The 60,948-nt window shown below is 39.9% G+C and overlaps 3 protein-coding genes across 3 annotated transcripts; all 3 read right to left on the bottom strand.

Annotated features, from left to right (window-relative positions):
* Nucleotides 1-989: 989 nt before the first annotated feature.
* HADH (hydroxyacyl-CoA dehydrogenase) lies at nt 990-14,288 on the bottom strand. The gene is made up of 8 exons (XM_080344153.1): nt 14,117-14,288; nt 11,167-11,295; nt 9,761-9,918; nt 7,362-7,488; nt 6,662-6,751; nt 5,172-5,244; nt 2,516-2,632; nt 990-1,470 (listed from the first exon to the last, which is right to left on the bottom strand). Exons 1-8 carry the CDS (start codon nt 14,243-14,245, stop codon nt 1,352-1,354), a joined length of 942 nt encoding a protein of 313 aa, XP_080200279.1. The 5' UTR covers nt 14,246-14,288; the 3' UTR covers nt 990-1,351.
* A 1,470-nt stretch (nt 14,289-15,758) lies between these two features.
* CYP2U1 (cytochrome P450 family 2 subfamily U member 1) lies at nt 15,759-29,138 on the bottom strand. Its single transcript, XM_080343349.1, has 5 exons — nt 28,696-29,138; nt 25,270-25,902; nt 20,255-20,416; nt 19,099-19,266; nt 15,759-18,679 (listed from the first exon to the last, which is right to left on the bottom strand). Exons 1-5 carry the CDS (start codon nt 29,117-29,119, stop codon nt 18,501-18,503), a joined length of 1,566 nt encoding a protein of 521 aa, XP_080199475.1. The 5' UTR covers nt 29,120-29,138; the 3' UTR covers nt 15,759-18,500.
* An 11,805-nt stretch (nt 29,139-40,943) lies between these two features.
* On the bottom strand, nt 40,944-48,294 carry SGMS2 (sphingomyelin synthase 2; the record flags this gene model as incomplete). The annotated part of the gene is made up of 5 exons (XM_080344353.1): nt 40,944-41,147; nt 41,960-42,126; nt 44,848-45,001; nt 46,935-47,052; nt 47,840-48,294. 5 exons carry the CDS (start codon nt 48,292-48,294, stop codon nt 40,944-40,946), a joined length of 1,098 nt encoding a protein of 365 aa, XP_080200479.1.
* Nucleotides 48,295-60,948: the final 12,654 nt, after the last annotated feature.

The raw sequence follows: 60,948 nt of genomic DNA, 5'->3' as shown, positions 1-60,948 counted from the left end.
CTCTTCTTTCAAGACAAGTGATCCAAACTCACATCTGTAATTAGGAACGAGGATCCAATAAACTGACAATCTTTATTCTCTACTCAGAGACTTCTTGTGCGATTGTGTGCAAAGGACTTAACATCTGCCAGCCTCAGTCTCTTTATATGCAATCTGCATTAGATGTTGGTAGAGGGAGGAAAAGGCAACTTAGAGTTAAATAATTATTCGTAATTCCTTTAATTAAAATATACATATAAGCACTCAGTTTGCAGATCCAAAATAAACAAAGTGAAAGAAGGCAACTACTCGGTTGAACTGGAACTCCAACCCTCACGCCCACTTGCTCTGCAGTATTTGGAGAAAAGGCAGATCTGCAGCACAGGAACAAATCTGGGCTCTGCTAAGCCCCAAAGAAATAAAGTTGCAAAACAGAAGACATACCAACCTGCTTACACAGTGCAAATTACAATTTCAGTCCCCTGAAGTACTACAGTGCTACTACAATAGTAGCATACTGTATAAAAACAACACTTAAATGAAGAGCCAGTAAACAAAGCAAATTTACAGGACTCTAGAAAGCATCTGAAGCCTTCACTAGCTTCCTGGATTAGTTAATAAAATTCAAACCTGTTTTAGGCCCTTCAGAATAGAAACCACCTCTAGGTTATGTTTCTACACCACCTAGTAAAAGGAGGCCCTCAACCTGTAATTGAAAATGCCGGAAAAACCCAACACAAATCACGATTTCTGCTTTTAAATGCTATACTGGGAACGTTCCGTGCAGGTGACAGCCTGCCATTGCCAGATTTTTACTTTTAAAGAACACAGCATTCAAATACTTATTGTTCAAGGCACTGTAATTTACACCTACAGATCAGCACTGCGTTCAAGTAAATCCCTAACAAAACAACGCTGCTTTTCGGTTGCTGCGTTTTCCAGCGTGAAAAGACACTGCCACCCAGTGGACTACAACCAAGTACATCAACTTCAAGCCACGCTACTCAATATAGAATTGTTGAAATCTTTATTTCTCAGAAAGTGCGGTTATTTGTAGGATTTCTTCCCGTTAATATAGTGATGTTCCAAATACATAATTTCACTTGTCATTCTGTTCTGCACCTGAAAAATCAATATCTGGAGGAAGGCACTGTACATATAAAGTTTTTCAGAATTACTTAAAAAAAATTATCTACCAAATCAAGCGCTCAGCAGAGAAAGAGTTAACTAGTGCGATCACCCAGTTCAGAGGTGGGTTATGTTCTAAATGCAGCTTGTGCCATCCTTGGGAAGGCTGAAACAGAATTCACCTGTAATACGGCAATGCTGAATAGCATACACAGATATTTTAACACCTCTCGAGGTCTGGAGTTCATTTGTATTTGTAAAATCCTTCTCCAGTCTTCTTACCCAGCTTCTTCTCTTCTACCAGTTTAGTCAGGAGCGGACTGGGCGCAAAAAGAGGATTGTTGGGCTCTAACTGATGCCATCCTGGTGAAAGAAAAGAAGTGGATGGATTAGCAAGAGTTCTGTTTATATGCAAAGATAACAGAGATCTGCATCTCCTTCAAAAAATATATTAAGTGTTCCAAAAATGAAGGAGGCTTGGAACTTAGTCTAGACTCTCTGCAACCCTTCAATACAGCTTCATAAAGCACAGCTCAGTATTGATGATTATAAGCAAACCTAGCAATTAGTCCTTAGGTGTAGTCTACTCCGAACACCTTATCATCTCCATGACTGAGGATTTTTAATACTTTAAAGGAGAACTTTTAAAATATAGTTAAGTACGAGGGAATAAAACGAAGGCTATGCTGAAAAGAAATTCAAGTGGAAAAGAATTCCAAGTTGAATTTCTACCTGTGAAAGACATGGTCAGTTAGAACAATATAACACTACTCCGCAGTATTGGCTAAAAGCAAAAGAGGATTCATTGAAGATGCCATTTTGAAAGTGTCTTTCTGCCTCAGAGAATATTTAGGCTGCTCTTTCAAAATAATACAACCATCAACAAGCCATCACCAGTTACATCTCTCTTTTTTGTTATTGTACAGACATTCATCCGCTTATCAACTGAAATGAAAGGGAGATGGCGTACTCGCGTCTTTTAAGGAATTTATTTGGTTTCCTATTATTTGAGAATGAAAACCTGGCTGGCAGAAAAAGAAGAGGTAGTCTCAACATTTGGGGTTTCTTTAAATCAGAATTTCTTACCTCCAATCCCTGTCTCTCTGCCCACTGATTCTTTTTAGTTACATAAAGTTCCACTAATGTTATTATCATTTTCCACTGGAACTTCATGAAGTCAGCGAATCCACACTGTTCTGTCCCCATGCACAGAGGCCACGGGCACACAGTACAAATGCTGTGCTCATACAGTAGTCTGAGCTTAATTCTCTTGCCTTTCTCCTCAACAGTTAAAAAGCTATGCCATAAACATTTAGTTTAAACTAATTAAGAAGCAGATTTTCATCAGAAAATTAATCTACAATTTAGTTAAAAAGGGGAAAAATAGAAGAAAATAAGCGTGCAGTACCATCTACAATGTATTTACTGGTATCCAACCCAACATAGTCCAGCAGTTCAAACGGACCCATGGGATAGCCAGCCCCAAGCTTCATAGCAACATCAATATCTTCCTTTGATGCATCTCCTAGAGAAAAGATTGACAGTTTGATGAACAGAGAAGATTCTGCATCTGCTTGGCACCACTTATAAATAATTAACAAGGTGTTATTTCACCCTGGTGCAGCTCTTCACAGAAATCTCTGCACGTTTCTGAACCACAAAAACTGGAGTCAGCATACACATGCTGGAGTATAAAGCTGAATCTCACACACACATCCCCAAAAAAAAAGCACCCTACAACCTGCTTTCCATTTTTCCAGCTTCCTCTTGCATTTCAATACAGATCACTATGCTATCGATGGAGCCACAGCTACTGTGCTCAACCTGTCAGAAAGACCAGAGGGCAGATAGGAGTGACCTGAAGAGATTGTGCAGGATGAAGTTAAACAAACCCCAGAGGTACTTGTTAAGTAACCTCCAAGCTCAATACGTACAGACATTGAGTGTCCGAAAGCCTGGCAGACATAGCCCGTGCAATTTATACACCTCACATCAGAGAATCTTAGAAATAAACTTTCAAAATCTCTTGTCAAGGCAACAACTTCAGTGAAAGATCTGTATGAAGTCATAATTTTAATATATCTCCTTTTACTCTTTAAAATGGACAATTTATTTTTTTTTAAATCACGTTTTATTTCTGAGAAACTGGGAAAATTAGCCTAACCTAATTCTAACATGATTTCAATTCCCCGAATTCAAACACACATAAATCTTGAACTCATTTGAAGTTGATGCAGACGTACATACTTTTTAATCAACGGATTTGAGCCACTTTGTTTGTCAAACTTGAGAGTTTGACAACCTGACTGTACACAGTGTTAAAATACAATTAAATATAGTAAAAGGACACACAAGGGTTGTAGCTCTAGTTCATGCAAGTCTCCTAGTTTAAAGCAGACTTACTCAGAAAGTTGACTGACTGCTTTTTACTGCAGTACAGGGGACCATACATTAATATTCATAGTATGGCCCGTTAAATCACTGGTAATATACCAAAGGTACTTTACCTATGCAAAAGCACACATTTAATCCAAGGAGATGTTGTATAACTATAAACTCAAGGACTGACCCAATAAAAGGGCATTTCAGTGCCAGAAAAGAGACCTGATTTCATACTAATGTGGATGACAATCTGGCTCAAGTGTCTACGCTGAGAATTAACACAAAGAATATGATTAAAATTTAACCTGATTCAACGGAAAACATGAATGAGAGGACAGCCATCCAGCTTTTCAAAACATTAGTCAGCTTTGTAAATAGATTCCACTAGAGTTAAAAATTAATAAATTGATAAGTTTGGAAATATCCTACTGTTGAACAAAATACAAACACAATAAGGATGAAATCAAAATATTGTTTTGCTTAGGCAGAAAGCAGTGGATTTCAACATACAATCTCAGTGACTGCCTTCTTTTGCATCTAATTATAAGTTCTGTTCTCTCCTGAAATATGCATAATGATACATGCCAACAAAAGCGCCTCTTTCACACACAATGGGGCATCCATACACTTTATTTAAAATTGTGATTTTTCTAAGAGAATAGTGCCCCCTTGCATCCATGCCTTTGCAAGTCACTATATTTGCTCTTTTCTCCCTTAGAGATGGAATTAGGTACATCTGTTGATGTATAAACAAGTAGTGTTGGCTTATGTATTTTTTATGGAGATCAAACCATCTCTTCCATGTGTTATAAAAGAGATTTTTAATATTTTAAGTATATTGGGGGGGATCCTGATAATGGATCTGTACAAAAATAGATTTCAAAACCAAAATGTTTCAAATAAATCTTAGTAGCGTGGAGCTGTGAGCAGAGCAGTTGAAACAAAAGCAATCATACTCCATAATTTCCTCTTTATCCACTACATTCTTGGCTGTTTCCCTTTCAAAACGATTATCTATGCTTTGAAAAATTTAGTGGTTCTTTGGTGATTCATGATTATTTCTACCCGCCCTCAGCATTAATGTAAAAGAGACCAGCAGTGAGATGGGAGTTCCTAAAGAACCTGTCTAAAAAAAAAGGCATAGAAGAGAAACAGGAGGTTTTATGGGGAAATAGTGGAGTCCAAATCACTTGTATGCTGGTACTGTAGTGCGATACTGAGTATTATACTACTTACCTCATATGAAAACTGGTGGTTTATTTCGCAAGCCCAACATAAGTGAACTCAGGAGAACTCTGCTAATGGTCTTATTATGGGGTTTTTCAACCACATTCATTAACGTCTCTCAGGATGGAGAGAGGGAGGTTTCTAATTAGTTGGCAGAGGATATTTTCACAATGGCACTACGCTCACCTTGTCATCTCCAAACCAGAAACATTGCCCACCACCAGAAATTTCCCACACATGTAACTAGTAGCTTCCAATTCTGCACATACAGACATTTCAAAGTGAAGACAAAGTCTTTCCAGCTGCCCATATTGGCTCATATTTTATGTTCACTATTCACTTCCAGCCTTTGAGGTCTGAAAGGTCTGAGGGAATCCCAAGGCTTTTCTGAGGGGATATAATATTTAGCAGCGTTATACACCAACATTCCCTGAAGTCAATATCCCAACAAGTACCTCTCTCAAAAAGTCGAACAGCTTCCAGCATATATGGCACCAAGAGACGGTTTACAATGAACCCTGGAGTATCCTATGAAAAGAAAAATAATGGGTTCTAAATAAACATGTGGATGAATAAACAAATAAATAAACGAAGTGGATGAATACACTTATCAAATCATCAACTTCTGGTACTCTCTAAACTGTATTTTTCATCTATCTGCTCAGTATTAAAACAAAAACGACTAATTTCCCAATCAGGGAATGGCACAAACATTCATCACGACTAAGAACAATAAGTCTACTACAAGCCCCAACTTAAGTAATCTCAAAACAATTTAAAGTGGCCAGTTGGCAAACCTCTTTTCTTTAGCGAAATTCTGCTGATACAATTTCCTGAAAGATACAAGAAGAGCAGTTCTTCCCTAACAGTTACTACTAGAAACACTAAAGAGTGCACTTCTGCCCCACTGCTCACTGGTAAGCCATGCTATTGAAAGTTAGGATCACTCCAATAGCAAACACCAACGCTATCAATTAAAAGACAAGATACATGCTGTCAGAAGAAGATAACAAACTGATACAGAACTTCCTTTCCACAAGCTTTAATCTAAATAAAAGAATACAAAGAAAAGAGAAAGACCCTTGCAAATATAGTATTATTTTGTATACTACTACTGTCTCAGATGTTTAACTTTCATGCCATTTTATCTCAATATTTAATCCAGAGAATTCCAAGCAACTTTCCTTCTGGGAAGGGACAGTTTAAATATGGAGACTGCACTACCCTCTACCCGGGCTAAATTATAACAATAATTTATCATATATTCTGCATATTACATACTACAAAACCGTGACAGAAACAGAAGTCAACTAAGGCCACAGAACAATTTAGCAGTACAGCCAGAATTAAAGTCCAGCATCCAGATGCTGAATTATTGGTAACTACTGGATTGCAAGCCCTTCTTTTTATGACCAAATATCTCCTGGGGGCTGTGAAACTCAAGGCAACAGTTTGCATAAAGGTACCCAGACGACAACTTAATGGTTTGGGAAGAGTGTGCTTAGGAAGTCGGGTGTTCCTCTAGAGAAAAACAAAACCAAACCAAACAAAAAACAAAGCTGTGAAGCAATAAAGATTGATATTGGTGTAGTTACTGCTGTCTTAAGCAAAACTTGCACTGAGCACACATCCTGGAGGATCCATCCAGCTGCCTCACGGTACAACAGGTAGTAGTGTTGTCTCTAGCATGGCTAAAGACGAGCTCTTGCTTAAGCATTCCAGTCCCAGCTTCTGCAGGACATCTAGAGTCACTCTATTTTGAGGAATTTGTGGTAAATGTGCTTGTTTTCTCTGTCAAAATGATTTTAATAGTGAAAAGAAACCGGACAAAAAGCAGCCTGGCTACTCTGGAAGTGCTCTTACATCTGCTAAACCCTACCACCTTAAAAATTAACAGTTTTCAAGAACAGACTTTCTGAACCCTATACAACCAAAGAGTACTCACTTTACAACTGACAGGACTCTTTCCTACAGCTTTACTGAAATCCATAAGTGATTCAAAAGTCTTTTGGCTGGTCATTGGAGTCTTGATGACCTAGAGAGAGGGAAGGTGGGGAGAGCATAAGCAAATTTACATGCAGAATTTCTCTCATTTCCCAGTACAGCAATGATTAAACTGTAATCCAGAACACTATTCCAGAAATTCACAAAACAAGAGTAATATTAGAAATTGTATGATATAGCCAAAGAGAGTATGTTTAGAAAAGACATCTGAAGAGTTATGTAAAAACTTCTTTTTACACTTCCTTAAAGATTGGGGGATATTGTAATACTTCCAGACAACTCATTAGGAACATTGAAACAAACATGACTGACTTGGTTTCGAAAGTCACAAGGCAATAAGATTTCACCTGCACATCATTTTCTATTGATTTCTAAACCTATAACAATCCAACTCCTCTGTCAGTCATTGGATGACTTTGTTCAAGCTGTCAGTAGTTCTTATGAACCAGCTTGCCTGAAACCATTGCTATAAATGGCACCAATGTTGGCAGTTCAGAACTTGGAGGAGTTACCTCTGGTCAACCCACAGAGACCCTCTGGTCACTATAGGCAGCTTATTCCATACCAGAAGAGCTTCAAACTCTAATCTAACTGAATTCTTAGTGATGACAGTTGCACCGATGATGTTATGAAACACTGACCTCCACAAGCTTCATCATAGGCACAGGATTGAAGAAATGGAGCCCACCAAATCGGTCCTGCCTGGTGGTAGAGTTGGCCAGCTGCGTGATTTGCAAGGACGAAGTGTTGCTTGCAAATATCGTATGCCTGGAAAAAAAGAAACACAGGGAATGCATAAATGACAGCTATTTTTCTGACAGTAGGAGACTGGCGCACTAAACATAGACCCCCATCGTCTAACCATGCACAGAATTCTCAGAAACATTCCTGCAGATTATCCTTCATTCCCCACCCGTAAAAAAAACTTCTCCCAATAAAGCATGACTTTCCCACCCCCCTCAATTTATAGATCCACTTTGAGAGGAACTGTAGTTCTTTTATAGAGAAAAAGGAAGAAGAAGTAAGTTAATTGTGTTTGGGGTATTTTGTTAATGCAATGCTCTGTTTTTGGGCTGTCACCTGATTTATCATCATTGGAGAGGTCATCATAGCGCAAATATGGGAGACAAACATGTGGCTGTTGCAGCTGAGGAAACACGAGACGCACGATACAGTACAAAGAAGAAAAACGCCAAATTTCACTCAACTTCCAAAGGCATAATTGTTCACCTTGTCTGAGCGACTGTCATACGCAGCCTCTCACATTTCGATCAGCCATCAGCCACCCCCGCAGCAAGTCTTGAGATCTAAATTAATTAATCGTGGGGGTGAATAAAGCCTCCTGCTTCCTCCTAACACAGCAAAACACTCACAGATATTTGTGCCTTTCCCCATGCTGCTCACGTGATTTGCAACTCTATATTCCTCACCTAATTACAAATTACCACTTGTATATAATAGCTTACATTTTAAATGCTTGGCTACTAAATTTCACTATTTTACTAGCTTTTCTTTCTTTTCACCTAGGCTTTCTACATGGCAACCCATATTCTTCACCATTCACTTCTCTTTTCTTTACCCTACATGTAAGGTATCTGTATGTTTATCATAATTTTCCTTAAAAAGGCTTCTTGTCTAATGTCATTTGTCCCAATGCTGCAAAATCACACCTTTTGCTACAGAAATGAGCGTATCTGAACAATTCCCAATATTTTTTAACACTCTGAATGCGCTAGAATTTTATGTTTTAAGGCAACTATGCTTATAAACAGCTCAGTCTTATAAAAAAACAGCCTAATATATTAACATATATTAATATATATTTATCTATATATTAATAACACATATTATTAAATGAGGCTTCAAGTCACTGTGCCCACTTTTCCTTGCTGACTGGTTCTAGACAGTTTGCCATTTAATACACTCTGATTTGCTCATTAGCTTTCTCTGCTGACTATGAACAAAGACTCAGGCAACCAATGGCCTGTTTTTACAAAATCTAATCATGACAAGGTATCCTGATAATTGTCAAAGGCACCTACTTACTTTTGTCTGTTAGACTAAGGGTAATAACAAGTGCTCAGTGCACTGTTGTTTGTGATCATTTATTGAAGTACCAGGTAATTTTGATTACAGACCATACAAGACGGCCTGAAAATCTCCCCAGGCTGAAGTCAACTAATGATAACATCTTTTCTCCCTTGACATGATATTCAAGCCCCAGCTTGCCTAGCTCTTTAGTTAGCCTAGAACACCTCTTAGCCAATACCCCCAGATTTAGCTGTACTAGTTAAAACCTCAACCTGCAAACAGTCATGGTCTTGTGATTCTGAGTCATCCATGACAAGGACCAAGCTTCTCAGGCTGCACACTCAATAGCGTTTCTGGGTTTGGAAATAATTCAACAGTAACTTCCAACAGTTACAAAATATAGTTCAAAGAAAGTTCCAGGGATTGTAAGCAACCGAGAGCACGCTATGAAATTATTTACACTTTTACCTCACACACAATAATGAGAAATGAGCTATTTCCAAATCCTTGTAATACAAAGTAAACTTAGTTCACTTAACCCACTATTGTGCTGTAACTTGCAGCTAAGAGATTGAGACTTCTTAAAACCTGTTCGTGCCTGGTGTGCCGAGAACAAATATCAACCCAATTCTCTATTTATATATGGGAACACCTATGTTAACCAAAGCCCATGCATACCAGGACAAGCTTATTCTACTGTTGTGCATTTGCATTTGAATGTGTTAAGTGGATGGACAAACCTTATAAGTACACATACCCAGAAGCACATCAAATGAAGCAATGCAGGGAGTAAGGAAATTTGGTTGGATACACCTGGAAGTGTTTGTAGCGTATGCACCTGGCACAACAACAATTCCATACCACATGACAGTCTGGAGTAAGTTAAAGTGAGAAAAACTCCCGTTTCTTAAAAAAAGCAGCTAAGACAATGCAGAACTAATGGTGTAAGAACAAAACCAGAAGATAGAAAAGTCTAAGTTTCAAAAGGTAACAGGAAAAATACACGTACTCTGGAGCAAACTTATCCAGTCTCTTGAAGAGCTCATTTTTAATTTCCTGGTTCTCCACAATGGCTTCTATCACCAGATCCGTGCTGTGGACCACTGCTACTGCATCTGTGCTTGTTGTGAGGTTCTTCAAGGTCTTCTCAATGAACTCAGCACCAGCCTGAAACATTTCCAAGAAGTTGCAACATCTATTTACAATGATTTAATTTATTTTTACATTCAAATCCCTTATTTTGAGCCCTCGAAATCTCAGTCTGCCACATTTCCAACCAGTAAGCAAGTTCCAAGTATATATGCATATAATACTTTCACCGCCAAGAATTCCCTAGCCAATCAAATCTGCTTCAAAGCAAACAGGAGATCTTTGAATTCAGACATGTGCTTGTTCATGAATGCTTCAGGAAATGAAATGGCTTACACCCACTATAATTTCAGTGCAAATGTGAGCAAAAATCATTCTGTTTTCTGACTAGTGAATCTGTCAATCACTGACATAGATAAATGGAGACACAGTACAAGTAAAAACATACCCACACGCTAGTGTATCATGTCATATATAAAGTACAAGCATCATGTGAGCAATTTTCTTTTGGATTAAAAGACTCCCCATAATTTTGTATAGGAAATTATACTGCTCTGGTTATCCTGGTATTACTATATTTTTTATTCTGCACTCCCTCACACAAACAAGCCCTTTTTCATTTCCTTTGTCTGTTGCATCATTCACGCTGGTAATCAACAATACCAGTATATATGATGATATGCATCAAGAGAAGAATTCAATCTGCTGTGGAATTTAGAGAAACAGGCATAGCAAAAAATAACCCTTAGGATACTCCGGATACAAATTTAGATGCATCAACTGCTCCACGGTGACTTGCTGTAAGTAAGTATTACTCAGTAATGTAAATGCAAAGTATCTTATACATCTAATTCATGTTATTTCAGGGTAGTTAAACTTGCACTTTCATTTCATTTGCAGTAATCCTGTGCCCAAGTCTTAAACAAGAGTCCTTACAAAGGTGTTAAGGCAATTTTGTTACTACTGGCTTGTGGACAAAATTGGTGCATTCCCAGGCAAGAACTCAAAGACAGCTTGGTATTTATTAATTTAGGATTAATAATCTGGCACTATTTCACATTTAGCATCTGTTTTAAAAGGTCACTAAGTTGTTTTAAATCTTTATCTCAAGGCTGAAGTCTATGAAGGAAAGAAAATAAGGTAAGACAGCTTTCGGTCTCCCTGAACCAAAACAAAAACATCCAAGTTCCTCAGCACACTAGAAAAGTTTTCTTTCTAAGCCAGTATATTATGCGCTATTACGGATAACTGTACAGAACATCAGAACTTCGGTATGGGTAGTTTTATTCTCCTAAGTTTTCCTAGAGGTATAAAGAAGATATCAACCTCAGGCTTATCCGCAAACTTCTTCTTTGTCACTCTCTTCAAACTCTCTTCAATTCCTTTTGTAGACTTCTTAAGGATTTCATCTGACTGGTCTACTAACACCACAGTGTGACCACTGGCTGCTGCAACCTGGAAAAACAACAACAACATCGATTTCACAAAACAACCTACCACATTAATTTGTGTTAGGGCAGACAGTACACTAGGCAATGAATTAGGCAACAGAGAAGTAGAGAACATTGAATGAAGACTTATGCGTTTAACTAGAAAAATCATTAAAACGTGCATGCAGTTGGGGCAGAGGGGAAGAAGATGAAGGTCTCAACAGCCAGTGGCTCAGCTGTGATCCCTGCATCTCATAAGGAAAAAGGGCTGCAGAGACCAAAAAGGCAGGGTGAGCAGGTGGCGTAAGAGACAGCTACCCCGTGCTCCCAGGTCATAATGTAACACAACTCTGCTCTCAGGCCATGAGTGTCCCTGCAACATCAGGAACGTGACAGTGGAGCCGGGAGAAGTGAAATGTTCACCACTCACGCGCTCTGCATGGACCTGAACGGCCCACAAACTCCTTGTTATGTACTTGCTACAAACATCGGCTCGGCTACAGACAGCACTACTGGGCTGGCTTTTCGGTCAGTGTTAATTTCAAATATATAATGTCATTTTTCTCACATTGCAACTATTAAAAATCACCTGTCCGTTACCTGTTACTTCACTATTCATTAATGTTTGTCTTGTTAGTTAGCAACAGCCTAACTTTCAGAATTCTTGAACTAACAGAGTTGTAATATAATAATTGTGGAAAATGGATGTTAAATCATGGTTCCACTGTCTGTTTTTAAAGTCTCACAACTTCGGAGCTTACCTTCTGCAAATTTTCACTCTACACTTACCTTGCACATGGAGACTAAAGATTATCCTTTGCCCATAAGACCTACTGATTGATACGAAAACCACAGAAATACATCCTGAAGAAAAGCATGGTGCTATTCTCATCCAAGTTGCTTCAGTAATCCAGCAAGTAAAGAAATGCCAGACTTCCTGACATTAGTATAGCTTTATAGCAGCACAGCTTTAACAAAGTGTCAGTCTGCAGCTGGACATTTCTTTATCTATTTATTTTTTTTCTTAATTTCACCATGGCCATTATTTAATAAAATCAACTGCAAAAGAAACGTTTAAACCAAGCCTGGGCTTGCACTCCCAACATGTCATCTGCTGCTGATCATTTGCAATGGCAAACCAAGACCCTCTACTCTTGAGAGAACAATCAACAGCAAGCACTTTTATAAGTGATGTTTCCCTGATAATCCATTTACAATTACACTATCACTGACCAGTTGGCAAAATAATCATAGAACAAAAATCATCTCCCTTTTCCTGGCTCATTCTTATCATATTTGCATGGACAAGAGGTTGTACCATCTCCTTGCAATTCAAACACAAGCTCACACAGACTCTTCTATCAATGATCTTTCTGAATATTAAATAAAAAGCACAAGAGTGCTGGGGACTCAATTGGTGCTGTTTTCATACAGAAGTCATTTTCACATGGCAGAATCAGAAAGTGTAAGTTCCTGGCTTTAAGCTGTACATTTTAGCAAAGGTTAGCTTCTCCTGACAGTATGAGAAAGCAAGGAAAGAGAAAGGATAATTTCCTAAGTGTTCTAAAGAGGAAAATCTTTATTAATAGGGTGCACAGGAGACACACCCCCCCCCCCCCCCCCCCCCCCCCCCCGCGGTGTTATAATAGTCTCTGCTTTGAGATAATTTTGGATTGATAAAGCAGAGGCAGACGGTCAGCAAAACAATCCCTGGTCCTTAACAGCGGCAAGAGACTGCAACCCGCTGCTGCCAAATACCAGACGTGTTTCTCCTGACAAGCTGCTCTCTGAAAATGTGCAGTCTAACAGAATACGTAGAGAGTTCACCTTCCCTGTAGAATTACAACCTTCGCACAGTGTGCATTGTTTGCAAACAGGAGATTAACTTCCTTCAAAGTTCTTCCAAGGTACGTCCAGTGGAAACCTCAAGTATCGAGGTACAGAGGAGTGCTTCTACCAGGCCGATTAATAACAACTAGCCAAATCCTTATAAAACAAAATAGCCTCTATACTCTTCCTGCTACAGATCTGCCAGGAATGAGAGAAATCTTCAGTTCTGAGAAAGAAATTCATTAAAATGGAGAGCTGCTAATTATGAACTCCAGCTTTCCAGTCAGTTTCCTCCAGTTACCCCTTCTGAAGTTTGTGAACCACCCTCCTTATCTTGGGCAACAGGTTTTTTCTGTAAATCAAGTAAATATCCGAATCTTAAATCACAGACAGGGCCGTTCAGTCCTCTGTCTCAATGCTAACAGGTTAAAGCTGAACTCGAAAGCCAAAGGCCTGAGATTAAACACTGCGAAAGCAGCTCCTACTTAAATATTAACCACTTCATTATTCTGCAGATGACTGACAGCTACGTGTTCACTGTATTCTACTTCAATAACCTGTACAATGTTACTTGATCTGCTCCCTTAGCAAAGTTAGAAGCTTCTTTCTTGGACTAGCGTTTCCCAAATAGCATTACACGCTGCCTGGTTTATTAGCAGTCCGCACGTTGTTTATAGAACCACCTTAAATAAGTTGAAAGATTGACCTTGGTGGGTCCCGCCCGCTCTCTCTGGAGCGCCACAACGGAGCGGGCTCGGCTGGGGGCAAGCGGGCTCGGCCGGGGGCAAACGGGCTCGGCCGGGGGCAAACACGCCCGGCTGAGGGCAAACACGCCCGGCTGGGGGCAAACACGCCCGGCGGGAAGCGGGGGCTCCCCCGCCGCCTCAGCGCGATCCGCGGCCGCTGCCCCAGCACCACCCCCGCCTCGCCCGCCCGAGTAACGGCCGCCCAACGGCCGCCATGGCGGCGCCGCCTCCGCTTCCCCTTCCCCGTCCCCTCGGCCGGGCCGCGCTCACCTGGGCGATGCCGGCGCCCATGAGGCCGCCGCCGATCACCGTCACATGCTTGACGATCAGCTTCTTGGCGGCCGCCGTGGTGGCGGTGGAGGAGGCGGCGCGCACGAAGCGGCGGGTGGCGAAGGCCATGGCGAAGGCCCGCGGCGCGGAGGAGCGGGGGAAGGCGGCGGGGCCGGGCGGGGCCGGGCCGGGCGGGGCGGGGCCAGCGCTGCGCTCCGCCCCGCGGCCGGGGCTGCGGCGGGCCCGGCTGACACCGCGGGGAGCACCGCGGGGAGCCCCTCGCCCTCGCTGCTGCTGACTCGTGTTGGAACGCTGTTCTGAACAGAGACGGATTGAAGCTTGTGTTTCAAATTAAAACTTGCCTAGTGCTTTACTGAATCGGACAAAAAAAAGACACCAAAAACCCCACCGGAGAAAGCCTGGGTGAGAAAGGAAAAAGGCTGGATTCATTATTATTTTAACAGCAGCCCACTCTTCCAAAGTAGTTGATACTTCTGTAAGTGGTGGAACTGTTTTTAGGGTAGTAAGTTGGTGTACGTATTTACTCTGAATAATATTTTGTGATTCATCCTTCAGGATCATGGAGTCCAACCATAACCCAACTAAACTCCAGCACTAAACCCTGTCCCTAAGAACCTCGTCTAAACACCTTTTAAACCCCTCCAGGGATGGTGACTCCACCACGTCCCTGGGCAGCCTGTTCCTATGCCCGACAACCCTTTCCATGAAGAATTTTTCCCTAATATCCAATCTGAACCTCCCCAATGCAACTTGAGGCCATTTCCTCTTGTCCCATCACTCGCTACTCCTTTCAAGCAGCTGTAGAATTCCTCAGGAGTGAAGAGCAAGTGAACCAGAGGAGCTGCTGCCCAGCCCTGCTGGCCCTTGGCCAGGGGCAGGTTCTGTGCAGAGGCCGCTCCAATGTCCGCCCTTGGCAGCAGAGGTCACTGTGTTGTCTTCCAAACACCCATGGGCGCTGTAGTGCCAGCTCCTTATATCAACGTTTGCAGCACTCGCTAATAAAGAGTATTTCCAAACTAAAAGAGGATTTCATTTTCAGGCTGGCACAAACAATCTAGCAAACAACAACACAAATCATTCCTTTCTAAACACGAATGGCTGAGCCGTATCGGCTGCAGACCACCACCGTTTTCCATCTCATTACCACCAGAACAACCAGATGTTCGTGTCAGCAACAGCTGACAACGTGGCAATTACTGCCTGTCCCGCTTGAGTCAGCATGGGCGTAAACATTAAGCAATTTGTTTTCTTCAAACGAAATAAGTGGAGTATTCTCGTATCTCTGCACTTTGTACCAAAAGCGCAATGCAAAAAAACCCGCCCTTTCCTCACTCAGGCTCGTCTGACAGCAAATCAGCCAGGAGCACTAAGTCTTCATCTCTACTCTTCCCTCTCCTTTCATTCCAAGTAACAATGTTTTTAAAACATATTCTTTCTACCATTTGGTCATGACAGTCCTGGCATTGTGTTCTCCCTGTTTTGCTTTATTCCCCCTCATCCAAAACATTTTGTAACATCTTCTCATTCAAAAGCTTCGTTTGTAAGATGTAAAACGCCGCGAGCTTAAGTTAACAACTGGAACTCATTAAAATGACTATGCAAAGCTGTCAAACACTTACTTGGGAATTACTTTATTATAAATAAAATTACACTGAGGTGAAGTCTGAATTCATTTTTAGAAATAAGGACATTTTCAGCGTTCAGAAATAGCCATCCACTTATATAAAACACACATTTTTCAATAAGGCATTTGAGATGCTTTCTCTGCTAAAAAAAACAGGGATGTATTTACAAATACAAACCGATTCTGCTACCACTTTTACTTACAGTTTACCAAAGATGGCAACACATTTATAAACCCACAAACATTGTGTTGCTTTTATGCTGTTGTTCAGCTACTTTCATGGCATCCTGTGAAGATTTCAGTGCACCTGAAGGCATGAAAGGCAGGGCTTTATTGTCATTTCCAACAGCATCTTGCATTCTGGCAGGCACTGACATGGTTGCACCTTCACATCAGTGTTTTTAGCTTGTTGCACTGTGCAGCATTTGATTATAGGTATCATCAAAAACCTGCATTCTCAATATACTGTTTGCAGAAGGATAGTTTTTAAAGGTGACGTTTTAAACTAAACCCAGCAGGCAAAACAAGCACAAATACGTACAATTCCACATACTAGGGAATTACGTGAATTGCGTCTTTGGAATCTGTAAAAAAACAAACATACTAAAGTGCTTTTCAAATGTGTCCTCATTGATTAAAAGGACACGTATTTTATATAAGCAATCAGTTGTACACCAACATCATTATGGTGCCTAAAGAGCCATTTCAACATAAAGATAAATATTATCAGCATTTAATTTCAGCTTTGCAATTAAGCATATACCACTTTAAGGATTTCCAGACAAAAATCCCAACTGTACAGAATCTATATGTTCATTGGAAAAAATGAAGTTAAAGAAATAAGTGCTTATTACTCCAATACTGTCAGCTTTTAGTCCAAGTTTACTAGGATTGGTGCCAAACTCATCATTATGTTTTCAAATATTCCACACAAAGGAAAAAGACCTAACACAAGCATGAGCTAACCTATACATTCCAGAATTAGACTATATGAGAAGTGGAAGTTCTCATACAGACAGCAAGGTACCTCACCAAACAAATGTATCATTCAGAAATGAAGCCACTCTAACAGCTAACAGAAAACCTTAATTTGAATCCAAAGTAACTATCTTCCAGTCTTTGCTAGGCACTACCTGGCTTTTAAAAGTTCAAGTTAGCAAATGACATAAAGGTTCATTTCAAGCTGAAGAACTGACTGTTCTTTCACTATTTAGGTTTAGTTTCTGCTAAGAAATACTCAATTCTACTTTATAGTCAACTTTACATTCCAGTGTTATAAACCTGACATTAGGAGGACTTCCAGTATTTGCCAGACCTCCAATGAGGTGCGAAAAAAGTATTTCCTTAAAAGAGTACCTATGAACTTATTTCATCTGATATGAAATTCTGCTAGATCAAAAGGTGTATAAAGACATTAAGGGATGATCAAGAACAATTATTTAAGGGTTGTTACACGTCCTCTCAAAAGAACGCATTCTATGTTTGAGAGATCTTTCAAATAACAGGCAAGACTGAAACACCCAACAACAGGTTTCCTTGGCAACTGGTTTGATAGTGGTTAAAAAGCACTAAAATTTTGCACGTAAAAAGAGTAAGGTACTGATACACTAGTATTGTGTGAACTACAGATCTCTTTACTCCTTGCGGAACATCAAGAGAAAGCCTTTATACTCAAACCTCAGGTTTGTCGGATTCCTCATGTTCCATGCCTAAACGTGTAAGACCTACATCTGTAGTGCTGTACATATGGCATATTTGAAGTAAGAGTCCAGTTCCCAAAGCCAAACAGGTTGTGGGGGCACTGTCCACGCTGTTTGCACATGAAAAACCTGAGTGAAAGCCCCAAGTTGAGGATTACACGTGTATTTTCCCCTTTGAGCAGGCTGTTGTTCTGTCCAGGCTGCAGACACGGGGAAAATGGCAAACGGAAAGCGGCAGCGCAGATGTTGCCATGAATATCTGTTTGGCACCAGACAGAACAGACTCCTGTTTCTTCTTAGAGAAATCTGCTCTCATTTATATTCTGAGATAAAACATCTGCATCCAAATGCTGCACGCTCCTTTCATGTTAAGAACATGGTATATTCAAGGATTCATGTGGCCTCCAAGCCTGAGTTTTCAGAGCTGGTACCTGCTTGTTTATAGCGAGCCCCGACAGTCAAGAATGTTTGGATCCAGGACCCCAGACTGATTTGATCCGATTGACACCTATGAGTCACTCGCAAGAACGAATCCTCCAAGGTTAAAAGAAGTGTCATTTAGTTATTTCCAAAAAGTATTTGTCATTTTTTAAGCTCAGTTATGAAGTTTCTTTAGACAGAAAATGCTAATACCCTGTCATCCATTAATCCTTTTTGTATTAAATGATGTCCTTCACTCATTTGGTAAATTAAATGTTTACATACTGCTCTTATCAAAATAACAATTACTATTTGCTAAAGCATTAACAGATGTTTTGGACCATTCTCTTGTATTTAATATTTGACCAACTGACAGTAATAGCTTATAGACAGAGGGATTGAGCCCAGCAAGTTTTTATATCAAATTGCAAACTATGCTGCCAGCTCATCTGTGGAATGCAACAGCTGACAAAAAGGTTTTCTCCTTCCAGAAGTGTAAATGGATCATTCTCACCAACGAGGAAAGCCTATACGGTTGGTGTTTTTCTGGAAGGTAAGAGAATGCTGGAAACAAAGCTGGATTTTTAAAGTGCAGTTTCTTTGTGTAATCTTTTTGATGTTATTTCTTCAAAGCTATTATATTGAAAGGACACGGAGCTAATGTTAGACCAAACCTTCCGTCCATAGATGGTTTTGCAGCATTTTCAGGATACAAAAAGGTAAAACTTTGCATTAGACTTGCAAAAATTAAGAACAGCTCCATTTTTGCCAACTGCTCTCCCATGCACACGCGTTTACCTAAAGAACAGTCAGAAGAGACGTATTACTGCTTTAATCCTGTTGACCATTTGTTAACACACATGCAAATCCTGAGCTAGCAGAGCCCAAACACAGAAGGGCTCAAGCTTTTCTTAAGCTATGAACTCAGAAGCTTTGCTCTCCCTCATCTGAGTCTAAGCCTTGCTCAGCTGTATTGCTTCATATTAACACCATTTGCATCTGTAGCAATAGTACTATCAAAGGACTATTTATCATTTCTCATTTTTGCCTGGCAACTGGAGCTTTTAGGAACCCGACCCATTTTGCAAGTCACCAACTGTAACAATAAACTAACTCTGTAGTTGGTCCTACATGGTCCCACCTCACACCTCCAAGGCCCAACACTTGAGACAGCACCACCACCCCAACCAGCTACTGACTGCAGGTGGATGTCTTACCCATTCCAAAAGGAATGAATGCCTCTTTCTTAATTAGCTGGCCATTTTCATCCAGAAATCTTGAGGGTTGAAATTCATCGGGTTTCTCCCAAATGTTAGGATCTCTGTGTACTGACCACAAGTTGGGCACGATCACGCTGCCCTTAGGGATGGTATATCCCTGTAGAACTTTAAACACAAGCACAGAGACAGAGGATGTGACAAGCTGCTAAATGTAAATGTGGGAGACACATTAAAAACACAACTAGAAGATCACTTTAGCTGGTGTTCAGCTATGTTTATGAAAACATATAGCCAGCGAGATCACTTGAAAAAGGATATTGATTACTGTTTTCTGTAGATGCAGAGCTCAGTGGTATAAGCCCTTTAAGCTTTAGCAAACCAGCTGCTCCAAATTGATATTTCCAGAGCTCTGTGTCAGATGGCCAAAAATAACTCTGCTGTTCCAGGTACAAAGGTGGAGTCTCAGCTGCCAACTACCACTAAGCACATCATTCAACACAAGCTGACTCCCAGAAATCCCTCTAAAGCAGAAAATTTCTGGACATCAGGTCAGACATGGTGCTTAAACAGGAGCATCTCAATCTACTTTCTATAAATGACATTTTACAGACCTGAGTTACATGTCTAATACATAATTGAGGTCTTTGCAAGTTATCACTAGATCATAGAATCATAGAATCACAGAATGTCGGGGATTGGAAGGGACCTGGAAAGCTCATCCAGTGCAATCCCCCCATGGAGCAGGAACACCCAGATGAGGTTACACAGGAAGGTGTCCAGGCGGGTTGGAATGTCCCCAGAGAAGGAGACTCCACAACCCCCCTGGGCAGCCTGTTCCAGGCTCTGGCACCCTCACTGAGAAGAAGTTTCTTCTCAAATTTAAGTGGAACCTCTTATGTTCCAGTTTAAACCCATTATCCCTTGTCTTATCATTGTTTGTCACTGAGAACAGCCTGGCTCCATCCTCCTGACACTCACCCTTTGTATATTTATAAACATTAATAAGGTCACCCCTCAGTCTCCTCTTCTCCAAACTAAAGAGCCCCAGCTCCCTCAGCCTTTCCTCATAAGGGAGATGCTTCACTCTCTTAATCATCTTGGTTGCCCACCAGATCTTAATGTACAAAAGAAATACACTATTAAGAAGTCTTACCAGCATTTTCTGAGGCCATTCGAGGAATAGAAAGGGGAACGACCGCAGTCATCCTCTGCACTTCCAGGATGGTTGCCTCTGTGAAGGGCATTTGAGCCTTGTGGGCAAGAGAGGGAACTTTGTCACGTCCTAGAACCGCTTCAACTTCTGCATGAACCTTCTCTATTCAAACGGAGTGAGAAAGAAAAATAAAAAGAAAAAAATACGCACAATATGTGAGAAGACACCCTCCCAGTTTCATTTTCCTATGTTTCACTCTTTACATAGATTTGTTGAAAATTACTTTAAGACGTGATCTCTCGCTGCAATATTTATGCCAACATAAGCCTTAAGAACGAACTCAGTTCAGAATAAAACAACCAAGCTCAATGTCGACAACTGTCAAGAGTAAAGCTACCGAGACAACAGACATTGCCAGCACTTCTGTATTAGAAAAGACCAGGAGAAGTTCCTTTCCAGTTCCAAATGTATTCATAATCTTAGTTTAACTACACAGCAATTTGAATGGTGAAAACATCAAGCTTCTCGCCTGCATTTAAAAAAATGAAGAAAAAGCGAATGCATGCAGCGCAAAGGAAAAACAGGAGTTAACAACCTTATCTCCCTTCTCGTTCAGGTGAAGCACAAAGCATCAAAATGTTTGTTTGTCCCTTTCACCTCGCTAACAGCTCAATGCATAAGTAATTCTCTTCATACGGGGTTCCAAGACACAAGGTTTGCTTCAACCACCTGCAGGATGATGCACCTTTTCTGCCAGGTAATTCGGAAACCAATTACACAGCAAAAGACAAACGTGAAAGAGGAGACCTCAAAATTAACCTTTAATCAAAGACAATAAAAGTCAGTTTTCATTCTTTACCCTTGATATCCTGAACATTTCGTGGTTCTCCTGCTTTTCCAAGACTCAGAATCCAGGCTGCTGATACTCTTCAGTTTTTGCTCTTTTCTCTCTGATTCAAGATTAAATAAGAGCTCAATGCAAAAGAATCTCTGAGTTTGCAGAGCAGCAATCAGAAACACTGTGCAAACTGCGTTCAGCGAACAGTTGCTGCCACCTTCTGGGTTTGGTAGGAAAACAAGTTCTCATATAAGGAACACAGTAAAACAATACCGACAGCAAGAGATATGCTGATGGTGTGGCTCCGGGTACCTGCTTTGTGGGGTTTCGCTATTTCTTTAAAGGACACATTATAGCCCTCTATTCAGGTATGCATGTCCACAATAAAATAAACAAGTTTTCAATATGAAAAAAAAAATAAAGGAGATTGTGTCATGCCAAATGTCACACCAGCATCTTATCCTGTCAAACACTTCTTCAAGGTTTGTAAAGATAAGTGGAACTATACAGAAAGCGGTCAAACTGCTGCTCACGTTACCAGCTACAAAAACACAGATCTCGAGAGTCCATCGCTAGCAGCAGGTTATTTGAACTGCTCCATTACATTTCATTTATTTAAAAATGTCGCAGATCTTGAGAAGTCAAGGACCAAAACCAAGCCAGGGAACAGCAAATCAAATACTCCTCGCTGTGTTCACTATATTCACGCACACACAAACAATCCCCCTTGTCTCTTCCATGTAAAAAGCAAAACTGGCTTCCACAAACTAATACATTCTTTCTCATTTTTTACCCTGATGGCCCTTCATTTGCCTTCCCATGACTGCAACATCTGCTACTGCTTAAAGTTGTGCAATTCAGATATTTCCTTTAGGGGATAGGAAAAATAAGAATGGAATAGAATGGTTTGGGTTGTAAAGGACCTTAAAGATCATCTAGTTCCAACCCGCTGCCATGGGCAGGGTCACCTTCCACTAGACCAGGTTGCTCAAAGCCTGGCCTGGAACATTTCCAAGATGGGGCATCCACAGCTTATCCAGGCAGCCTGTTCCTGTGCCTCACCACCCTCATAGTGATGAATTTCTTCCTTATTAAAGCCGCTACCTCATGTCCTATCGCTACATGCCCTTGTAAAATGTCCCTCTCCAGTTTTCTTGTACACCCGCTTTAGGCACTGGAAGGTGCTATATGGTTTCCCTGGAGCCTTCTCCAGGCTGAACAACCGCAAGTCTCTCAGCCTCTTTTCACAGGAGAGGTGCTCCATCCCTCTGATCATCTTGGTGGCCTCCTCTGGACTCGCTCCAACATGTCCATGTCCCTCTGATGTTTGGGCCCCAAAGCTGAACATGGCACTCCAGGCAGGGTCTCACCAGAGCAGAGCAGAGGGGGAGAATCACCTCCCTCAACCTGATGGTCGTACTTCTTCTGACGCAGCCCAGGACATCGTTGGCTTTCTGGGCTGCAAGCGCATGTCACCAGGTCACGCTGAGCTTCTCATCAACCAACACCCCCAGTTCCTCTCCTCAGGGCTGCTCTCAGCGCCTTCTCTCCCCAGCCTGTATTTGTGCTTGGGACTGCACATGTCCAATCCATGTGCAGGACCTTGCACTGGCCTTGTTGAACTTCATGAGCTTCACACAGGCCCACCCCTCCAGCCTGTCAAGGTCCCTCTGGATGACATCCATTCCCTCCAGTATGTCAACAGCACCACACAGCTCAGTGTCATGGGCAAACTCACTGTCCATGTCACCAACGAAGATGTTAAACAGCACTGGTCCTAATACCAACCCCTGACAAATGCCACTTGTCACTGGTCTCCACTTGGAGCTGTTGACTGCAACTCTTTGAGTGTAACCAGCCAGCCAATTCCTTATCCACTGAGCGGTCCATCCACCAAATCCATCTCTCTTTAGTTTAGGGACAAGGATGGCGTCAAATGCTTTGCACAAGTCCAGGTACATGACATCAGTTCCTCTTCCCTTACCACCAACACTGAAGCCCCATTGTAGAAGGCCACCAAATTCGTCAGGCACGATTTGCCCATAGTGAAGCCATTCTGGCTGTCACCAGTCACCTCCTTATTTTGCAAGCACCTTAGTGTAGCTTCCAGGAGGATACTAGAAGTCAGAGAATCACATCCTATAGCTAAATAATACACTCTGGACTACTGAGCTTATTTATAGTGTTTGACAACAGCTACAGCATAAGGGGAAACCAGAGAGGGGCAATAGAAAGGTTAGAGATCAGCAGAAGAGAGAAAACTGACTGGCACATACATGTACCATACCAGGGATCAGGAAAGGGTTCTTTTTAACCTCACAAAACTCCTGTAGGTCTCATTTGTGTAATTTAAACCGTACCTAATTCATGTAAGTGTGTATCAACTCAAACAGGAATAATACACAACCATTAAAAACAGAATAATAAGTCTACGCAATAAAATTTAATTTTACATTTGTCCCCAGTGGACTCTCTCTCCCACATACTGAACTGATGCCCTATTTTGCAATCCTTGTCAACAATTTGGTTAACTTTGTGCAACGAACTACGGTCTTGACCTATTTAAAGAGATTATTTCGGACAGAGGTGCTGTAAACAAGTATCTATTTGCTTATCTGTAAAGCAGCTGCAGCATCTGGAAAGCTCAAAATCCCAAATATGTGATAAAAGTATTCCAGGCTTATACTGGTCTTAGATAACTTGAGGTTTACTCTTCTTCACTCCAAGTTAACAAGAATCTGGGCAAAGCAGGGGAAATGTTTCACTGCTATAAACTGAGGTAGAGTTACCCAAGTAGAATCTGTCCATCCTGCCAGGGTTTTAAGGCTGCATTTACCCAACAATCTTTCTAGTAGAAATCAGTTGCTATGTAGGACTTTGGGAGAAGCTGCTAATAAATTACTAAATCGTCTTATTTTTCTTAAATTCAACCATCTAAATTTGCTAAACAGTACTAAAGAAAACGCAGGCTGTGCAACCATGTGTACTATAAAAGACTCAGTATAGAAAATTAGTGAACCAAAATTAATTTTAAGTCTTTACTGATGGAAATTTATCCCAACAAGATTTGAACTACAACTCTATCAAGTACTATTTTATTGTAATATTGTAACCTCTCCCACACCACTGGTATTTTTTACATAAAAACCTACAAGTCATTTTCTAGATCTCTGTTACAAACAGTAACCAGATCACAGCATCACCAAACAACTGGGGTTGCAGGGAACCTACAGAGGTCATCTGATCTAGGCCCTAACTCAAAGCAAAGTCACCTTCCAAGTTAGATCCAACTCTGAGAGTAGATCAGACTACTCGGGATCACACCCCAGTGAGTTTTGAACACTTCCCAATACTTCTGTTAACTCTCAAGGCAATCTGTTGCACTCTTTGCTATCTTCATAGGCCATTCTTCTCCTACAAACTGATCAGAATTATCTCATTGTAGACTGTCTCTGCCGCTTCTCTTCCCTCCACTGCACACCTCAGAGGAGACTGCCTCCACCTTCTGAGCATCTTCTGATCTGCAAAGAGCATAAGATCATCCCCTCAATCATCTTTCCCTACTACTGAACAAGCCCAGTTCCTTCTGCTTGTCCTTTGGGGCCACGTGCTCCACGTGTCTCTTTCCCCTCCCCATCATCAGCAACCTACCCAACTGCCATATCATTCCACACTGATGGGAAGAGGCCTCGCAACGACACTGACCAGCTGGCGCTGTGGACTTGCTTAAGTCCAATTTGCTTAAGCTGTCTCTAATTTAACCTTCCTCTACAGCAAGCAGTGTTTCACTTCCCCAAACTCTGCCGCAAGGCTCAAGAACATCCCTGCTCAGGGAGACATAAAAGTAGAGCTTATCGCTACATATCTCACATGTATCACAAGTATAGGCCTGGAATGCCACAATTGCAACAGCTTTTCCAACATGCCAAGGTTCCCTGGAATTGCTTGGGAAATATCAAGTTGTCCCAAACCAGCACAAATGCATAGACTAAAAGGTGATTTAGGTACTTAATATACAGCACTAACCTAGAGATCATCATAGCAGTGCAGGACAGATGTCTAACCACATATCAGCCTTTCAAATTATACATACACGTGTACTATTTGCAGTCCAAATGACTGGTGTACCAACGCTTTAAGGTTTGCAATCAAATACCTAGAATAAAAATAGTCTTACCTTGTACTTCTGGGTAGAGAGACATGTAGAGCAGGCACCACAGTATTGTGTTGGAAGTCGTGTCTGTGCCTGCGATGAAGAGGTCACCAATGATAAAAAACAGGTAGTCCTCATTAAAACTGCTCTCCTTGTTGTTCTTCTCTTCTTCTGCATGGATCAAGTACATATCAATGAAGTCCCTGGGATTTGCCACATCCAGTGTATCCCTGTGCTGTGCAATTATTTTCTTCAGAAAAGCGGTCATATCTAATTCTGTTTTCCTAAGTTCCCGGAAAGGCCCAAAGGGAAGGTAGTACAGCCAAGGGCAAATATTGACCAGGATCATGTAGCTGTTCACGCTGAGCTCTAGTGCACGGGCCATGTTCTTCAGCATTGCCTTGAACTCAACATCTTGGTAGCCAAAACGCTTACCGAACGCCATGGAACAGATAACGTTGGACACTGCGTTGCGAATGATCGGGAAGGGATTAAATGAATCCTTGCCGTGCTTCAGCATTTCCTCCTTTATGTACTTCAGCTCCTCAATGATTTTAGGCTCTAAGCTGTGTCTTCCTACTCCAAAATGACGCAGTGTTGAGAGAGAGAATTTCCTCTGTTGCTTCCAGACAGGGCCATAAGGTGCAAAAATAACACCTGGAAGAGAATGGGGGAGTCTGAAACCAAAATGCTCTGTCTTGAAGAAGAAATAGCCAGGCCTGCAACCCAAGAGCCAGAAGGGAGGGAAACAACACACAGCAAATCTATCCCAAGCTCTGGGCTTGACGCTAAAGCAAGAAAACAAGCTGCTTCATAACAGCTTTGGGAAATCCTGTCCCTCCTTTTCCCTCTCAGTTATATGAACATAACTACACCAACAGGTTTATTAGTCTTTGCGAGGCACTAATAGGTGGAGAAAAGGTACTGTAGGTGCTTATTACAGATGACACCAATTTCATAGGAATGATCTCTGGGCCATAGGTTAACTATACCCTTTTCAGCTCACTGCCCTGAGATACAAATTCCTTCAGCGAGGCAGAACAGAAAATATTAAAACACAAACCGGTTTGCATTTCTTTTCCCCTTCATGTTATGCAAACCTCTCTGTGTACACATTTCTAATACAACAAGGTTTTGCTTAAACTATAATCAATGCAGGATACACGCGCTGCAAACAAACTGGGAACGTAAAGACAAGTTCAGAGTCACTTGGCAAAAACCTACCTGATCTGCATCTCAACAGCTTTGATGCCTCCAGGCGCGTGTTCTGCACCGTTGCATCATTAAATTCAACCATTCAGCTTCAAATATAAATCCTGCTCACTTACAAACACCTCTTTTATTGAATTAACAGACCACACCAGACATAGCGCAGCGTAACAAAACACACAACCTGCTGTTTCTAATGTACTCCATGGTTAACCTGAGAAAACTTAGAGCCATCAAAACACAAGGCTAGTTCTGCTTTTGTTCTTCTAGTAAAGTGACACGAAATACGCTTGTTTCTGGAAATGAAAAGTTACTTTATAAAGGCAACATCAATTCTGCCAGCTGCAAATCTTAATGTTAAGAGGCCATAAGAAATTAGCAATAGAAATATGCACTGTGTTCCAGAACTTAATGTTACCTACTTTTCTATTACTACCTAACGTTCATAGGTGCAAAAAGGAGAATAAACAAGAAATCTATAGCTAGAAACAGAAATCTATAGATATGCAAACAAGACAGCTGTACTCAGAAGGGTCTGCAATCCCAAAGGTATAAATAGTTCGAGTGTAACATAAAGCTGTTAATCTATCCAGCCACATTTTCCGATTACATTATCTATTCATAGTGGTAATGCCAGACTGAAGAATATAAACACATGACCTAGTTTCAAGAGGCCTAAACAAAAAAAGCAGGACAGTATGGAGAGTCAGAACAAGCTGAGAATCAGCTGAACTTTATCGTCTCTCCACAAAGACATTCCTTAGGAAACCCATTCAAATATCTACCCCCTAGCACTTCATTAAAGAACCACAAACTTTTCAGATCCCCTTTCTCAAGTAGCACCAGAAGGTGAAAAAACAGGCTTGTTTGGGGCTGAATTTGGTCAAGAACCAACTTTGTTTTCCAGAGTTTGTGGCTGGGGTGCAGAACCACCATGGGTTTCTTGGAACAAAACAGAATATTATCACTATTTCTATCCCACAACAAATATCGCCAAAACAGACTATACATCCACCATCTCCTCCCTTTTCTGTCATTAGGAAAATTAGTTTTAGGATCCAAATACCTCCATAAAAGAAAACAGACCTATTGTCTTGAATGTAAAGAAGGCTCTCCTAGCCACAATAAACCTCTCAGTGCTCACTATGCACTGCTGCACAACACTAATAGATTTGCAAGCTAGGAAAGAATAACATAAAAGGCAGATTAAGGAGGAAGAAGAGCATAAAGCCAGAATAACAGAGGTAAGAGAAACTGGATCACTGCAAGGCAATAATAGTGCAATAGTACTTCACTCTCAATGATAAATCTCTACATGACGTGAAAAGTCAACATACGCAGCATAGACAATTGCATTCTTAGAAAACAAAACAAAAAACCTGAAGAAAATACAATACTAAATTCTGAAGCAACAAGAACCCAGAATAACCAGGACTTCATGCTCCTTAACAATGTCTAATTCCTATTAAAGTTTCAGGCATTTAACTAATAGCTTTCCTTGATCATGGAAATTAAAAGATAAGTTTTACAATACAATTAGCACAATAACAAGCCTCCCAGGCCACCCCTCCTAAACTGACACAAATGCTGAGATCTCTAATGAACCTAAAGACTAAACATGAAGAAATTCTAACTGCAATATTGCCATCATGTGTTTAAACACCCTAAGCCTTTTTTTTTTTTGAGAAAGCTAGTAAACTCTCCTTTAACCTATTAAAAAAATAAATGATCAGTAAGTTTTGACAAGCAGAATAACACAGCTGCAACAGCAGCTCGCACACAGACAGCAGAGAATGGGCAGCTATGGGACTTCACAGAGCCTGTTCTTAGCCATCGTTACCTTGCTAAGAACCGGCCAAGCACAAAATTACTTCATGCTGCTGCTAAAGCACCTGAAATTTCTCCTCCTGAGGTAGCTAAAATGATAAAGTGACAGTTCCTTATGTCCCTGCACAGACGCCATGATCTTTACTGTGAAGGCTGGTGAAGGAATCCGCATTTCGGTCGTCATGCCGCTGCGGTGCACACCGGAGCGCTGCCACATCCACAGGGATGCTGCCGCTCCCCTGGGTGCAGGGTGGGTGTCTCTCTACGTGCTGTCACCAGCGGGGCAGGGGACACAGGCGATGAGCAGAGACCAAGGAGCTGGCTCAGCCTGTCATTCCCAATAGTTATCGACCAATTTCGGCGGAGCGAGCGGTGCCTGAGCAGCGGGACCCCGGGGCTCACCCTCCTCCTTACCCTTCTTGCGGGTGATCATGAGGACGATGGGGACGGAGGGCCGGTCGCTGAACACCTCCGCCTTCTGCACCAGCGCCTCCCGCACCGCCCCGAACGTGTTGAGGACGATGAAGGGGCGGCTGCCCACGAAGAGCCGGAAGACGCCGCCGTACATCTTGCTGAGGCGGGTGAGGAAGACGTGCGGGGAGAAGGCGAGGTGGCCGCGGCCGCCGCCCCGCACCTGCACCGCCCACCTCCGCAGCAGCGGCGGCGGCAGCAGCGCGAAGCCGAAGTTCCCCACCAGCGGCCAGGGCGCGGGGCCCGGCGGCAGCCCCGGCAGCGCCCGCGGCCGCCGCAGCAGCCAGTAGCAGCCCAGCCAGCACACGGCCGCCAGCAGCAGCTCGGTGGCGGTGGGGGCCCGCAGCAGCCACGTCCAGCCGGCCATCCCGCCGCCGCTGTCCCCGCCCCGCACTCCCCCCCACGCCAGCGCCTAGCGGCTTAAGATGGCGGGGGCGGGCGGGAGGCGAGGCCTGCGGGCCCTGACCCCGGGGCTGTGGGCGGGTAGCGGGTCCGCCCCGCGGCCGAGCGCCGAGCCCGTTAGTGGCGGCAGGGCGGCTGGGGCTGGAGGGCGGGAGCGGAACGGGGCGCAGCGGGGACCCGCACGCCGCCCCGGCCCCGCGGCGGGAGCAGGTGCGGTGCGGACCAGCCGGACAGGAGCTGCGCAAACACCGGGACGCGGAGATTTAGTTCCCGCAGGGGGGGGACCTTCTTACTTTCTGTTTGGGGGAAGTGGGATCATAAACTGACTGTGCACTTGGACTTAAGCCAAGTTCAAAATCTTTCCTTAAACATAAGCATATATATTAAGATGTCCATCTAATTAAAAAGTGACTGCTCTTCATAGCCCCATAGGATTTACTTCTAAAAGCCTCATATGCAAAACAAACAACACACACACACATAAAACACCATTGGGGCTTAGAAGGAAATACAGATGACCCTTCTTCCCAAATCCAAAAGCTGGCACTTCTAGGCAACGCACCCAAATTTTCAGTTTTCGTAAGCAAGGACTAACCTGGAACTATGTCCCAGTTCTAGGGTAAGTAACTGCTTGGTGAATGTGGAACAGCAGAGAGGTGCCTCAGGGCTGGACCTAAGTTTTGGAGGAAAAGATGGTTTAGTCCTTATCCTTACCCATAAAAAAAACCCCAAACACACACATACACAAACACAGCACCACACAACAACAGAAACCAACCACACACATCTCCCAAAACCCACCCACCCAAACAACCCCAAAACAAGAAAAAAATTCACAACCCACCAAACAAGCCCCAACCCATTTTCAGGGTGACTTCCCCGCCTTGTGAAATCCACCTTAGTGCACTTTATCCAGCTGATCAGCCGCCTAAAATATAACCCCTACAAAGGTAATGAGATGTTGGAAAATGCTCCTGCATAGTCTCCCCACACCATTTGCTGCAGCATCAGTGATTTTATTAAGTGCTCTTGATACTTCCTCACTCAAAGAGAAAAGCGCTGCAGACAAAACACCTTTAAAGTGACCCCCGCAAAAATAAAAACGCAAACAAACAGTGCTTACCCATTAAAAAGGTGCTTTGGTTTTGTGGGGTTTTTCTTAATAGTTGAACACTCAGTAAAGATAGTGACACGTGGCTCTTAAAATAGCGGCTGGACTATATTAAAAAGGTTTTATTGCAATTATACAGGTTACAGGAATTTGAGAAATACAGAAAGCTTCAAATGGTCAAGGTCAGTTTTCCTCCAAGCAATTAAGGCAACTGGATGCAATCTCTCATTAATCTAATATAAACAGCAAATGCATATTTTACTAGCCATGGATGAAAAGCAGAAAAACTAAGATCAGAGATTTAGATTAGCAGAACAGAATGCAGCTTTTTTGGTACACCAATAAATCGCAATAAAATAATAATGTACACCAATAAAATGCATCTATTAGAAAAATACAGGGGAAAAAAAAAAAGCAGGTGAAAATGTGTCTGAACCAAAGACACTTTAAATCTGAGTCTCGAGGAAAGTTTAAGTTGTGTGTACTGAAAATAAGAAGCTAAGCTATTCAGTACAGCTGAAACATGTTATTCTTCTACAAAGAAAATAGGCAAACCCAGTAATCTAGCCTCACTTTCTTCTAGTCTAGTTGAAAAGTAGCACGAGATAAAGAAATTCTCTCCTTGCCTCCATATGCAGTTTAAAGATTGGGTTCAGTGGCACGTGGCCAATTCTAAGTAGCCCAGAGATTAAATTTCACATTAATTTTCATAAAGCTACTTCCATAGTTTTAAGTAAATTTACTGATCTAATGTAAACTTTGTGAAGAAGTATCATTAAATAGATGCTCCTACTTTATCATAACAGAAATTATTGCAACATCTGTCAGTTTTTCTAATTAAAATTAGGACCAAATAACCTCTTTTAAAGCATAAAATTAACAGCAAAATATAACCAAGTACTTGACTAATATTTTGCATACCCCAAATAACTACATATACAAGTTTTAGCACTATAATGCTTTAAACCTTGACGCTTGGAAATCGTTCCTCCTCAGTCCTAATATTGGGGTAATAACAATGACTCCCATTTAATTCTGCACTTAAGAAAAACCCATTCCTCAAACTGTTGTGCCCTGAATTGAGTCATCGAAGCATTTGGCCACTGTACTTTTAACAGGTTAAAAAGAAAAAATCTCTACCAGATTGAAGTCTGGCATTAAAACGAGTGATATATATATATATATATATTTTTCAAATGAACTTATTTTTCTTTAAAGAAAACTAAGTTATAGAGTTAAGGCCCAAGCAGAAACATTTGGAAGATGAACTAACACAGTAAACTCTCAAAAGCAATATAATATTCCTTTCTCAAGCTTTATCTTGGCTTCTGTTGACCAGTTATTCTATACATTTGTTGGGTTAGCACTCATTATCTTCAAGTATGGGCTGTGCTTTTATATGCTTGAAGCTTGCAGGCAACTTTGGGATTTTTATTTCCACAGGCACTTTATTCACAAAAACAACCCCACACTCTCCTTGTCATAAGGACGTGGAAAATATTGGAAAGTTCTGAGCTGGACTAGCGCACTGACAAACATGTTTCTGTAACTCACACCAGATGCTAATGCTAAAAATCTGTGCAATCCAGTACGTCACACGCTCACAAAGGTTTTGTTTTCGCAGGGCAATTAAACATGCAGCTGTTTTATCTCTTAATATTTCTGTAACTATTGCACTTTTTGTAAATTGAAAAGGATAACCAGTTTTCTTTGAAGCATCTAGCAATGTAAAGATAGAAAAATCGTATTTCAGTGTGGTTGAGAACTGCTAGGGATGACCTTGTTCTCTTTTTGCCTCTTCCTACTATTAAAGCAAGCGCTGAGAGGGGACAGAATACAGACTATTATCACTAGGCTGTCCATCTTCACTCAACAAAACCCACAACAAAACAAACCCCCCAAACCAACAGCCAGTCCTGCTGTTATCCCAGATGGTGGGGTTGTTCCTGCTTTTAATGAGGTTATTCTAGACCTGGAATATTCTTTGCACAAACACAGATGTTTTGTAAAACAGATCTTAGAGAAGGCTGTTTATTTCTTGAAGTACTGGATGTGATTCAAGAGAACTCACTCCAGCATATGGAAGAAAGCACTTTAGTGACCAAAACCTCAGGGTGGGACAATTGCAGAGCAGAGGAGGGTGCTGGGCGCTGTACTGGACACGGCACCCGCTCTGCATGTTCTTGTGTCCATAGCAATCAAGAGCATCACACTTACATCAGAGGGGACTACGGCAGCGTTTCCAAATGTGTTACAGGCACTTTTACAACTGCAAGATGAGAAGGAGCCTTTAACAAGAACTAAAGGCTCTATGTTCTCCATGGAGAGAAAGCGCCCAAAGATGCCTCTTTTCAAGAGCTGGAAATGCACTGTCCTTTGTTATATGCAACATAACTACAGGAGAAAAAAAACCCAATACCTTCTGCAACAGAAGGCACACGACACTTTCCATCTTAAGAGAAGGTTGCCTGTGAAGTTTTAAAACAAAGTTGGAAAATGACTTTGCTGTTCCACAATCTAAACAATCCTAGTTCAAGGCTCATTCACGTGTTTTTATAATGTCCTGCTATGAGTTGCCTTGATAATTACATCAGGTTTCACTTCTGTTCTTTGGATATGGTTACACATGTTCCTTCACAAGTCAGTTTTTCAGAAGTTCCAGCAAAAGTGAACCTACATGGCATAGTCTGTGGCCTCCTAATGCAGTTTTGTTCATTTCATCCTCACTCTCTCCAAGGCTTCCACAATGATGGAAGCCAGATTTTTTTGTTAGCTATTAGTCTAAGCCTTAATCCTAGCCAATACAATCCTTATATTTTAGACCATGTTTCAGAAGATTAGCTATCGTAAGCATGTATGAAAATTTCATCTTGCACGTGTAGCCTAGAGCCATATACACTCCTAAGGTTTTCCTGCATTAAAAATACTTCCTATAATATTTTGCAGTTTTTATAGAAAACAAATAGAAACGGGTCATATGTACATAAAAAGCATTTGGAACAGGCTTAAAATGCAGAGGAATTTTGCTTTATTGAAAAGGTGTCACAACAGCTTTCATTAATGTTCATGGGTAAGAAGAGAATACCAGCTCTTGATAATTCAGAGATCATTAGCACCATAAATGGACATAGTTTGATTTTTAAAGGTGCGTGTGGCCATGTAAGTAGTCCAACAAAGTATTGCATTTGTTAGTACACAGGCTGACCATAAAAAGTTTCAACTTGTATGTGCTGAGTAAACCACATAAGACAATTTCCTTAACATGTTCTTACCACATTCATGGTCAGTAGTGCAAGTGCTCATGAGAGATAGCACCTCTGGAGATAAAAAGCTACAAGATGCTCACATTATTGCTTTTCTTTTGAAATACAGCTAGTGCAATAGTTTGGGATGCATTTGTTGTTGTTGTTATTTTTGTCCTTTTTTTTATTTTTAAACACAGTGAATATACAATTGCGACATCTTACAAATCACAACTCTGTCTCATGGTGAACAGCAAAACACAATGCTGAGTTATCACCCGCCTAACTAAAATAGCTGATGTGCTAGAAAGTGCCATCCCGAAAGTTTTGCAACATAAAAGCCAACTCTTGCTAATTGTGAACAACTTATGTAAAACTGAGGCCCAGTTTGCAAACATTAGTAGAAACGACAGCACAAAAGGTCGTTTAGTATTATTTGTTATTGTAGCATTAGTTTTTGCAGAACTGGACCCTAAAGCTATAAAAAGAAGTCATATATTAGCTCCTTACCATGCAGGCATTCCAGCATTCCTATATTACCATTTAGAGTTCCTCAGCAGCCAAGGGCTCGTCTTGCCTGGGTTTTCACAGGTTGGATGCACAGCTCCAATTAATGTACAGAGCTGCCGATTCAGCTGAAATCACGCAAGAAAAGTCACCCAAGGAGGACGATGCTATGTTGCAATGAACAGTGACCTCCTGTACTGGTTGGAAAGAAGTCAGAGTTCTCCCCAAAGTCACAAGGAAAGCACCAGAACCACAGCCAAACCATTATTTCCTCTTTCGGGTTCCTTGGTGTGGCCCTGACCTACACAAAACGCCCAGGATTTCTTTTTCACATCTCACGTGTTCTCCTGAGTGAGGAAAACAAACAAATGAATGTGCTAAACATTTTTAAAAAAAGCAAGAATTGATTCCTGAGATTTAAAGTATGCCCTAGGATGTTAGGTTTCGTACTTGAAAATAATTTCAAGTTTCAAATTGTGCAAAGATGTGTCTGACAAGAAGACCTTTTGGCTTCCATTTTGGAGCCTTCTCAAAAGTAAATCCTTCTCTTCTGTGTTGAGCCATTTAGAAAAGGTAGTTAATAGAAGCAAATAAAGTAAGGCAGCAGCCCCAAGCAGCCTAAGGCTAAAGTGTAAGCACCAATTTGAATGGCAAGCTATCAAAAAAGTGGAATGCAAACCCAGTTTTTACAGCACTAACAAAGCACTGATAACAAGTTCCTCAGAAGAGGAGTTGGAGTTTAGCAATATTGATTTAGATCCATATACAAACACCTCACTAGCAGAGGTAAAAGTAAGCAGGGAGAGAAATTTCCTCTTGATATTCTCAGCACTCTTGTAATCTCTAAATAAATAAATGACAATAGTAATTTAAAAAGAAAACAGACCCACTCATTTTACACGCAACTCACACGCCTGAAGTAACACCAGATTATATACTCAATTACAACACAGCTCTCTGGTGACTGGTTTTACAGCAGCCTGCCTTTTCAGCCCTTTCATAGTTTTTTGGTGTGTAAGTGTTCTTCACTGTACTTTTTAGCTATTGCCACCTTTAGTACTGTGCCCTCAGTCAGAAAGGAGCTCAAATGGAGAAGCAAAGACGACTCAGAGCCTACTGCGTAGGTACAACCTGGTTTATCTTCCCAGAGAAGCCTTTGTGCCAATGTTGGATGGATCCAACATTGCAAATGCTGCAGAGCCCTTGCTCCGCATATCCATGTGGGTCCCCAACTGCTCATGATGCCTTTACTTCACACTAGTTTCCGACCACTTTTTATTTTAATTAAAAATAAACACAAAAACCCACCACCCCCCACCAAACACAAAGGGAAGAGTCACCTTTAAACGCACTTCAGCAAAGTTGTTTTGTGAAAATTAATTTCAATTGGCACAAAGGAAATGTTACTGTAGGATGTCTTTGCAGTTTCACAAAGGCTAACTCTCCTAAGAGCCTTACTATGTAGAGGGAAAATACAAGAGCTGAAATTAATATTATACAAGCATAGCTTGAAAGAACAGTATTTCTGCTAGAAGAAACCCACATGTAAAGACTTCAAAACCACCTTAGGCCCTGTATACAATGGATCTACATTCTTCCCATTGACATTTACCAAACTAAACCCAGTTATGACTTAACTACACAGCAAGTCAAGGACAAAAACACTCTTCATCGAGGGGAACTAATACAGAACCATTTGGAAAAAAAAAAGTCAATATTAAATATAAAGGTATAATACAGCATTTTCTTCCATTATAGCATGGATACCATATAGTGCGCAGCCAATATAATTTGAATTTAAAAAGTCACAAATGACTTCTTCCAGCAAGGGCTGGTTTGTGCTCTCCACCTACCTGGGTCGCATCTTTGAGCTGAATGTTAGCCCGTGGCACACAGCTACACAAATTCTCTTAGTGTTTGCTAAACTCCAAGGCCTTAGGAACTAAAATATTTTCATTGAAAACAAATTAAATCTTCCTGAGCTTTTAAGCACTTATTTTCACCAGGAGAGAAGGTATCCTCACCACCAGTATTTTAGATAGACGCTAGAGACTGCACAATATCGTTACTTCATCTTAAAGCATCATTCAGGCATTCCAAGTGTTTTGTTAGGAAGGAGTAGCTACCAAAGTAAGAGATAAGTTTAGAACCAGAACTTTTCCCTACAATATTTAAGTTACCTGTACCTAGCCTGATATTCCTGGGTTAATAAGATTTAAACAAATGGTTAAGTCCATGGAAACTTGAGCCAATTGAAAAATGCTTCAGGATGTTTCAAGCACTGCAGTGCTTACTTGTTTTAGAAACTAGCAATGACACTTTGAAGTAACAGCTTACAAAAAATTGCTAATCATATTTAAATATTTTAAAATCTCCAAGGATCTCTCACTGAATTCTATTTTTATATTGTAAGTTAGGGGTGCTGTGTCACAGCACAAGACACACATCTGTGCTGTAGAATAAAGTGCTTCATACTGCACTATTGCCTTAGAGGTTGGTAGTTTGGGTTGTTTGCTTTTTTAGCACTACTACACATAACTTAATTCTACATTACTTAGAAAGTAGATGTAGTTGTATCTCAATTTTGCGTAAAAAGCAATATATGATCACCATCTACTTCAAAGTTTTCACCTTCTTTCCTTTTCCTTGTAAATACCAAAACAAAACTCTTTGTCTTTATTTGCAGTTTCTTTTCTTTTAAGACCCTGGGAAGCATCACTTAGTAGCATACGAAGGCTGACTTACAAGCAAAGTTACTTCAGTAGCACACTAGGATATTTTTCTTATATGCACTTAAGCAGCAATTCTCATCTGAATGATATCCAACACAAGTACTTCTTTTTAAGACCCCTTTTTTCAGTAACTGCATTCAGGACATTGATCTTCCACTGTCTGGTATAGAACACTGACATTCAGAACTGTTCAGTGTTAACACTATCACTCAAGTTCTCTGTGCCTAAAGAAGACTTCTAGGAGAGTTCAAAACACATATTGTAAAAACATCAAGATGACAATGGAGCTTTAGAGTTGGTAAGCCTGCCAGTAAGGAAAAATGGTTCCAGTGCATCTGATAGATTGGACGTATTTTCAGAATTACCCCATGAATGTTTAAGATAGGTTTTCTTTGTGTATGTGTGTGTGTGTTTTGGATTTAAGTTTAAAAAAAAGCAAGCTGCGCGAAAGTTCATTTAAAGTAATGGAAGGACTTCACCTTGCACTGAAGTTATTGGATCTGGTGTCTAGAACTGTAAATCATACTTCACGTCTAATGAAACGAGAAGAAAAATGCGTTAGCACCAAACGACTTAGGCTGAATTGTCCAGCCAGATACTAATGATGGGAGAAAGCCAGAGTTTGAACAGATTCTGATTTAAGATACAGATAAGTGGATTTGTAATAATCTAATTAAGAGAATTCTCTCTCATCTCTCAAAATGCTTCCCAGTTCTGTCTCTGTCACTGAGCTTTATTTCTCTATTACATGAAGGTAGTGTATCTTAATATATAAATACAGTCTTATTTTTTTCCCCAATTCCTTTTCTCCACCCCCACCCCCCCCTTTTTTTTTAAGGAGGGGAGCAAATCCAGTGCTAGAGATGACAGAAATGTTTAGCACAGCTCTTTTTGCTGTTCCCCACCTGTAGCTATCCTTCCAAGCAAACAGCAATGAAGAATGATTAACATTTAGTACCATTTTCATCCACATGGGAGTGCTAAGCATATACTGTAAAAGTCAGTTTACAATGGTTTCAAGTATATGTTAATCATTTCTGGCATTGCAAATAAGCATATGTAGCATGACCACATAACAGCATAATTCTTTTACTGCTCGAGTTAACCTTTTAAATCCAGGTTTAAATTGGGGTTAGGCAAAGCACCTGATAACATCTAGGTCAAACTGATACGCCAGGTATACAATAGTGCCTTTCTAAAAGAAAAACTATCTGGGAAGTTCAGCATACAAAAGCTCTTCAGTGGAGAGAAGGAGCATTTTATTTCTAGGCACAATACATGTGCAGCTCGTGACATTTGTAAAAAAGATTATTATTGTAACTTTGGGGAAAAAAAAATGCAGCGATGTGCATATACAGCCCAAATAAGCCTGCTATCAAGTGGCTGGTACATTAGGTGGAGTCTAAGTTTCTCCTTTCTACCTACTGCAATCCTTCTTAGTCCTAGGATGAAACCATGTTTTCAGCTTTATAGTGTTTCCATATGATGATCACTAAGTTCTTAAAATTAATATTTTTTATATCCCAGTTGTGGTTGGTATTGGATAAAGAGCAGTAAGCAGAGCATATGCTATTACTTAACCCATTTTGTCACCTTACATATAGGCCTAAAGTCCTCAAATACATCTATACCACCCAAGTTTGCAAAAGCAATTTAAAGTTACAGAGAGAACAGAGAAGTGGGGTTTTCTGCTAGTTAAACACACACAAACCCTTTTCAGCACTTTGATACAATGGAGACCATTTAAGCAGTTAAGGTGGGGCCAAGCCAGAACAGGAATCAAGTATTTTGAGCTAGGGCTGCTATTTAAACTTTCCTTTTGTATTACAATAGAAGTTTCAATCTAATTCAGCAGGAGGATGAAAGCTCACACTGCCCAACAAAAGCAGAATCTTTACTTGGTTCTATTTCATCACTTTCATCTTTTTTCTTCCCAGAAATAGGAATAAGAGTAAAAAACACCCCATCATCCTGTATGAAGAAGTTCTACTTTGCAGATATATTAGAAAAATGATGGTGGTTATGCAATTAGCTATCTAGACTATATAAGTACTTATTATTCAGCCACCAGCTGAAAACCACTGTTGAAGCTCCTTACTGGAACGCTCATCATGGTGTTATTTTCAAGGCATGGTTACCACTAATTAAATTCATTCGTGATTTCTGAAGGATATTATAGCTACAAGTGGCTTAAGATGACCCTATTTAAGATATCGCAAAGCTTCAAAAAAAAATATGCTCTATGAAATAGTATTGATATAACAAGTATCTTGGGAGATTTACAGCCTGACATTGAACAGATTCATTTATATGATACAGGAAAAGGACTTTCATATAGAAGTTTTGATACTGGCTTTTTAGCTGCGCATGGTCTTCCAGGAGCAAGCAAATGAAAACATAGGTATGCTCAGACACACACAACTTCCAGGGCCATGTTGTAAGATTTTAAGAAGCTTATTTTAAATAACAAAACCAAACATCAGCTGAATTTCTTTCTTCGCTAAGTTTTACCAAGGACATATTGTAAGGAACGTTGTTTATTGTATTACTTTGATAACGCACAAAAATATTTGAAATGCACATCAATAATATTCTCATGTACAACTCAGCAATTGATCCCCTTAACTCAAAAAAAAATATACTTGCATTTTATAACTTTTATAACTGCACTTTTTAAAAACAAGTTGTCATTATTTAAACTGTTTTCACGCTTGTCACTCAGTTCAAGACATCCTTAAAATAAGCAGCATTTCCTTCATATTAGCGTCGCTTCAACACTTAACGCAGCTTTACCTTTGCTATCAGGTTTTACCGAGGATTTGAAAATAAGATGAACTGCAGAAATTAATACAGAACACAAATGGTTAAACATGGTATGCTCATTTTCTACTTCCTCAACAACACAAAACAACAAAAAAACAAGAACCAGGTTACTTGTTTAAGCCATGGTAACTTCCCACATTATCAGCCAACTTGCTTAACTGGCTGTTTTAGTTGGACTGAAAGCCTGGAAAAAAGGAATCTATGTAAGTTCCACCACAGTGTTATTTAACATGAAATGGGTTTAGGTAATAACTGAAGAAATGCTACTGTTGTAGGTGTCCACCTTGGCACTTGTTTGGTTTTTTAAAGTCACTCACAGAAATTAGTGCCAACAGGTAAAAAAGAAATTCAATGCAGAACTATGGCTCCCAAGCAAACTTGCTACAAAGTTTCAGCAAGAGATAGCTCCTAAAATTAAAAAGTTTACTTTAAAGACATGGCCTTGCATTCCTCAAGCAGGTGGGATCTGTAGGACTTTTGCCTGAATGTAGAACTATATGATCACTCTTCCCAGTAAGTAGTTTTGTTTAGTACGTGTTGAACTACACAGCAGTGTGTGCTTTCCTGTGTATATGCATGTACATACACTAATAGGCACTGTATAGCTATATACACAAGGCCAAACTGGAATTAAAGATTTAGACTTTGAAACTGTGTCCTTGTTTAAAAATAAAACGTTAGGCTCCTTGAGCTCTGATGTTAGCAGCTGTTCCTAATTTGCAAGGTCATCAGGCAGCACAAGTTTAAATATAAAATTACTAATAAAAATGTAAAAATTTGTATATAGCAGAATATATGGCAGATAACGGTGGCAAGTAATATTTTAGGGTCCTAAGATAGTCATACCCACAGAGTGTAAAAAACTGTATCAGTCACGCAAAGGCCTTACCTTCATTAGCAAGAATAATGCAACAAACCACTTCCCGCAATTGTGGTGTTTGGTTTTTTTATATACCTCAATATGCTGATATTGTGCCTTTACATTTTAGCATATTTTTGCCCTTATGCACTCCAGAACTCTGAAGATGAGATTTTTTTTGGGTGCTTCTGTGGATGAGAGATAGTTAGTAACAAAAGGGTTAGTGTGGTCTTTGGCACCTCTATCTCATTAGTAAAGCAAAGTCCTGCTCCATTTTTTCTTTAATAAAAAAATCCCATAAGTGGCGCATTCTATTAGCACTGAAGAGTAGAATAGGTCTGTACAGCCTGATGATAGGAAAACATACGAAATGGCAATATGTGTCTACAATTGTCTTTCCAATCAATTGCACAGAAGCTTGGTCCACTTCTTCAGTTACAGTGTAGTCCTCTTAAGAACTTTGGTTACAGCATTAATGTTTTGGTAAAAAAACCAGAGCAGATGCTTTTCCATCTTCAGGTAGATTTCTCATTGTCCTCTCCCGTCTTCTGAACCCGTGAATACTTTTTGCATGAAGATTTGAAGCAGCTGGGAGGCCAAGATATCGGCCAGGAAAAGCTGCAAGGAACAGAGCCTTGCACATTCTTCTCAAAGAAATAAAATATTGGAAACCACCATGCTCGAGAGAGAAAGTTTGTCTGCGAAGAGACCTTTAGAGTCTGTATTGGCACAAGCAGGTAAAGAGGAAAAGGAAACAGACAATCAGTTTAAAGCATTATCATCAATTACGTTGTGTCAAGACAACTACAAAAATGCAATATATTTGCATGCATTTCTGCAAAGATGAGGTGCATTTAGCCTAGAAAAAAACTAGGAGTCTTGAGATAGCATCATTGTAGTCCAAAGGTATATTAAACTGAGCATCTTTAACACAAAGGGATGCTTTGTTGCCGTACAAAATTCAGGGAGATGAAGCACTCAAGTCCTTTCAGGCATGTCATGTTTCCATTGATGACTAATAGTTGAAAACTAGATTAGAATGGCTGGAGAGCTGTGCTCCTATTTGAAAGCACTGCAGATGCCTTCTGGAAACATGTAATTTTAGTGACATCTACAGAATCACTAGAATTTTAGCATGATCTAGGGAATTCAGTTTGGTCAGAAATTTTGATACTAAACTACTCTTTATTCATAAGCTTAGACAAACAAGGGCTAGTCTATACATCCACTACAGCAATAAAGCCTTGAAGTTCAAAAAAATGTTTTTAAGCCAAAATATCAGGAATTTTTAAAATAACTTTATAAAAAATATTTTCAAAAATAACTTAATAATAGGTGCAGATCAAAAAGTAACTTCCAAATGCATTGACTATTTACATAAACCACAGTAAAGTGAAACTCCTTGCCCGACTAGTTTAAATTTCAATAGGGAACCTCTACTTTTATTACAAATTTAAAAACCAATTTTGACCTTTGAGCAGTATTAACAAATGTAGGCAATACATGGATTGTAAAGGTATTTGCCACTCACCTTTTCATTAGCCATGGAGTGGTACCACCAGAAAAGCCGTGTGGTGATGTAGTAAGCAATGATGACGTCTACGGTATAGTGTTCATGAGCAACGAGGATACAAATGATGCCAGCAGCGCTCATTAGCCAGCAGATTAAGTGATACCACCAGAAATGACGCGGTGAATCTGTGAAATAGGGAAGCAATGGGAAAAAACCACACAAAAAAGCCATGTACGTTATTATAAGAATCCACAAAAGGAAGGGGAAAAGTTGAAAAAGATTATTTAATTAAGGCTACTATATTTTAAAACATAACTCATTTATACTACTCTGGTACAAAACCCCTGTTTTGACACGGAAGACAAGACTAAAGAATTTTGCAAACTCACTGAGGTGTTCTTTCTTTGTAAAATAAATCCAAAATGAGCAGCTAGAGGTAGACAGCACCATCACCCATTTTCTAGTCAAATTGTTAGCTTTTCGGATAAATCACTTACAGGGTATGGCATGCAGGGGGAAGAGAGAATTGAGGCAAGACATACACTTTATTTTACTTGCATGTATCAAATCTCTGCTCAAGTCAAGTTACACTCAAGTAAAGCATAACCCAAGCAGAGACCAGAGAATAAACAAGAAAAGACACTCTTATCTTAATTCCTAGGTTTTAACTACTTCGCATGAAACCTCTGTTCTGTGAAACACAGTTCACTGTACAGGGAAGTACAGTATGTGAATTTATACCCTTTCATTAAAGATTAACAAACGGCAGTGAAGCTCTTCTTCAAAATGCGTTTAAGCCACTTCAATGGCAAAGTTCCCCTGCCCTTCTCTCCCCGTTGGAAAACGCCTTGGGTGTCACAATGACCATTCATAACTCCTGACAGCCCAACAGGCTTCATTTTAGTCCCAGTGGGAGGTTTTGGCAGCCCTTGCCTTGTGGGGCAATGGTCAGCCTTTGCTTCCACACAATACTGGCAGAAAAGTTACTGATCTCAACAAGCCTACCCATAGCGGTTTGAGAAGCCTGGGTATTATAGCTCCTGTAAGAGGACTTAGATTTTCATGCAAGTGTCAAAACAGTGAGTTCTCTCAGCTCTCTGCAAAACATTGCGGATAAATCTGTATAATCTGTATGCACTGATTGAAAAAAATATATAAAAATGGTAAGAAGCCAAGTCATCTCAAGAAGCTGATGAAAACAGCCCCAAGCAAGAAAGACATACCAAGGCTAAAAATGTAAATAACTATTCTGGGCATTAAAAAAGTGGAGTGTGGGGGAATAAATGAAGAAATGGCAAAGGAGGAAAGGAAGAGAAGAGCAGAGGAAAAAGAAAAAAATCCACTAAGCCAGAAATAATAAAAACCCCAGAATGCATCTTGTACTGAAGACATGTCATATCCCAAGAGCAGAAAAGAACACCATAAGCAACCTCTAATTCAGAACAATTATAGGGCTTAAGCCCTTGCCCAGATAACATTTTGCTAATTATACGGGAGGCAGAAAAATGAAAGCTATGCATTTCTCATTTATAGAGCACAACTCCACTGAAATAGATGCCTAACAATTCGGCAGCAGTCAAAGGGCTTATTACAAGAGTTTGTGTGATACAATTCCTCCAGCCCCTTATAATAAAAGCACATGAGTTATACTAGCCCTGAAAATATTGGATTATCTGTATTTTTCCTGCTACTAAAAATATTAAAGAGTATGTGACTGGCATTAAGGCAAAACCCAAGTCTATTACAAGGCTGTTTTCCTAATATTGCTCTGGTAATTTTGATGATTTACACATGCCTTTCCCCCAGTAACGTTCACTTTACAGGAACAACCTCGGCCTAAGAATCAGCAGACTATAATCAGCACCTCAAATCACTGCCGGAAGAAGGTTTCGCATCCACAGATTTGAACTTTGCAGTATTAGAGAGGCATTTTTATATTGTGCTTTTTGTTTAAGGCAGAATGTAGCACTGCAACACTTCCTTCCCTCAACATTTTAATAAAAGGAAGGCATTCAACTGATTCTGGCTAGTCTTATTTTTGTTTCAGTGAGAATTACACATTCCCATGAGCCAAGCTAGCATTTGCATAGTTTGGGACACAACAGGAGAGAAGGTTCCAATTCCAAACATGTGAATTGGAAAAGGGAACTCCCTACCATGCATTCATGAGCAGCCAAGTTCCCAGGGTAGAGTATTGCTTACCATATTTCAGATTTAGAAGTTGGTGCTTAGTTCTCCAGAGCTTCAATCAATGCTGTGTGTGCAGTACAGATAGATATTTTATTCCCCACATGCCCCATAACAATGTCAAGCAAAAGGGGAAACAATAATCCCACCTATATCTTCTGTGTGCTTGCCAAATTCTTATCAACTTCCAGAGGCATAAGTAGCAGAAGACAACCAAGGAACATGAATCAACTTTCCATTGTTTAGAGTAATAAACATACAGCACACCAAAAAAAATGACGTTGGTTCTGGCTGTAGTAGAAGTGTGCAATGGCACTGTGCTCAAGCCACAAAAATTCCTTAAAATCTAAGGTATATCAGCCAACCTGCATAGCCCTAATCTGCACAATTAACTACAGTATGTTTTACCCCGAATTTGAATAACCTGTCAATTAATAATGAAAAGCTAGCTTGCTTCAATCAACCAGTAAACACTTTCTATAAGGGCAGAAGTGACACATCTAGACAATTAAGCCCTTAATTAAAGCCCACCTTACTTCTACTACCCCCACATTCCATTTTAGCTCAGCAATCATGACTTTGATTTGTATTTCGAACGTGTACATGTACAGTGTACATACAGCTGGCCAGTGACTTTTGGTTCTAAATGTACTTTATCATGTGCTTTCCCAATACAACAGATTGGAACAAGAGAAGTGCCTCGAAATACCATCACTTACACTCTTTGATGAACAGGTAGGTCAGCGTTAATATCACAGTGTGACCACTAAACAGGAAGTCTCCGCACAGGATGTGTGATCCAGTTATGGACAGACCACCACCAGAAATCAGCCGCAGGATCCTCTGAACCTTTGCCTGAGAATCTCCGTTCAACTAGAACACCAGGGAAAAAAAGTACAAAGAAATATGTTTAAAGATACCCCATAAGTGATTTGAGTAAACTTGTTGCCCAAACATATGTGGAGTCACAGAGACACAGAGAAAATGACACAAATTATCCTCATTTTCTTTGGCTTGCTTTCACATATTCTTAAACAAATCAGCATACATATAAAAGTTGACAGGTGTTAAAGATCAGCTTGAAAACACTAGCATTCTGTCTGTGCCTCCCCAGACTATTTAATATATGCATTGTATAAGAATGAGATGCAGAATATAAAGGTAAACATTAAAAATTTGTAAGGTCAGATATCTCATGATAGCCATTAATAGAATGGATAAAATACATTGTAAACCAGTTCTAACATAGCACAACCTTGTGTACCATTTCTGTCATTCTATTCAGAACTGAGCAATGTTCCTACAAGACAAAAACCTCAAACTCCATTTCAGATTTGTTTAGAAACTCAGTCAGCACTTACTCAGATTTAGAGGTTTGGGGTTTTTTTTAAACATGCATTAGGATCAGCTTTTGATTTCTCATAAATATTTAGGCAAACACCCAGTTTCACCTACCTGTTTACAGATTAACTCTGGAAAACAACACACAACCAGCCACACCGACACACAACCAGCCACACCGACACACAACCAGCCACACCGACACACAACCAGCCACACCGACACACAACCAGCCACACCGACACACAACTAGCCACACCGACACACAACCAGCCACACCACAGAGAGATAACTGTGTTTTCCATAATCATAAAAATTGGAACAACATGGAACATGGAAAACAACAACAAAATCCAGAAGAGGTATCAAGTTTTTCTAGAGTTCAAATAATCCATAGTGTTCTAATGCTAGCAAATGCACTTTCAGAAACATTTAAGTTTCCCTTTGCTTATCTCTTCCCATTCCTCACTATGGTCTACTATACACAAAGTCATTCTCCAACCTACTAGAAGAAAATGTTTGAGTCTTTACAATAGTGGTATATAAATAAAGCTTTTTCAAGTAGATATTGATTCATAAGGAAAGTAATTCATCCACTATGTTCCTAAGCTGTCGCAATGTGAAGGAATAAAACCGAACAGACATGATGCTGTACCTCACGACCAACAAGATGCTACATAAGTAGTGACAAATTTGTCTCCCAAAACAAATTAGCAATATTTTTTAGGTTTCAAAATGCTTACCTTCTCAGCAGACAACCATACAGTTTCTTACTCTCTCAAGTGCACTGCTCTTTCAGAACAGCCAACACAATTCAGGTTATTCCAAGGCAATTATATGTCTACAACTTTTTATGGCAATAACAGAATTCCTTTGTGTCACCACCTAACTACACTTGTAGAAATATTAGCATCTACATGTTTCTATATATATAAGCTCATTTGAAACAGCTGAACTTGCGTTAGCCACGTTTATATGCATTTTGCAGGTTGGAAGCAGGGATAGGCAGCTGACTTAAGGTATAGTGACACCTCCTGACAAACTAGTGTGAGAAACAGGACAAAGCATGTGATAACACTGTGGGGTTTTTAAAGGGATACCGCAACACAAACTTGTGTATGAGACTAGGAATTACAATATTAACCTTTGGTATCCCACCATGTAAAAAAAAATATTGCTGCAGTATTAGAGTGATTAGCTTAAGGCTCAGAAGCGAGTTTACTAGTTTGGTAGCAGCACTATTTCAACATAGGTACTCTCCTTTAAAGCATCTTAACTGCAGCAACGGTTTGAGGCTCTTTCTGTATCAAACAACTTTTGGTTTATCACTACATTTCTGAAGACGTAAGCTGAAAGTAACTTGCATTATTTAATAACACCTAGAATGTTATATTCTATTTGCTCTAACGAGCTGTAAAGACTCACGCAGAGACCAAGACAAGAATTAGGGAGCAAAGGCTCTTACCTTTGGCGCACACTGAAAATGCATTCCAGGCACAGGTAAGGTGGTAACGTACATAGTAATACAGCGGTACAGATACAAAGTTCCCATTATAAAAAAGAACCTGCGTCCCACTATTGATCTGAAAGAGAAGTGGGGGATAAAACTGAGTACAAAGTTCACGTGCAGGATATACATACAACAGTTATGGAGCTCTAGCTTTATTACAATTAACACTAAATCCTTAGCATTTAAGAGCAGCTCCAACCCCTGCTCTTCACAACACATTTCTCCAAATCAAATACTAGTAAGTCTTTCTTCAGGTTTCAGTCTTGCTAAGTCATAATAGTACATAACCACCACAAAGCTCACACCAAAGCTACCTAATCAGTTTAACATGCCCTTACTCTTAGCTGTGCAGTTGGGCATAGCTTTCCTTGACTCAGTGACCTTCTTATTTTAGTCCCATATTATAAACATGTACTTGACTTAAATATGTCTAGTTTAAGCAAATGAAGACAAAGGAAAAAGCTTGTAATCTAGATGTAGAGGACATTGGGTTTCTTCTCAAATTTGGATGAGATTTTTTACATAATCATCATCATTTCCTCTGTTTAAATATTGCCAAGTCAGTAAACACACTTTGAAAAGCACAATCCCAAAATAAGTTTGACTAGTACAACACAGGTGTTAGAAATTCGGATTTAAAAGCATTATTCAATAACCAGGATAAACCTGTGTTTCCATATCCAGCATGGACACTGGAACGTTCTCTAAAGAAGTCATCCCTTTTTCATTTTCCTTCAACCCCTACTCTACAATATTGCTACAGATGCTACCATAAGATTTCTGCTACCCAGAGTAAACGAGGGAAACCAACATTCTGAAAACATCCTGCAGAGGAAAAAAAAAATAAAAGGGCTACTTACTTGTATCTAAGAAACAACCACTGGAATATCCATAATCCAACTAGTATCATTCCATTTATTTCTGATACAGAAAAAGCCCATTTCACACGATCAATGTAATCAAAAAATTTGTCAGGCAAGGGAGGGCTGAGCTCCTTTGGAGGTACTCTCTCATGGACCACAGTGATCATGACAGTCGTTAGAATCAAGTTGAAGAGAGCATAGACAAAGGCGATGCCTGTTTTCCACCACTCCAGAGGGAATTTGTTCCTAGCCTCAGCAGGCATGGCAATCTGGATGTAATCAGGATATTTCTTTGCTGTTTTTCGCAAGCCATTAGACAAGCCCTTTGGTTTGCTAGTGCCATTTTTGTTCTCTTCACTGACTGAGAGAGTAGGTCGTGAGTAGCCACTAGAAGTGTCATTGTTTTGAACCTCCATATGCTCTTCAAGCTTCGCTGTCTCAATGGTATTCATTCCCAAGCTGTATGGCCAAATTCCGCTTCAGTGACCAATTTTGGGCTCTCTGGAGTCTGTTATTCCTCTAAGTCCAACGTTTTGTTCCTAGATGATTTTTGATGCCTGTAAAATTCTAAAAAGTGTCCATTGTGCTTTCACTATTCAGATACTGTAAAGGGAGTTGTGAAGACAAATCCTTCTTTCATCTAGAGCTGTATCATCTGCAAAAAAACACAACAGATACTGAGAAACTTCAGAACTACCCTACACTGAACAAATATCTCAAAAATGCTTATTTTAAGTTCCATCCAAGTCTACTTACAATGCAGGCAAAAGGCAAACTAGAGACTGGTGGTTACTGGGAAATAATTCAAGCCAGTTCCTACTGAGTAACTTGATAAATCTCTGAGCAGCTTAGGTACTAGTAGAAATTTAGGCTTTTTTTATGATGAGATCCACAGACTCTAATGATCATGACAGCACTTGCTTAATCAGTTGTCAGAATTAAGACTAAGTCATGTTTGCAGCAATACTGAATTTTAATGCTTGTAGGGTTCCTACAGATATTAGTGTGGTTTGTCCACATAGATCAGGTAATATTGTCGGTCTAGGGGATACGACTGAAAACAGAATGGCACTACAGCATTTGATTTTGTAAGGTATAATGTAATTTAGAGTCATATAAAAAAATCTGCTCAATGGATAGCTTCATTACATTTTCTGGGATGTAAATGAGTATTTAAATCAGAACAGGTTTATATTAAAAGAAAAGTCTACATAGCTACTGTAATATCCACTAAATAATGCCTGAAATTTCAGAGAACTGAGAAATACATCTCTGGCTTAGATTCCTAGTTATGGTAACCTATATATAGAACAGAATATAAATGGATTTGTGTTAGTCCTTTAGTTAAAAATGTGTCTAAATAGATTTATTTTTTTAAACAGGAACAAGTAGCAAGATTCATTATCACACAGGATTTGTTTCAGGCTGCATTTGTCAATGCAGTAAAATCTCATTAGATTAAAAATAGTAGATAAATGCATTTATTCTATAATTTTTTCTACAAAGAGAAGAATGCAATTCATCTCTACAGAACTGGAATTGCTCTAGTTGAAACAAAGGTCATTTCTCCCCTCCATCTTTTAAGTTCTGCAAAACCACCTACTCATCGTAGTTGTGATGTGCCTATTTTTGTTACTCTGTTCAGCTATGGCAAAAGTAGTTTTATCATATACTAAGTGCTCACTATCTACCAGCAGATTATAATTATTTTCTTAATTGCTCCTCGAAGAGAAGTTCAACGCTACCAGCACCTTAAGTCTCTGCATGTCAACACACGCTGCCACAGTTTGCCATGCTATCTGTACAACAACATCATGATGGAAACTAGAGCTGCTGGTGTCCCTAACTGTGCATCACAGAACCTGGCTTTAGAGAAGACAACCTGGAAAAACCTGCCCAGGAACTGATCTCTCCATAGCAAGGACAATGTAAAACCCAAACACCCTGGCAAGGCATTTATGTTTTGGTCCCTTCCTCTGCAACACCCCCAAAATAGAGAACCCTACTGGCTTCCTTGCTGCTGCTCTTACTGCTGAGAGAGAGAAGAGGTAAAGGTTCAGATCACAAATAGGTGAGATTGATACAAATAATACTGAAACAGTCAAAGCATTTCTAAATTAACCTCTCAGCAGTGTTTCCTGGAACCCACTGCTATTGGCTGACTTTTCCTAACTCCCTAATCAACAAGTGTATGAAAACAGACACAACACATCCGAAAAACCAACTCTCCATCACCCCCAAAAGCAACACCTAAAAAAACGAGTGGTGATTTCAGGTGCTTTTCTCTCTTCCTAAATCAGGCTGTAAACTCTGCTAGGAAAAAAGGGATGTTTAACCCAACCGCCAGGCAACACTCTCCGATGCTTCCTACAACGGAGAATGCTCTTTCAAAGCAGCTGTGAAAGCAACAGCTTTACTTAAAACTGTAGTAGAACAGCATCTCAACTTTCACAAGTCCTTTCCTTAACACACACATTCTTCTGTTCCCTCTGGCTACTGAAGATAAGCATATGACAAAACACAAGTGACAGTACAGAAAAGAAACCTAATTGATTAAGATTTGGAACATGAGTCTACCCAGTGCTCACCTATTAAGTGAAGACCCTTCAACAGGATGTTATACATGGCAGTTGCTGATGTAAAGATCACCAATTGATACATTTTATCAATATGCAGCTGAAACACTTTTAGAATTACACATTTACTGAAGAACAAAGAACATCACATCAAGTAGCAACCTTAGTTACTCGCTTCCCCACAAATAACTTAACCACCTAAAAGTAAAGTGGCACTCAGGTTTTTATATTAACTTATGAAGCAAAGCAATTATACCTACAGCTTGCAAGAAAAGGTTGTGTTCCTTCCTGGTACTTTAAAATGGATTGTTAAGGCATATTGATCTACCACTTCTGTTGGCTCATCAAGATTATTTCAAGCAGAGTCCATACTGCAGTCAAACCTCTGTTTGTATTGATAGTTCAAGGTCCTATGCACTATCTGATCAGTGATCTGTGATAACATAAAGGCTTTCCTTTATAGTTCCTTGTCAACATATTTCTCCCATATTTGAAAAGCAAGAAGAAACTCTATTGATGAAAAGGACAAACCCACTTTGCTTGAAGGTGTCAGTCCCTCGCTGCCAACTTGACTGCCCAGAGAAGCGACAGCTATAAAGCACTAACAGCCTCATCATCCTCTGCTACAAGCTGTAAAAGGAACTCCCCAGAAGTACACAGGTTTTTCTGCCAACATCCCATCCCCTACTCATATCCATCCAAGTCCCCATGAGGAGTGTGTTCCTTTTGGCTTCCAGCTTGTCCTTATGTTATTTTAGGTAAAATATCCTATTGCTTCTTTTGTCAAACCTGGAATGCCCCCATTTCAAAACCAGGAGATGCCCATAAACTGCCTAGCAGTGGGTCTTAGACAACTTCAGTAACCAGGCAGCAACGCTCAGACCTGGACATCTTGCCAACATTTAGGGTCTGAAAAATCAAACCCCATTGCTTTAAGCTATGGAGCATCCACTGGAGGAATCTCAACGACTTACACAAAATTAGCCAAGTAACCCAAAAGGATAAATAAAATTCCTGTAAGGGATACACTCAGGTTTTAGGAACAAGTTTTCTTTTTGGAACCACTTCAATACCTTCTAAAAACAGACATGTAGCCTCATCAAGGAACAGAGCTTCTTAACCAGCAATATTACAGCAAAAGTCATAATTGCCGTGAGGAACAACATATTTCAAGGAAAATATTAAGAGCGAAAAAGATACAAAATAAAACAGGGGTCCTAACTGTTTATCCCGAGCTTCTACTTGTTCCCAAGCAAATATCTCCTTCAACATCCCCATTTCACTGTCATTCAAAAGAAAATAGCTGATGGGAGCACAGCTCTGAGACAAGTGTAAGAAAGCACGTCTGCATTTGGCTCTTTACACAAGAACTTCAGAATAACAAGCAGTTTTATTTAGCTTGTTAGTCATCCGATTTTCACATAAAAGGTCATTTTCACAGAAAGCTAGCTCACAATTGGCATTTCTCATCTGGTATTTGAAACTTCAGTAAGATTTCTCAAAATATTTTAACTTCTGTAATTTATCACAAATCCAATAGCCACAATTTGCACAGGCCTTCCACATAAGTAATTCTTAACCTGCTGTTCCAAATATGAACAATACTATTGTAACAAACGCATCCCAACAGTATGACCGATCTACTCTACATTAAGGAAAGCTACACACTTAGATGGAAAAAGTTCCTAGGCAGTCTCTTAAAACCTCATTCACTTTTGTTAAAGTTGGCTGAAACATCTGATCCAGCTGTAATATCATCTTGTATTTGGTAGCTGCAGAAAAAGAGTATGTAAATAAAATACTGCAGAAAATAAATACACAACTGGAGAGAACATGAGAGAAAGTTGTAGTATATTGTTATTAATATCGTGATTAGCAAGAAACAAATGATAGCTAGCTTGTATTTTCTTCAGCAAAGTTTTTAGGGCTACTTGTGGGACCAGAACTAGCAAAGAGGATGTGCAGCCTATGCTACCTTGACAGCAATGAATAAAAACTGGCTTTTGGGGGCGTTCTCTTATTTTTTGAAGCATTCTGGGTCTCAGTGTGTTTTTATAGTATCCCTTGGTCCATGCAATATGTATGCCTCACGGCATGTAGACCATTAGCGGGGAAAAACCAAACCCACCATAAACCCCAAAATGCTAAACCAGATCTAAGCAAAATACATTTAGGCACGCAGAAACCAGACTGAATTTAATAGGGATTTTGCAATTCTCTCATTTAGGGTTACTAATGTACCAACAGAAGCTCTTTTAAGAACTAAATATCTACACTTACCCAAAGAGGAGAAGGGGAAAAGCTTCAAGGTTACTGGTTATCTATTTCTACAGTCCAAGTTTTAGCAGTTCTGTGGAATTCTGTTTCTTCACACCGCTTAATAGTAAGAAGGGTATTAGTTTCCATTTTCATGGCATTTAGTATTCAGTGTGTTCCAAAACAGTGCCAGGTTTCTGAAACAGTATGTCCCCAAAACCACGGAAAACCATTCATACACATGTATGTGTAAATATGTAATTACAAATAAAATATAAGGGTAATTTTTCCTTAAGAGCAGTCACCATTCTGAACACTGCTGAGTAGGTTTGCCTTAGTTGTATGAAGGCATCTTTAAAGTCCTCAGCTGTTTGGTCCCCAGACTCCAGAGGATCATTTTTGGTAACTAAGTCTGATGCCCTCTAAACATGTTTTGTATCATCTAAGCCTGTCACAGCCTCAGATTTTTTTTCCTCTCTATTATTTACCCTTATATTTTAAGAACCACGGTTACAATATTTGCAAAATGGCAATAATTTGTTATCTTTTAGTGCTAGAGTGACTAATTCTAGCAGTAATTCACATGCATATGGCATAAACACAGACAGTTTTATTTACAGGTTAACAGTCTTTCCTAAAACAAAGGTTTTGAGAATGGTCAGAGTCTTATCTATAGGATCAGAAGCGTTAACAGGATAATTCAGGTTAGAAGAAACCTCAGGAGGTCCCAAGGCTCAGCTATGACATCAAGTTGCTCAGTGCTTCAGGCACAACCTCTCCAGGCAGCCTGTTCCACTACACGGTTGTTCTCACAGTAAATGTGGTTTGGGTTTTTGTTTTGGTTGGTTTTGTGTTTTGCTTTGTTGTTGTTTTTGCTGTTGCTTGGTTTTAATCTACTTTTTATATCTACTTCTTATTACAAATTACGCCTCTTGTGTCTCATCCTCCCATGGCCTTGCTGTTCCTGATGATGTCCTGATATGATGGTATGATGGGGCTGTTGATGGGACCGGTTCCCCAGGCTCCCCCACAGGGCCTGTGCTTTGACCACCCTGCCAGTCCCTTTCACAGAATATGTTTTTCCTGGATCAAGGACCCAAAACCAGACACAATATTCTAGATACAGCTTAGAAGTACTGAGCAGAGAGGAATAATCACTTCCCTATAAATCCTGGCTATGCTTCTATTAAATTCAGCTCAGGATAGTGTCAGCTGCCTTCATTGCCAACGCACATTGCTAAATGCCTTTCCAACAGAGCTCAAATAAATATTGACCTTTTCCTAAAAGGCTAAAGACTCCCTCATAACTTTCTCTCTCCAGAAAAATGATATTAAGAATAAATCTTCTTCCTACTTAATCTATCCTCTCCAAAACAAGTCTGTTTCAATATTTCAGATCTGGACAGAGAAGTCTGCTATCCTGAATTGATACTTAATTTCTGAATCAGCTGCCTTTGAACAAAGGCAAAAAAAGATGCTCTATACTGCATGTTTTGTAACATTGCAAAGAAATGTTGAGCTTACGTCCATTTTTCCATTCATTAAAAAGGAGCATTATAAACACTTGAAAAAGAATAGAATTCACTTTACTACCTCAGTCTTATCAGGCAAAATAACTCCAGAAGAGTGCCAAAAGAAACCTCTGGATCATCATCATCAGCGTTTAAGTGCTTTGCTGTCTGACCGTCTCAAGCTCCTCGCTGCTAATTGCTTTCATTCTGCTATAGCTTTGCAGACGCTGTTGAAGAACCACTTCTCAAAGAGACACCAAGGTTTAAAGATGTGTTAAGAGCTGAGCAGCACATCTAATGCCGCACATCCTTTCTAGCTCACACGAAGTTGCGGATTAGCTGGCTGGGGGGCCTGACACGGAAGGCAGGAGTGTTTTAGACTGTTTTGTAAAATCCTCCACCTAGTTACCGAGAGCAAAGGTTGCACTTGGTGATGGAAACTCAGACCCAGGGATTAGTCACCACTTTCAGCAAAGGGCCGTGAGGAATCACAGTGACTAATGTGTGCTTTAAAGTGACGCTGCTACAGCTTATCAGTCATCGGGCAGCTAGAAGAGGAAGTCACATGCTTAATCAGTGGTACACTCTAGAAATATTTGGGTAATTATTAAAAACAGAATGTATGTCAAATTTTTTCCCTGTGCTAGTCCCAAAAAAAGCAACAATGCCAACTTCAAAATAAGAGGTCACATTTATGAGAATATTTTGGAATATTTCCTGCAGCCATAAGAACCCTTTTCCTAGAAGTTTAGAGGACAATAATCGCTTAAATCTGCAAAGTATTTTACAACATTAGCAGGTAATAACTAAGGAATAGATGAACAAGTCGAACAACCCAGATAAAAGCTACTTTAGCGCTGAAGTACACCCAGAAGTTCTTATCTTGTAACTAACATTTAACAGAAATTTACATTAAAGAGAGAACCATTCACCTCATCTAGTGAGAGTGGAAATACACCACATGTATTCTTAGGATAGGGCATATTTAAAACTAATTAGTATAATACTATAAGCAAGTTTCACATATCACTCAGTTTGATTTGCACATTACAAATTATGGATCTCTATGCAGGAGCAACACTTGCTGTGTTCGGAGGTTCAAGCAATGAAAACATCCCCTTTTGGAAGCACCAGTATCTCCCCCCTCCTCTGTGCCAACACTAAAAATCAAGCACACTACACACTGTCAAATCAGGAAAGAGTCACTGAATGCCTTCTCCTCTCTCCACCCCCCCCCAAAAAAAAAGAAACCTCCTAGATAGTTTTCAGCTTGCTCAACTCTGATGTAGCTACCTGGAAAGCTTCATGAATATTAGTCAAGAGGAATGACACAGACGTAAGGCATGGACAGTAAACACCCAGACCGGCCAAAACTGATCATGAAACACAATCTGCCCCTTTGGGTCTTCCCCTCTCCCTTCTTGCCACAACCACCAGTTCTCAACCCCATCTACCATCGCAGCCACAGCATAAGGCTCTCGCATCACAGCCAGCGCTCACAGTAGAACAGACATAGGAATACTCAAGAGTGTTTCTTCACAGGCTCAGACATCCAAATCTATATTCAGCTCACACACTGAACGTTTGTTTCTCTCTGCTTTTTGAGCTTGCCACACTTTCAGAAGTAAAACCAGGTAAGTTTAATTCTAACACCAAGAAGTTAAGACTACTGTGCAGTTTAACTACCAGGACCAACCCATACAGATATTTATTAAGGGAATGAAAACAGCAGCATAGAATCCTCTCATAATATATCATTTGAGCTTCTAGTCTGCAATAACCAAAATTACATAATACATGTGACCGGGTTTTTCACTGAAGTTCTTCCCATCAAGTTTAAGCACTACAGAGTTAAATATGTTCAAAAAAAAAAAAGACATCACAACCTAAGCTTCCAATGCAGTCCCATGGTCTTCCTTAGACTTGTTCAGGCGTTCCATTAGCTCAAGATTTTCTATTAATAGAAGAAAATACTTTCCACATTATGCTGAGAAGAAAAAACGTTTCCCTTTTATATTATTTAATTAGTCAGCGAAGACGACAGTTTAGCTTTAAATCCTAAACACTTCAATAGTGCACACTTCAACACTTCCTCCTTTATTTTTGTTTCTGCCACAGACCAATGAACAAAACACTTCCTCAGAATTATCTCTTTCCTATCTCCCAACAGCACTGCGTATCATTGCTCAATAAAGTTTCAAGAGGATGTCAACAGCAGGACAGTAGTAGAAAATAATCACAAATATCACCCAAATTCTTTCTGTAATACCCTTCCCAGACATTTTGCTATTGCCATTTGAGCCTCACCCTACAGGTCAGAAGAAGAGGCCAAGAATGCTATTAATGTGTTTTTACCACCCCTTGCAGAGCTACTATTTACCTCAATACCTAACTAAATATGTCCAAAATAATTCAAACCTGTCTTCATTATTCCTGCCTTTGGTAAGAGGTATTTTCTACCCTCTACCACTTAACAACCCTGTATTGAACATCTCCACAACAACAAAATGTTTTTATGCCAAGGCTCTCATGAGGCTCAGCATAGAGGTTTTTACCATTCACAACAATCCTTTCATTTATTTTCCTTCCCCCTTTTCACCTAATAGTTTGAGAAGTTTATTGCTTTTTTAAAGCTTTAAAAATTATTTAAAGAACCGAGTTAGACAGAAAGGATTTAAAAGAATGAAGTTGGTGATGCTCATCCCAAACTCCCATTTATTAAAACTGCAAGATTAAAACAAGAAACCCACAAGAAAATGACCAAGTACCATCTTCAGCATCGCTCCTAGAAAAGCCATCATTAGGTTCCCTCACTGTAGCATTAGACAACTGCTTTGTAACATCTACATCTTGTCCATGCACACGCAGCATGACTAAAAAGATACACATTAAATTAATAATTTAATCACTGGAGTTACACTAAACTTAATCTATCAATTGGTAAAATCTGGTGTGAAAGTACCAAGGGTACTCAGCATCTACATGGAATGCTTCTATAATGCACTGTACCACATTGCTCAGGTAGTAACTTCCAGTCCACAAGCTACTTGTTATGCCCAAAGGAGGCTTCTAGTCACCATCAAACCTGTTATCTTCAGCAGTACATGAAAGGAAGGGATCAAACTAATCAAGCGTTAACGTGAGCTGCAAATACAAGCTGGCCAATCAAACTGTCTGTTAAATGGCATTTGTATCAATTGCATGGTGTGCAATGCAGTTTGTTTTCCATGTCTTTGTTCAATGACTTGAACAATAATGCTACTATCGCTTTAAATTTTGAGTCAAGATACTGTTTTCACAGTAAAAAACACAAGCAAGAATCCAAGTCCAGTTCTGACATTTGTCTTACTGTCAATGAGAAACAGGGCAGGCAGAAAATGTGTAATCAAACAAGAGGTTTCAGAAAGGACTTTGGAAAATGTTATTTGCTAATATATTTTATAGTTCCTGGTTACATTTTTGTGTGATGTCCTAGAGCTCTAGAACATCTTTATAAATAGAAAGCATTTTATAAAAGTGATTCAAAATGTACTTTAAAGCATTCTTATCCCATGCCCAGCCAGACATCTATATATACACTGATCTGGGAGAAGGAAGGGAGAACATAAAGGTGTCATACATACTAGCTGAAACATGGGAAGACTGTAACTACAAGGTGACAGATTCCATAAACTGTTTCCCCAAAACACATTGCAGCAGTCAGAACTGCAGACAACAAAACCATTTAAAAGAATAAAGTCAGTCTCATTCGTAGACTCACCAAGACCAGTGATCTTGTGAATGTGTGCTAAGCAACCATGGTGTACAGTAAATAAGTGGGGAATCAACTAATTACATGTGATCAGTTACACAAGTCTAAGGAAAGAACTAAGCGTTCAACTGGAAACAGTGTCATCAGTTTTAAAAGAGGAGAATGCAGAACTCAGCAAAATTAGGGCACTGTAAGAAACAATTATTCTGGTCTATCAATTGGTGTCCTCTCATAAAGAAGGATATCTGATTACTTTCATTTCTGCTGTGCTCCTGCATGAATCTTCCTCAAAAATACCAGTGATGCCAAAAGAGATTTGCATGTATCCGCAGGAACAGTTCAGGTACTGCCTTCAGAAGTGACTTTCTAACTTTATGGCAAATGGACATAATCTGAGCAAATTATTGTCTAGAGTAGAACCTGAAAGTTAGACACTCTAGTGGCTTGGATTTCAAGAGCCTACATCAACACACCACTGCAGCAATCCAGGCCACTTGTGCAAGTACCTACTTAGCTAAACACAGGCCAGCACAGGGCACAAGCTGCCATCTCTTGTTCTGCAAGCAATCAGGGCAGCCTCCTGAAGTGTCCAGGGTCAAAATTCACAGTAAAATATCTTAAGCATGTTGAGACAGCAGTACACTGAATATTCATCCACACATATTGAGACATTTTCCAGCAAGTACTCGAGTTTCCACTAAACCTCAAAATTTGAGTTGAAGTGTGGACTTCACAGCAGGCAATTTAAAACAAACATGAAAAACAAAGACAACAAAACACAAATGCACAAAATAACCCACGAAAAACAAACAAAACACCTAGGGAACAAGTTACTATTCAGTTTAACTTTATATATATATATATATATACACACACATATATATGTGTATATGTATATACATACACAACTCCCAGACCTGGATATGAAGTCTTAAACTCAATCTACAAGCTGTCCTAGACCTAGAGAACCCATGAAAACAGGAGGTGAGAGGTGTGAAAATAGTGGTTTAAAACCGTCATAATAGTGAAAAGACAAAAAGCCATCCTAAATAACAATACATTTTCTGTCCACTAAGACTACCTTTCACTCCATTGAATCAAACTATTACAAATATACAACAAAAATACTGTGTCCAGCAGTTTACCAGCCTTTTTGATGAAAGGAGAAAGGCTTGTAACCTGCTTCTATCTGAAAACACTATAGAATATCGCTATAAATGCATGTGTAAGTAGATCTTTCATGTTTCGTTCTCAGCAATGCATGACCAAACCATAAGGTATGTAATATCAGTTTAACACCTGCTGAGTAATACAGATCATTAAAACCAGAGTACACGTTTTCATACTAGTGTTGTGGAAGATTAATCCAGATAGTAGTTCTCTGAGCAAATTACATGAGGCCTAAGTGCAACATCCTCTTGTAGCTGTCCATACAATTGCAATACAGACTTTGATAACCAACAATCTTCTCTGCATATTACACACATCACAGTCAAAATTTAGTTAAACTGCATTGCCTTAAACACATGATCTAGAAAGGCTTGCAGTGCTAAAAGCTTTGTGTCTGATTTTAGCACAACAGAATACAGGGGGAAAATAGGAAGAAAGTGCACATGCATGCACACTCAAAAAAAACCCTGAGTGTGGTAAAAGAAGATAGTTCTAGTGTTTGCCCTTAATGTAGCACAACAGAACAGAGAGCTCCTGCTTTCCTGCACCTCATATCTGCACTCCAGACCTCTGAGGTGAACAGTGTCCCATTTCAACTTGGGTCATTCAGTACTGAGCTCCTCAAATGTAAGACAGCTAACAGGTTTAGTCCAAACCCTATCACATTTAAGAGTTTATTTTAAACTTTCTCTAAGTCCAAATTAAAAAAGAAAAAACCCCCACACCCTGTTTATGGGAACATTCATCCTGCAGAGTAAAAATAAGCCAGAGAGCTCCTTGTCTTGTTCAGACTGCCCAATGACTAGAAAGCAGTGTACCCAGGAAAGCATCAACTGCCTGCAGTCTGTGAATTAGAGCAAGATGTGTAATTATTTAGATTTTGTTAGAGCTGAACATTTCTTTAGCCCAATTATTCTAGTGTTGATATATGATAGCTGACCAACCGTGGGACAAGGCACAACGCCTGAGATTCATTTCATCCATCTTTTTAGCTTTTAAAATTTGACACAAGTTACTAACTCCTACCATGGACACACACATTATTCCACTCTACTTTACACAGAAGAAATGACACCTTACCAAACTTATGCTTTGCTTGTGTGTATGAAAATAGCTTGGCCAATTTTTCTTAAGAACTGTATAGAGAACAGCGGAAGCTAATGACGATGGTTACCACAGAAAAGAAAAAGCTATCCTCGGTGGAGGGAGCTTGCCACATAGCTATACAGCATGTGTAGTATTCTCTTTCATGGTGGTAAATACTGCTAAGATGATGAATTTCAAAGAGTGTCTCCAAATTCAGGATACAGTCACTGCAGTGGGCAGAAATTTAAATCCATAACACTCAACTCTTTCGTAAGTTTTCTTCATATTAACTTCCAAGTTCACTATGGCACCTTAGAAGGAACAATGTCTTTAATACTTCTTGCCTTAAAACCAAACAGGATGCCACAGCCCTTCCTCTCAAGATTGAAGTCCATCATGGAAGTTAAACTATTTCTAAGAAAATAAAAACACTAAAAAGAGTTGATTTTCTATTTCAGTGCACAATCACTTCTAATAGTCAGTACATGATTCAAACCACTTTAGTCAATCCTCTTTATCACAGGGTGGAGAGAAACACAGCTTCCCTTGGGAGGACCACCTTTAGATTTCTGGCACATTTTCCACATCAAATAGATTAGTTTATGTGGGTTTTTTTGGGTGTGGTTTTGTGTGTGTTTGGTTGGTGGTTTGTTTTAGTTTTTAAAATTCAAAATTGCTGCCTATAGCTGTGTGCAAAGTGAAACAAAAGGGTTCTGTGAAAACACAGCAGACCGAGCATCTGCACTTCTTCAATAA

This window comes from Nesoenas mayeri (assembly GCF_963082525.1).
Source record: "Nesoenas mayeri genome assembly, chromosome: 4".
NCBI classification, from domain to species: Eukaryota; Metazoa; Chordata; class Aves; order Columbiformes; family Columbidae; genus Nesoenas; species Nesoenas mayeri.
This window is presented reverse-complemented; position numbering and strand designations above follow the sequence as displayed.

What these genes read in the sequence shown, in the direction of transcription:
- HADH (XM_080344153.1), bottom strand. Translation starts at nt 14,245, where the DNA reads ATGGCCTTCGCCACCCGCCGCTTCGTGCGCGCCGCCTCCTCCACCGCC. An exon ending in TGGGCGCCGGCATCGCCCAG is followed by an intron (nt 11,296 to 14,116) that starts GTGAGCGCGGCC and finishes TTGTTTTTCCAG; the next exon opens with GTTGCAGCAGCCAGTGGTCA. An exon ending in CAGTAAATACATTGTAGATG is followed by an intron (nt 1,471 to 2,515) that starts GTACTGCACGCT and finishes TTCTTTCACCAG; the next exon opens with GATGGCATCAGTTAGAGCCC.
- CYP2U1 (XM_080343349.1), bottom strand. Translation starts at nt 29,119, where the DNA reads ATGGCCGGCTGGACGTGGCTGCTGCGGGCCCCCACCGCCACCGAGCTG. An exon ending in TCTCTACCCAGAAGTACAAG is followed by an intron (nt 20,417 to 25,269) that starts GTAAGACTATTT and finishes CCGTTTGAATAG; the next exon opens with AGAAGGTTCATGCAGAAGTT. An exon ending in ATTCATTCCTTTTGGAATGG is followed by an intron (nt 18,680 to 19,098) that starts GTAAGACATCCA and finishes ACTGTTCTTTAG; the next exon opens with GTAAACGCGTGTGCATGGGA.